The sequence below is a fragment of the Rhodamnia argentea genome, chromosome 4, assembly GCF_020921035.1.
Source record: "Rhodamnia argentea isolate NSW1041297 chromosome 4, ASM2092103v1, whole genome shotgun sequence".
NCBI classification, from domain to species: Eukaryota; Viridiplantae; Streptophyta; class Magnoliopsida; order Myrtales; family Myrtaceae; genus Rhodamnia; species Rhodamnia argentea.
In genome coordinates this window covers 5,951,034-6,022,228 of record NC_063153.1, presented here as the reverse complement: position 1 = coordinate 6,022,228, position 71,195 = coordinate 5,951,034, and the positions used below count along the sequence as shown (strand labels likewise).

At 38.9% G+C, this 71,195-nt stretch overlaps 4 protein-coding genes and 1 long non-coding RNA gene across 8 annotated transcripts; 2 read left to right on the top strand and 3 right to left on the bottom strand.

Annotated features, from left to right (window-relative positions):
- Positions 1-13,386: 13,386 nt before the first annotated feature.
- LOC115736215 (phenylalanine--tRNA ligase, chloroplastic/mitochondrial) lies at positions 13,387-25,124 on the top strand. Its single transcript, XM_030667787.2, has 10 exons — positions 13,387-13,800; positions 17,554-17,744; positions 21,217-21,423; positions 21,535-21,652; positions 22,089-22,165; positions 23,132-23,311; positions 23,433-23,477; positions 23,696-23,800; positions 24,615-24,728; positions 24,846-25,124. The coding sequence occupies exons 1-10, from the start codon at positions 13,566-13,568 to the stop codon at positions 24,894-24,896; spliced, it is 1,323 nt and encodes a 440-aa protein (XP_030523647.1). The 5' UTR covers positions 13,387-13,565; the 3' UTR covers positions 24,897-25,124.
- Positions 25,125-31,656: 6,532 nt separating this feature from the next.
- Positions 31,657-35,692, top strand: LOC115736204 (39S ribosomal protein L46, mitochondrial). 4 transcript variants are annotated; one of them, XM_030667776.2, is made up of 7 exons: positions 31,657-31,784; positions 31,912-32,069; positions 32,660-32,725; positions 34,031-34,105; positions 34,772-34,901; positions 34,977-35,102; positions 35,248-35,692. In XM_030667776.2, the coding sequence occupies exons 2-7, from the start codon at positions 31,924-31,926 to the stop codon at positions 35,389-35,391; spliced, it is 687 nt and encodes a 228-aa protein (XP_030523636.1). In that variant the 5' UTR covers positions 31,657-31,784; positions 31,912-31,923; the 3' UTR covers positions 35,392-35,692. The 4 variants fall into 4 exon arrangements, with proteins under 4 accessions (XP_030523636.1, XP_030523635.1, XP_030523634.1 ...); XM_030667775.2 differs by having other exon boundaries at positions 31,657-31,792; XM_030667774.2 differs by having other exon boundaries at positions 31,657-31,805; positions 31,911-32,069.
- Positions 35,693-40,440: 4,748 nt separating this feature from the next.
- LOC115736206 (disease resistance protein L6-like) lies at positions 40,441-41,998 on the bottom strand. Its single transcript, XM_030667778.2, has 2 exons — positions 41,530-41,998; positions 40,441-40,900 (listed from the first exon to the last, which is right to left on the bottom strand). Exons 1-2 carry the CDS (start codon positions 41,830-41,832, stop codon positions 40,718-40,720), a joined length of 486 nt encoding a protein of 161 aa, XP_030523638.1. The 5' UTR covers positions 41,833-41,998; the 3' UTR covers positions 40,441-40,717.
- A 6,537-nt stretch (positions 41,999-48,535) lies between these two features.
- LOC125314711 lies at positions 48,536-50,056 on the bottom strand. Its single transcript, XR_007198136.1, has 2 exons — positions 50,019-50,056; positions 48,536-48,702 (listed from the first exon to the last, which is right to left on the bottom strand). It is a non-coding gene; the product is annotated as an uncharacterized LOC125314711 (long non-coding RNA).
- Positions 50,057-50,546: 490 nt separating this feature from the next.
- Positions 50,547-60,385, bottom strand: LOC115736042 (disease resistance protein RPV1-like). The gene is made up of 6 exons (XM_048277541.1): positions 59,878-60,385; positions 57,946-59,086; positions 57,055-57,336; positions 53,903-55,806; positions 53,125-53,185; positions 50,547-50,846 (listed from the first exon to the last, which is right to left on the bottom strand). Exons 1-6 carry the CDS (start codon positions 60,381-60,383, stop codon positions 50,547-50,549), a joined length of 4,194 nt encoding a protein of 1,397 aa, XP_048133498.1. The 5' UTR covers positions 60,384-60,385.
- Between the last annotated feature and the right edge of the window lie 10,810 nt (positions 60,386-71,195).

Below are 71,195 nucleotides of genomic sequence, written 5' to 3'. Positions count from 1 at the left end.
CTAGCGACGAGGCTTGAGGTCGCGTGACCTCGGGAGACCGTCCGGCTTGTTGGCAACTGTAGGTTGAGGCCACCATGGGTTGAGCGAACCCTGCGGAGGGCCGCCTAGGTCTTGCGACCACCGGCGGCCATCGCCTAGGCATCGCGCAACCCCGGCGATGAGGCCCGAGGTTGCGTGACTTCAAGAGATCGTCCCTTAGGTCACGCGACCCCCGGCGACCCTCGCCTGGGCTTACGCAGCCCAGGTGACAACCACCGGGGGTCACCCCAACCTAGGCGACCTTGGGCGACGGTTGCGGTTGCAGATCTATCTAGCCAACCTCGGATCTAGTTGGCCAACGGCCGTGACCTTGGGTTTGAATTTTTTTTATTTAAGAAATAATATAACAAAAATGATGGCCAAAATTGAAATTCAAAAAAATAAGTGAGGGTAGGTTTGGAAGAAAAAATCATAGCTCAGCATTTAGCCAAATCTTGGAAGCTTCAATGCTGGTAGGAACTAGCATTGAACTTTCAGCATTCCCAATGCCAACTTTTATTCAAAAGTCTCATGAGAATGGTTGTCAAACACCTTGTATTTTTCCCAAAGGGCTTTGACACTATAATGGGCTTTGGGAAAGTTGAACCAAACCCACTCTAAAGCGCACTAGCATTGAGCTTTCAGCATTTTCGGAATGCCAAAAGCCCAATTAATGAAAATTAATCAATTACTTATATTGCTCTCGAAACCTTACTGAAAATCCATTTTTAGCCCTTTTTTAAAAGTGAGAAGTTCTTGTCATCTTCTTCGTCAAGCTGGTTGGCGAACAACCAGCGAAGGGCCGGCGAGGGCAGATCTGGCCGGCAAAACGCACCCTAAATTATCCCTAAAAAAAATGGAAAAACGTTTGCCGTTTGGTTATATGGTGCGATAATGTAACATAGTCCCGCTTCTTCCGTTACGCACGTCCGGTGCAGTGCTCTGAATCTGAATGTTCCTCACCATTCTCGGAATCAGAAATGAGACATCGCTCCCGACCAAACCGAACCAGTTCCGATGCTGCTTCATCTCCCCCGAAAGCTGCTCTCTGCATTCCCTGAATCCCCCAAATCCCTTCGTGTCCCTCCGTCTCTTTAGCAACTCCTGAAACTCCCGGCAACCTCTTCGTTTCTTGATCTTATACTCTTCACACTCTCATCCTATAAATCCACACCTCAGGCTCGCGTCAAGGCCATTCTCTCTCTCGTTCCCGACAAAACAGCCATGACCTACAACCCAAAGCTCCACTGCTGCGGCGTCGTGGAGTTGGTCCCTCCTCCACAGCCCCCCGCCAAGCCCTCCAACAAGCGACGTCTGATTACCGATTCTGCCCAGGTGGAGAGGACGACTCAGAGCTCATACTGCGACGGGTTCAGCGAGTTCACGACCCGGTTCGACAAGAAGCACAAGGCCGAGGGGTTCGTGGAAAGGACCACGGGGCGCTCGGGCTTCAAGGAGGAGGTGAAGTACAAGTCCACCGTGAAGGTGGACGACAAGTGGAGTGGGTGCACCGACGAGTACACGACCCAAGTGAAGTTCGAGAGGGTTACTACTTACCCAACCACCGCCAAGGCCGTTCCCAAGTCTAAGAACAAGCGCGTCGGTTACCATTGATCGGCCGTCGCTCTTGGGTCTGAAGCTTTCTCTCTCTACTGCTTTTTCTTTTTCTCGCTAGGTTATGCTTCGGTTGGGGATGTAAGTGATGGAATGAATTGTGATGTTAACGCCACTTTTTCGTAGTTCCCGGATTAATGACATTCTCTTTATCTCTCGGCCTCTCCTTTTTCTTGCAATTCTTTTTGGGAGCCATATCACCGCCATGCAAATTGCAAAGAAGAGGAATCTTAATGATAAATGTTAAGATTAGGATTCCAAGTTTATTTTGGCGCTTTGCATTGGGGTATGTGGTTAATGTTGTCAATAGATGTAGGCAAAGGAGCCTTTTTGACTCAAAAAGCGGACCAATAAGAAGATTACACGGAGTGGTTTGATGAATTCCGCAAGGAGTTTTTTTCTTTAAGTTGGTGCTAGTGAACTAGATTACAAAGTTGATAATCAGAGCCTATAAAATACTCTTTAATGGTTGTTTTTTCGAGAGATTCTTGGTGGATGGACTTTGCACGGCTTCCTACTTGGAGGATATACCTCACCAACAACGCTAAGACGTCGGATAACGTTGCTAACAAATCTGTTTTAATAATATTTGATCATCCATGTTATGTTTGTTCGAGTGAGTAATAGTTAACTTGATAGAAGAGAGAAACTTGGTGGATGCACTTAATATGGATCTCTACTTTGTGGATAAACCTCCATCAACAACAATAAGATGTCGTTCCTGACAAATCTATGTTAAATGCTATTTGGTTGTCCATGTTATATAATCTATGTTAAACACTATTTGGTTATTCATGTCATATTTGAGTTGATGGTTAACTTAATTTTTTTTTAACAAATTGAGTATTTTAGGGTTTTGAAATTTGAGAAAAGTGGATAATATCTTTTGAATTTTTCTAAAGGAACTCGATCTTTAGCTCGAAGCGGTCACAAGAACTGATCCAAAAAAAAAAAAAAAGAATCAGCCACGAGTGAATATTTTGATCCGGTTCTTTTACATTGATCAAGTTTGGGCCAACGGATCAGACCTAGAAAAGTTAGGCGCAAATTTTTTCAGAAGTGGCAGTATCGTGGTGCCTACACTATGGTTGTTTGTGTGATGGGAGTCTAACTATTGGAGCCGGGATAAAATGCTATCGCGCTACCAATGCATCAATAAATAGTTCCAAAATTTTAAAAATAGAAGAACCCTAGTGTTTATTATACAATGGTTCAAGCTGTTTCCAAATGAACCACACTTACAATGTCCTGACTTCTCATATAAAAGTAGCAATTTAACCTTAATTATTACTACATTTGTCGCCTTAGGTTGACATTCTCGATATCAAGAGAAAAAGGACAAAATCCTTACCCTTCTAAAGTATTTTATCTCTAAGAAATCCACTTGTCCCCAGTGAAGGAACTTCTCCCTTTGCGCTCCCTCGTAGCTTATTCACCATATAGATCTCTCGAAAAACACCCAAGTAAACCATGTTAAGGTCCGCAAACCAAACGAAAAGCAGGCTTCAACAAAAGGGTGTCGAGACAGATGAAGTTTCCCCTTGTTAGGAGGAGCGTGGGCCGGCCCTAAATTTCACTTTGCGAATAGCTTTCCAAAGCAAAGGCCTTTCAACCGCTCCACTGATTTTCCACATTTGCAGTCAAAGCAAAAGACTATCAAATTCTCTCTTGCCAATATCTTCAAAACTTGTAAAATAGTAAAGAAAAAGATTATTTGTTCGATGCATTTAGCAATGCCTGCTGTCCATCGACAACAATTAGTAGTCGAATACCATTGGAAGAAAATATTTGTAAATGATATTTCGTTACCTAGTATATTTGTGAGGGGGAGATTCGTGGTAGATGCCACCCGATATTTAGTTTTCTTGGATGAAATTAAGTAATTTTTGTTAATTATATTGAGTGTGTTGGGGTTTTGGAATTTGAAAAAGTTGATAATATCTTTTGAATTTTTTTGAAAGGAACTTGGGCTTTATCCCGAATCGGCCTCAAATGAATAATTTCAATTTGGTTCCTTTGCATTTATCAAGTTGGGCCTACAGATTAGGCCTAGCAAAGTTTAGCCTAATTTGTTCAGAACTGACAGTAACGTTGGTGGCAATACTATGGCTATTAGTGTGACGGAACTCTTAACTATTGGAGCCGGGACCAAATGCTACCAAGCTACCAACACATCAATAAAAAGTTCCTAAGTTTAAAACATTGAAGAGCCCTAGGGTTTAGTATCCAATGGTTCAAGCTTTTTCCAAACGAACCGCACTAGCAATGTCCTAACTTCCCCTTGTCAGGAGGAGCGCGGGCCCCACTCATTTGAGAGAGCAAGTGGCCCTAACTTTCACTTTATGAACAGCTTTCCAAAACAAAATGCCTTTCGACCATTCCACTCATTTTCAAAACTTGAAAAATAACAAGCAAGAGATTCTTGGTTGATGCATTTAGTACGACTTGCGACTTGGTGGATAAGCCTCCATTGTCAACGACAACTAGCAGTTGAATTTCATTGTTGACAAATATCTTTAAACGAAATTTTGTTTCCTCCTATATTTAAGTGAGTGATAGCTAACTTGATATGAGGGGGAGATTCTTGGTGGATGCTAGCGCGAAATTTCGTTTCCTTGGATGAAACTAAGTAATTTATGTTTTTGGAATTCCAAAACGTGGATAATATCTTTCATATATTTTAAATAAACTCGGGCTATGGCCTGAAGTAGCCCCAAGTGAATAATTTTGACTTGATTTTTTTTTTTTCATTTATCAAGTTGGCCCTACACCTAGAAAAGTTAGACCCAATTTGTTTAGAAGCGGTAATATCGTGGTGGCCACACGATGGTAGTTAGTGTGATGAGAGTATAACTATTGGAGCCGAGATAAAATGCTATCAAGCTACCAACGCATTAATAAATAGTTCCAAAATTTCAAACGTTGGAGAGTCCTAGTGCTTATTATCTCATGGTTTAAGCTATTTCCAAATGAAACACCACACTTGCAATGTCCTAGCTTCTCATATAAAGGCGGCAATTAACCTTAGTACTTCTTTTGTCACCTTAGGCTGACATTCTCAATATCAAGCAAGAAAAAAAAATACAAAACCCTTACCCTTCTAGGGTATAATATGTCAAATAATCCACCTATACCTAGCGAAGGACCTTTTCCCCATGCCAGTGCATCCGGCCTCCCTCGTAGCTATCGACAAGATATCTCATGAAAAAGACCAAAGTAAACCATGTTGAGTTCCTCGGACCAAACAAAACTCAGGCAAAACATGTGGAAACAGATGAGGTTTTCCCGTGGTAGGAGGAGCATGGGCTCCACCGATTTTTCATAGTCTCAGTCAAAGCAAAGGTCTGTCAAATTATCTCTTTCCAATATCTTCAAAGCTTGTAAAATAATAAAGAAGATTCTTGGTCAATGCAGTTTGTACGGCTTACTAGTTGATAGATGAACCTCCATTGACAGTAATTAATCGTTGAATAACATTGGTAACATATACTTTTAAACAATACTTCGTTTCCTACTACATTTCGCAAGAAATTTGGTTACCTTTGGATGGAATTAAGTACTTTTTGGTAATTATTTGAGTATGTTTGGTTTTCAAATTCTAAAAAGTGGATAATATCTTCTGAATTTTTTTCTAGAGGAACTCGGGCTTTGGCCCAAATTGGCCCCAAGTGAATAATTTCGATCTGATTCTTTTCTGTTCATCGAGTTGGTGCTACGGATTTGGCCTAGAAAAGTTACGCGCAATTTGTTCAGAAGTGCAATATGGTGGTGGCTACACTATAGCTGTTAGTATGACGGGAGTCTAATTTATTGGAGCCGGAATAAAATGCTATCCAGCTACCAACGCATCAATAAATAGTTCTAAAGTTTCAAACATTGAATAGCTCTAGTGTTTACTAGTTGATGGTTCAAGTTAATTTCCAAATCAGCCTCGCTTGTGATATCCTAACTTCTCATATAAAAGTAATAGTTTAACCTTACTACTCCAGTTGACATTCTCAATATCAAGAGAAAAAGGACAAAATCTGTACCCATCAAGATTATCTTATTTCAAATAATCCACCTGCTCCCTTGTGCTTATGCATAATATATCTCATGAAGAAGATCCCCATGTCAAATGAAAAACAGGCTTCAACAAAACAGTGTTGAGACAAGTGAGGTTTTCCCTGTTAGGAAGAGTGTGGGCCCCTCTAATTTGAGAGAGAAAGTGGCCCTAACTTCCACTTTACGAGTAGCTTTCCAAAACAAAGGCATTTCAACCATTCCATTGGTTTTCCATATCATCGGTCAAAGCGAAGGATTGTCGGGATTCACTCTAGTCAATATCTTCAAAACTTGTAGAGTAATAAAAGAAGAAATTATTGATCGATGCTTTTAGTACGGCTTGCTACTTGGTGTCTAAGGGCGTGCATAATAACGCTTTTGAAGCAAAAATTTATTTGGTAACGTAACTTTTAAAATAGAAATTTGTTTGGTTCACAACTTTAAATTTTTACTTCTAAAACAAATTTTTACTTCAGAAGTGATTTATGCAGTACTTTTGAAAAGTAAAAAAAACTACTTGTCACTATTAGAAGCTATTTTTTTCCTTTTTCACTCCTCCCTCTTCATATTTTCTTTTGTTTATGCTCTCTCTCTCTCTCTCTCTCTCTCTCTCTCTCTGTGTACTCTCGAGAGAGAGATGCTAGCCAGGTTGACCCGGTCCAAAAATATATTTAATAATAAAAATAATAAAAAGGAAATTTTGAAAAAAATAATTAAAAAGTATAAAAAAAATTCATAAAAAAATTCCAAAAGTACTAAAAAAATTCAAAAAAAATTCCTGAGTTCTTAAAAAAATCATAATAAATAAAAAAATTCATGAAAAATCATTAAAATCATTAAAAAATCTGAAATTTTTGAAAATTCCAAAAAAAAAAATCTCAAAAAATAGGAAATGGTCACAATCAACTGGCCAGGACCTATGTTGGATTTTTTTTACCCTCGATCTTTCCAAATTGATGATGTTGCCCTTCTTGGCAAATTGTCTCCAATTTCTCCCAAATCACCCATGAACTCTAATCATATATTCTCTAAGCCCTTAGGGCTATATTAGGGAAGCCTTGATTTGTATTGATGTACTTTATCTGTGCACTTGATTGCACATTTATTTTATTGAATGTGATTGGTAGGATTAGTCTTCCGACTTGCATGAAAACCCGTTAGTATTTGCATATAACCTTTCTTGAATAAAATGCATTTTAGGTTAGCATCAATAATTTCTCATAAAAATTTTGTCCTGTTATCAAACATATTTCTTTGATCAGAAAGCAACTTCTAAAGTAAAAGTAGAAAAATCAACTTCTGCTTCGGAAGTTATTTCAGAAGCATAAGTGTTATCATGCGCACCCTAAACCCCCATCAACAACAATTAGTAGTTAAATAACATTGGTAGTGAACATTTTTAAATGATGTTCCGTTACCAGTTATGTTTAAGTGGTGATAGCTAATTTCATGTGAGGAGACTCTTGGTGGATGCCTCGTGAAATGTTGTTCCCTCGGATGAAATTAAGTAATTTTTGTTAACTCTGTTGAGTATGTCAAGGTTTTGGAATTTGAACTAGTGGATGATATCTTTTGAATTTTTATAAAGAGAATCAGCCTCAAGTGAATAATTTCGATCCAGTCTTTTTCATTTATCAAGTTGGGTCTACGCCTAAAAAAGTTAGGCCCAATTTGTTCGAAAGTGACAGTATTATGGTGGCTACACTATGGATGTTAGTGTAACGTGAGTCTTAACTACTGGAGCCGGAATCAAATGCTATCAAACTACCAATGCATCAAATAAATAGTTCCAAAATTTCCAACATTGAAGAGCCCTAATGTTCACTATCCGTTCAAGCCATTTTCAAATGAAACGGCACTTATAGGGCCTTAGCTTCTCATATAAAAGTAGCGATTTAACCTTATTACTCCATTTGCCAGCTTATGTTAACATTCTCAAATATCAACAGAAAAAAAACCAAAAATTCTTTCTCTTCCATAGTATACTATTTCAAATAATCCATCTGTCCCAAATGAAGGAACTTTTCTCTATGCTAGTGCATCCAGGCTCTCAAAACAGAGGCCTTTCAACCATTCCACTTATTTTTCATATTCTCGGTCAAAGCAAAGAACCGTCGGATCTTCTCTTGCAAATATCTTCAGAACTTGGAAAATAATAAAGTAAAAGATTCTTGGTCGATACATTGAGTATGGCCTGCTGCTTGACAACAATTAGTAGTTGAATAATATTGGGAACAAGTATTTTGAAACGATATTTCATTGCCTACATATTAGAGTAAGTGATGGTTAACTTGATATGAGGGGGAGATTCTTCGTGGATGTCACACCAAATTTGTTTCCTTGGATGAAATTAAGTGATTTTTTTGTTAATTATATTGAGCATGTTAAGGGTTTTGAAGCTTGAAAAAGTGGGAAATATCTTCTGAATTTTTTAAAGGAATTTGGGCTTTAGCTTGACTCGGCTCCATGTGAATAACTTCGATTGGGTACTTTTTCATTTGTCAAGTTGGGCCTACAGATCATGCCTAGAAAAGTTAGGCCCAATTTGTTTGGCTTGGGCCGAAAAAATAATTCTATTACCAACAAATTGCCCCTTCTTGCTAGGGGTGAGCATAGTTCCGGGGTAGAATCGAGAACCGCAGAACCGAATCGACGGTTCCGGCCTGGTTCCCAATTCTGTTGTGCTCGGGATCGATTCCCGATTTTGCCTTTTTAGGAACCGTCGGTTCCTGGTTCTACCCTAGAATTGAATCGAAATCGAAACCCGAACTGGAACCTAAATGTATAAACAAGAAACCTAGCTTTTTATTTTCTTGTTTCTAATTTCTACTCTTCCTCGGATTGCACGATGAGGCGATGTAGACCTCTTTTCTCACTTCTTCCTCTCACTCCCCAGCCCTTCCCTCGACGATGACGACCCTTCCCTCTCTGTCCACAACCTCATCATTTGTCGGCACCCACACCTCCGACGACCTCTTGGTGCCTTCCCTCAATGACGACCCTTCCCCCAATGTCCCTCAAGAGGCCATCCCTCGGCGTCCACTGGGCTCGGCTCCCTCCCCAGCCCTTTGACGCGTCGACGACAACCCTTCCCTCAATGTCAATTGCATCTTCTCGATACCACACCTCCGAAATTACAGTCTTCACTATTTCTTTTGGTCTCTTGGTCGATTTGGGGTGTGCCCTCTTCTTGATTTTGAGTTCTTGATTAGCGCAAGTAGAAAGCCTGTTGTGCGAGTTGGTTCATTCGTGAGATTTGAGTTTTAATTGGGTTTCTATGGGGGATAGTGAGCTTGTGTTAATTTGGGTTAATCCGATTGGGTTTATTGCTTGCTACCATTATTTCTTATTAGTCTTTCCATAAATCGAGTTTTTGTATGTAGGGACTTGATTGTTGTTTGGTAGAGTGAGCATCTTCTTAGGTGGAGGTTGAGACTTTGTCTGTTCTCTTGGCTGTTTTCGATCTAATGCAATGCATTTCAGCTGCTTGTTATTTCTTTTTAGCTCGAGTGAATGGAAGAGAGAGTCAATTTGAGATTTGGTAAATGCTTATAGCCTATTCCAGTTGTGTCACCTTTCTAACACAAATTACACATGGAAATATTAAGTAGCATGATATGTAAATGCTTCTTTGAAGATTGCCCATAGCCTATTCAGAAAAGAACATAGTTTCATATTGCCAATGCCATAACTATGTTGAATACTTTTTATGTTCGCAAAAGAGCAATCCCGCTTTAATTTTGCTGAAGTCGAGAGATTCTATGTTGTGTGACCAAAATGATGTATTTAGAAGTTATTTCTTATGAGATTCTTTGTGACGGTTTCTTGTCACTTCGCTATTTCCGGGAAATTGTTATTTACTTGCTTTGGGATGAAAAGAGAGGAGGAAAAGCTAGCCTCTGTATGAAATATGGAATTTGATCTTTGCATTTACGTCATGCTTTTTCCAGTGTTCATATTATATTGGTTGTAATTGGGCATTGCATTTCCAATTCATTACTTTTATTTTGTTACATGTGAAGTTAATGTATCAAGATAACTTGTCAATGGAGGTGGAGGGACTTGAGGAGATGACTCCGGACACCGAATTAGGATTGTCAACCAATGAAGGTGGAGAAGAGCCATCCTTGACCATGGGTGCGAGGGCGACAAACAAGGTACTTGGTGCTGATCTTCCTCCTCATGATAAGAAAAATACGTCTAACGTTTGGGATCACTTTGCAAAAATCATAAATGAGAAGACTGGAAAAGCAAATAACATGAAGTGTATGCATTGTGGGGTTCAGTTAAAGTACAGTGTTTCTAATGGTACTTCTTCGATGAGGAAGCATTTGGTAACATGCAAGAGGTTTCCTTGCAATGTAGATAAGAGACAAGAATATTTTGCACCGCGTAATAACAACGTAGATGGCAAGGTAGGGGGAGATCCCGGTACTGGTAATGTCTTATCGACTTGGACGTTTGATCAAGATCGTTATAGTCAAAAGCTTGCTCAGTTCATCATAGTTGATGAACAATCCTCTTCGTTGGTGGAGCGTGTTGCATTTCGTGAGTATATCGATCAGTTACAACCTCTTTTCAAGCATATATCACGATTTACAGTGGCTAGAGATTGCATGAAATTATATTTTAGTGAAAGAACTTGCTTAAAGACTTACTTTGGTAAGTATAATTCGAGGATTGCACTCACCACTAATACATGGACTTCCATTCAAAGCATAAATTATTTGTGTCTCACTACACATTTTATAGATGCAAATTGGAAGTTGCATAAAAGGATCATCAATTTTGTGGTAAAGCATAGTCACAAGGGTAGGGAGATTGGGAAATGGTGGAGAAATGCATCTACGAGTGGGGAATAGAAAAAAATGTGTCCACAATCACCGCAAATAATGCTAGTTCGAATGATCTTGTAATTGATTATTTGAAAGATAAACTTTCAAAAGAATGGTCATTAATCTTAGATGGCAAAGTCTTGCACATGAAGTGCAATGATCATATATTGAACTTGATTGTGAGAGATGGCTTGTCTAAGGTAGCTACTTCTATTGAACGTGTTCGAAACGTGATTAAATATGTGAGGAGCTCTCTCATGAGAGCCAAAACATTTCAATCTTGCATTGAGAGTGAAAGGATCGCTTACAAAGGTTATGTTTGTCTTAACGTCACCACTAGATGGAACTCTACTTATCTTATGTTAAACACCGCCATAAAGTTCGGAAAAGCCTTTGAAAGGATGGAAGAAGAGGATTTGTCTTTCGTAGGTGAGCTTAACCATGATCTTCCTAAAGACGATGATTGGAAAAATGCCATTATTCTTTCCGATTTTCTAGAACAATTTTATAAAGCCACCAAAGTGATGTTGGGGAGTTCATATGTTACTTCAAATGGTTATTTCGAGGGGATAGATGCTTTGTCCAAATATTTGAAAAACGCAACGGATTCTTTGGATCCTAAGCTTGGACTTATGGGAAAGACAATGAAAGAGAAATTTGACAAATATTATGAGAATTTAGATAAGGTGAATATGCTGGTGTTGATTGCTATTGTGTTGGATCCTATAAAAAAGTTAAATTATGTGAATTTCTGTTATCGACAAATTTATGATGATGAATCGAGAATCAATGAAATGTATGATAAGGTGAAGAAAGCATTGGAGCAGTTGTATGAATTTTATGAGCAATCTTTTGCTTCAAGCAATCAAAACTGTGGTGGCCAAAGTCCGAGTGCTAAGTTGTAGTTCCAATTTCGTTAGTAATGAAACTAGTAGTAAGTATGACATCCAAGTTTGGTAGAGAACGTATATACTCTCAAAGAAAAAAGCGCACGATGGCAACAAATCTGAGCTTGATCAGTATTTTTAAGATAAAGATGAAGAGACTCTTGATCTTGATCTTCTAATATGGTGGAAGACTACCAACTCAACATATAAAATTCTATCTTTGATGGATCGAGACGTTTTGTCTATTCCCGTAACTACCATTGCTTCGGAGTCAACTTTTAGTATATCGGGTCGTGTGCTTGATGGCTTTCAAAGTTCATTGACTCCTAAAGTTGTGGAAGTTTTGCTTTGTACTCAAGATTGGTTAAGAGCCGTTCGTATGCCGATTAACATTGAAGAGTGCATTGAGAATGCTGAAATGTTTGAGTCGGGTAAGTGATGTTTATATGTTTATATATTGTAATTGCTTTATATATATTTCGAATGAACACTCTATTTAATCTATTCTCTTTTTTTTTAGATATGAATTGTCTTAATGAAGATATTATCCTTGGTAATTAAAGCTTACGGGGTTGAAGTGGAATTGCTATATGTGGTGAGGCTTTCTATTAATTATTTCAGTTTAGTTAATAGTAATTTTACTTTAAAATTAATATTAGCTTGTTGTTTTGTTTGGTTTCAGGTGGTTAGATTTCGGGTCTCATGCGATTGGAAGGGAGGCTTGTGATAAGCTGTTTGCATATGGATGTTTTGGATGCTTTGGCAATTTCCTCCGAAGTGGATGTTTTGGATGCTTTGGCAATTTTTCCTTGACTTGTTTGACAACCTTTGGGTCGAAAGAAAACCTTATGTTTCCTCTATAAAAGATCGAACCGCATTCTTTCGTGCGTTTAAAGAATGTTTCCTTTGGGCATTACGTAATGCATCCAAATGGGGTATTTTAGTTTTGTCTTGCAAGTTTGAATGTTGATCATGTTTCTAGTAGGAGATTGGAAATTATGTCTCAGAGCATACTATGTTTAGGCTCTTTTCCTATAATAGTAATAGTTTGTCTTCTCAACATTTTCGGGTATTTTATCGAAGTGAGCCGTGTTCATTGCTCACAAAGGACTCTTGTTGAGAATATACTTGTAAAACTTTTGTGGGAAGACTTTCTGCTTGTTTTCGGTTCAAATGTTCGGACTTTATTTTATTTTGGTGCAAAAGGAATCGTATTGACAGGTTCTAGGGTACCCTAAAATCGGATTCGAAACCCGTGATGAGGTAGGTTCCGGATTCCGGGGTATAGAGGGTAGGTTCTAGGTTCCGAAAAATGAGGAACTTGTACTAGCGGTAGGCTCTAGGTTCCAGGTGAAACTTACTCGAATCTAGAACCTGCGCACCCCAACTTGCTACAACTATCAACATTCATTGTATTGAGAGGAGCAAAAATAATAATAATAATAAGTTCTATGCACTACTTCTCCGTATTAATTTTCTTTTAGAATGTAAATAAGATTGCGTTAGTTTTAAGAGACACTTGTCAAGTATATTTAATCGAGAATAATTCAATTTTCAACGGATGGACTACACATAATATACGGAAAAATCAATGCATGGAAAGATGTAAATTTTTCCAAATTGATTGTTTAACAAGTCTTGTGGCCACACTCGTCAGGAAAATTAATTTGAATACAAAGATATCTCGAATTTCAAGAATTGCGGAAAAAAATTAATACAATAGTACATATTGATATTGTAATATTTTGAATATTGAATATCCGGATATACTTTTACTTTTCCCTTAATTTAATTTTGCAACATACGCATTTTGACTTTTCTTAAATCGAAACATTTGAAACTGTGGCAATATATGAATCTAATTCACATACAATTTTTTCATAGTTTGTTTTTAAATATATCATTATTTTTAATTTTAGGGGTCTTTTTTGGGTCGGAAATATTAAGGGAAATTCAACCGGCCTTGGTTTTTCTTACAATCACCCTTTCTTTTGAGCTGACTTTGTTTCCTTCTCGGCTTTGGCGAGTTCCATTCGACCCTGCGTCTGCATTGCTGTCCAGAAAGATCCCCACAAGAGCATTAGCCACTAAAATCTACTGAGATTTGACCCTCATCTCGTAGAGTCAGAGACCCACCGCAATTCTGCGTTAGAGAGCGAGAGAGAAGATGGCCGTGGCCGTAGCGTTTGGCCAGTCCACTGCCTTCTCTAAAGCCTTGCTCTTTCTTCACAGAAATGGCAGAAGGAGCTTCACCTCGTTCTCGCTGCCTTACTCGTCATCCCCAGCTGCCGCTTCTTCTTCTTCCTCGGCATTCTCCTCTGCTGACAAGCTTCGCCGCCAAAAATGGAGGGTTCCCGTCGCTTCAGTGCTTGAGCGAGGTGGTGTCAAGATCGCTAGAGACGGTAACGGCTGCAATATTCGCTTAGCGGGGCATTCTTGTTTCGTGGATTTGTTTGGTTTACTCTTGTTTCTATCGTGTGATCGTGGTTGGTTTGATAAATACAATCAGAGTTGGCGTTCGCACATGTAAATCCTGGGAATTGATTCTTGATTCCATATATTTGAGTAATTCTGTCATGACCAATGGTGTTTGGCAATAGAATAAGTTAGCCTTTTGGGTATGATATATGTAGTTTGATACCAGGCAAATAAGAGGCACTTACACTCTGATGTGTTATCTTAAATGAGTTATTTAAAGGAAATGTGAAAACAAGGTTCTCTGTATGGAGCTAAACCTGTTTGACAAAATGCTGAGTAGAGTTGGGAGATGACGTCTAACTGGATCTTTGTCGTTAGTGATCTCCTTAAGAGTTAAACGTTTGACGAATTTCAATAGTACAAGACAAATATGTGATTATTGGAAAAGAATTGGCTTGTGTCCAGATGCTACGTGTGCGAAACACAGAATCGTCGTCAATGCTTTTAGCTGTCTCATTATGAGCAGGGTGCTTAAGGATTCAAAATATTATCCCACTGTAACTGAAGCGGTTGGTTCATTATAAGGAAATGATTTTTCTAATGTCGTCAAAGAAATTAATAAGTTAAGACAGGAACTTAGAGCAAAGGATTATTGAAACCATTTTGGTGGAGCTTTGCTTGCACTCTGTCAACCCATTCTATCATTGCTCACTATACTTATGATGATGAATTAGTCAGGGAAATAGACATTCTTTTCTGTGTGAAGTCGTCTAGTGTGGCTTATCCACTTCACAGAAGTCGTAGCTCATTTGGCCTGTGTTGAATTTCCCAAGGAAGGCAAAGTGCTGTGAGCTTATCTGCATCGGTGTGATGATAGGTTTGGATCAGTTATTGTGATTAGCATGATAGACTAGGTTATTGTCGAGATATATGGAAAGCGTGATTGTGCGGTACGTGCTAGGGTGATGTTTTTTGATGGGTGCTCATCTTGCAAAGGCACCAGTCATCACTTATTCGGGCATTCTCTCTTGGATTGCATGATAAGGGACCCAATCATTTGAAGTTGGTTAATAGTGCTTCCTTGATAGATCATGTTGAACAGAAAAGAAATATTTTGGCTCTTTGGACTGTGCATGTACTGGTCCAAAAGAGGTGGAATCACTAGTTGTTGACCTACTTTGCTATTGGAGTGATGTCATGCTTTTTTTGGCCAAACTTCACTCCTGCTGAAGGTATGGATTGTGCTGGACTCTGTACTTTTTGGGGATGATATATGCATTGGAATGGGACCATCGACAACGTCCTTGTGCATCAATGTTTGCTTGAAGACTTTCAGGTGCTATGCAGTTGGGTCTATCCAACTGAACCATGGATGGAGTTTGAATTTTTGCTTCTTTAGAAAGTAAGTCGGCCTAATATTTTAAAATTGAGGAGCCAAGATATGTAAGATACATCAAGCTCAGTTTACCCCGACGTTATGAAGTTGCGGTTTGTTGCATCTTAAGTTCCTTGTGGGTCTATGGTGTTGATGCGGTTAAATCGTAATGCAGGATTTAACATTGGGTCAATGTCATTCCCATTCTTCAGATGTACTCCGGAAGCGTAAGTGAATTAGCTTCTGTGCATATGTCTTGCCTAGTGATAAGATGGGAGACGTATTGCAACCTGCATGCTCTTCTACTAGAAACCAAACGGCAGAATGATGATAAGACATGTTGCCGCGACACCTTGTGGAACTCCTCAATTGCCTTTAGGTGCTCCGAGTGTGGGACAAGAAGTTTTCCATGGACAAGCTCTTTGTTGCATGTTTCCTTCTCAAATTGGAATTAGTTATCAGCTGCAACTATTCGATTGTTTCAGTTGTTCAAATGAAGTTGAAATCAACATTATTAGCTGTCGAGTAGAGTGTCATGAACAACCTTAATTTTCTGCCACTGTGAAACAGCTACTTCAGGTGCATAGATGGCGTCAAGAGGGGAAATTGTGAAGTTTTGTTCACTGCCTTATCTCTTAAGACTATTAAGCCACCTAAAGAGTTAAATGCTCAATGTAGAATAACTCTTTCACTTATAGTGGTACTTGGAGAGCACATGTTGTTTGAGAACATTGAGCTATACACAGGTCGCTCTATTGCCAAGCCAAGGTATGAATCTTAGAAAGAAATTTGAAAGGTCTTGGTTGAAGCATGAAGTATTCTAAAGGAGCCAAGAAGGTGTGCATTTGGAGAAAATAGTACAACTACTGAGATGTATCACAAGGAAGATTTCGTCGTGGGGTAGTGTCACGATCCATGATGTTACAGGTGATGGCATGATTTTAGTGAATACTAGCAATAGGTGTTAATTATGCTGGTTTCTATTTGTTTTGAAGTATCAGCTAGTTAGGATATTTCATATTGATTATGTATTTTCTACTAAGCCATTGTCATGTGAATAGCATGTGAGTAAGGCCGAATTGTAAGGCCATATAAGCTCACTTTCACTTTGATTATAATTCAACACTGATGAATGGAATTATATCTTCTCTCACCTATCGACCCACTCCACTCTCTCTTTGCCTCTCTCCTCATCACTCTGAATTCTTCTTCTCTTACCCAATTCTCTTCTCATGTGAATTCTCTTGGTGCATTACAAATTGCCTTGTCTTTGCTGTTTCGCAGTTACTGAGTGGTTTTATTGGTTAGCAGGTGTGTGATTGGAATTGTATAGTTTGTGCTGGGGTGTTGCTTTTCCTACGTACAGTTGCACAATTAGATTAATCCCCGGAAAGACGAACTTTTGTACTGGCTTCAGTTGAAAACTCGTTTTGTTTTAGCAAGTTTTGGACAAAAGGGTAAAGTTTGCACTTGGTTTGCTTTTATAGATTGCAAAAAGTGAGGTCTTCTTAGTCTTGTTCTCCCGTTAGACCTCTAACCCTAACTGGTAGAATGTTGGGAGTGCTGGGATCTGTGTTTCTCTTCATTTTCTTATTCTGAGCATCTGCAATGCTCATGCATATGTGTGGAACTGGCAAATTGATTTATGCTTTGAGTTTAGTTATGTCTTGGTAGTTATGATGAACTGACAAAGTGCATGGATGCCTGATTCTGTGAGTTCCTTGTTTTGTGCATCCAACGTCACTTTCATCATCATATAAGTGATCTATGATGTGTATTCATGAGCTATTAAGTCTATGACTATTCTTTGTACTCATGACCTTGTAATTAAAGTGCAATGACTGCAGGTGCCTTTTGTTTTCCTACAGCACTATTTATATATATTTATATTTATATTTATATTTATATTTATATTTTTATATATTTATTTCTTTTTCCTCAATTGGTCTTGCTTTTATTTTATTTATTTTTGGGTTCATTGACCGCCGATCCCATCTAGTTTGGGATAAAGGTGATGTTGATGTTGATGTTGATGTTGATGTAATTGGTCGGTAGTTCACACATGCCTAAATTGGTGTTTAAATTATGTTTTGTGAAGTATGTTGAACAGATTGAAATTTTTCAATGAAAGTGCTGTAACCTGTAGCTATTTTTGAATTATGTTTAGAAGATTATGAGGTCACCGTCATAAGTAATCTTGCATGGTGCGTGAGCTAATCCCTGCCCTTATACTGCCTGATGAGGAAGTACATGGTTTCAGGATAGGCAGCTTGTCTGCAATAGTTTTATAGATCATGGATGCAAATTCTGTAATGCTGTTAGATTTCTACTTGTTGACCAGTTGGTGATTTTTGGGTTGTAGATGTCGTGCGAGATGAGCCTTCGAACAATATCCCAGACACCATATTTACAAAACTTGGACAGCAGCTTCACAGAAGGGATCAACATCCAATAGGAATTTTGAAGAATGCGATATTTGATTACTTTGATTCTAGTTATGAGAACAAGTTTGACAAGTTTGATGATCTCTGTCCAATCGTCACCGTAAAACAGGTCAGGCTGTTTAGTCCATCATGAAAGCTATGATATGTATGGTCTTCTTTGGCAAGTCTCTCATTATATCATTGTTATTCTTTGTCTGTCTTTCCGCCTGTCTTGTACTAGTTCTTTTGAATTTGATCCTTTTCTATTTGTCTTTTTTACTTTTATTTTGATAAGAGGAAGTGCAATGGCGGAACCTGTGTGTGGTGCTTTTCTCACTAAAGCTCTAATGAATTTCAATATGATTTTGGCACACTTGCATTCCACTCCTGCTAAGACACAAGAATCAAAAGAGTATTAGCCGGATTTGTGGCGAGAGAAAAGCACCTCAGTTCATATTTGGGATGGCTTGGAAGTGATACTATCATTTCTACCATCAGGAAGATGATGCAGTTTCAATTTAAGCAATCATGCTGTTAGATCACGCCAAACATTGAAGTGTAATTGTCGTAGGCTTTTGTGTCCAGGTCTTGTGCCAAATGGAAAGAAAACTTGAGTGATATTCTTCCTAAAGGTGTGTCATCTGTGAGTGAGCAATTGTTGAAAATGTTTGCTGAGTTGTGACGACATTTTGATTCCTCTCTTTAGTGCAAGAACTCGAGCTGTTTATGCTCAGGATATTCTGATCAGTTCTTTTTCAGCTGGCCATCTTGACGTTCTTTCACTAATCGCTACTTCCCATCTTCCTACAAAAGTTGAATTCAGAAGAATGTTGAATGAATGGAAGCTAAAAATTATTATCTTAACTTCAGATTTTTCGATCTGGTTCTTCAAGTCTAGCTTTTATGTGTACTTCCTGTGGCATATTTTCATGAATTCGAAAAAAAATCCTGATGCTATTGAGTCTCTTTTGGGTATTTAGGTGTTTGCAGTGAAACATTCCAACACCTTAACTTTCAAAGGAACTGTCAATGTACATTCCTATGTGTAGCAAAGCAACTGTGAATTTACGCTCCTGAGGGGATTTGATGGTTTCTCTGCTGCTTCTCTTTCTTTGGTTTTCTTGGTTCTTGAGAATAATTTTGCAACTCCGCAAGACGATTTCTATTATAATTTTATCCCACCAGTAAAATATGGCCACATGAGTTGATCCTACCTCTATCAACAGAAGGGGTTAGGTGTAAGTCTATTCATGTACTTTGTATATTTAATCTACTGCTTAGTTATTGAGAGACGGTTCTGTATAGAAGTAGGCCTCTAAGATTGGCAACTCTTACATATACCAGGCAGTGCGACAACCAGGAAAATGTTGTGATGGGGTTCACTAGTGTTTACATCGAAAGAGAATAAAATATGTAGGTTCCCTTTATGCATTTCTCATACCAATTATAGGTCCTCCCTTCAATTTTTCTATCATATTAGTTTATTTCCATACTACGACAGCCTAACAGATACACAGAAAGTAATGACTGTTATTTCTGGGTAGATTTTAAATGTGCTATTTGTGGTATCCAGCATAAAAAAGTCATGCAGGCTTAAAGCCCACTAAAGAATTATATAGGACTTATTATCCTGACTGAGGAAACAACATTTAGGATGATGTTAGGCTCTTCTTAGACCGTGACCGCTTTTGCCATTCTATGAATGGATAGTCTTATATTGTTGACACTGCCCATGCACAAGGCTAGGTCTCTTGAGTTTCTTCGTCAGAAAGGGCCTGATGTTCTACATATCAGATGTGATCATCATAATTTTCACCAAATTAATGTTTTGATACGTGTTTTAAAAACTGTGCTGGTGGCCATACCGGATGGCTGACCGGTACGTGGTCCGAACAACCGGGAGGAACCAGTAAAACTGACCGGTTCAAATAAAGTGGAAATATACGTAATAAAATAAATTAGTATGACAACTTTTTTGCTCATCCCAGCGACTCAAGCAGCGTAATTATTTTGCTAGGATGCAGGATCGAGACTCGTGGATTATTTGCCTGACAAATCATTTTCTCTGAAGTAATTATAGATTGAGCACTATTTGCCAAAAATAGTCTTGTGATGATTCGTGCATTCTTCACCACTCTTGTTCGGGGCTTTGAATATGGCGCTGCTATGCTTCCTTTTTTCAAAGAATCAGTCAAATGAGCCGGTTTGAATAGAAACACGGCTTGGCCGGTTCTAGACTAGTTTTGACCAGAGCCAGCATAGGACCATAAATTGGACTGGACGCCAGGCCGATACCTGGTCAAACCAGTTGAACTTGCTGGTCCTGACACTGGTTGGACGAGCTTTCATTCATTGTGAGCTTATTTATTAATATAGTTTCAACATGAAGTGAACCTGAATACTCTGTGCATCACATAATGACCTCTCTTATGGGATAAGGAAATAAGCCATATTCATGGTTGATGCTCAATCACTTGATTGATTAGTATTTCTTTATTTTGTCTATTCAAGTTAACTGATTGACCAGAATGGTGATTTCTTTTGGTTGTTGATCTTCAATTTCTTGTTGAGGAGCTGAATTATTTGGAAAGATTTGTTAATCTTTTTTATGAATGACCTGAACGATATGCTTGTTGATTATTTCAGACAAACAAGAGGGTGCAGCTTAAGCACCGTCATTATTTTGTTGGCAGATTCTTTGCTGGGTGATAGCAATTGATAATGTGGCTAGATATGAAACTAAGGGTGTGTTTGTTTGAGTGAAAGTGTATTCCGGGAATTGGTTTTCCGGACTTTCACTCGTTTGGTTCGCCGGAAGTGACTTAGTCAGTGGAAAACACTTTCCGGTCAACGAAAAATTCATGCATAAAATTAGCAAAATGAATTTCTAAATATATTTTTTTCTCACATTGAACGGTTTACTCTTGTTGGTTGTACTGTGGGATCATTGAGCAACATAAAAGCCAGATAATAATGGGCTTTTCCTATATAATCTTAACTGAAAATATATTTAAAAATTTGAAATTTCTTTTTTTGGCCTTAGATAAAGTCATGAGATTGAAATTATTTTCCAAATGCAAACCATTTTCCTGGAAACTTATTAACCAAAAAATGTTTTCAATAACATATTAACAAACAAAGGAAAACAAACCGTTTTCCTGGAAAATTGTTTCCAGGAAATCGTTTTCCTTTTTCATGGAGTTTTCCCTCAAATAACCGCACCCTAAGAAGAAAAATAGAGGATAGAATCAGTGATGAGTTACATTATTGAGTGATCACAATATCATCCTCAATTATGGGTGTGGTTGTACTAGCAACCCTGAAGTATGGAATGTTGCAGTCAACTACATTAAACTATCAAACCTTGAGATGCTTCTGGTAAGTTTTCAAGATTTTGGGTCAAAGTTTAACAAACAAACATGTGAAATGCTTCCTATTATGGTTAAATCTGCCAAGATATGCTGATGACATTTGTTTATATGAGAATTTGGTGGTTGCGATATTTGGTAGTTTATTGAACAATCCTTCACTTTTTTTAGATTTAGGACTGAAAATGAAATTGTTCTGACGGAGCTAGCTTCGATGAAAACCCTATCGTGCAGAATTTTGATGATGTCCTGGTTCCTGCTGATCATGTAAGCCGGAGCTACAATGACACATATTATATCGACCCTCGAACAGTTTTGAGGTGCCATACAAGTGCTCATCAAGCAGAGATTTTAAGCAAGGGTCATAAACAATTCCTTGTTACTGGAGATGTTTACCGGAGAGATTCTATTGATTCAACGCATTACCCGGTTTTTCATCAGGTTTTCTCAGTTTCATGAAGTGCCACCTGCTCTTACATCAGATGAATATCGTAGAATCACATAGCGCTATGCTCTCAAGTGTTAGTTTTAAATTTCCAACAAATTATACAGATGGAAGGTGTTCGTGTTTTTTCTCCGAATGATTGGGAGTCATCTGGCAAGGATGGCGCTGCTTATGCAGCAGAGGATTTAAAGAAATGTTTGGAGGGTTTGGCACGCCACTTATTTGGTAAATTCACATGTGAAACTTGAAAACCTGTTATATCAAGTGTTGTGCTTCCATTAAACCAGAAATGGGTAGTGTAGAGTTGTTATCGTGGGAGAGATGATGTTTCATATGCAATAGAAACTGCCAGAAATGGAAGATTATGCCTGACTAGGAACTTGTTATGCTACAGAGGAAAACGGATATTTTTTTGTAATTTTTATGGAGTTTGGAATGATTTCAATAATATGTTCAGGTTGCAGATTGATGCCATAAATTCGTGTAATTTTGAGAATATAATAGTGTGCTGTAGTAATTGGCTCTATGGTCCTTTCACTAAAGATAAGTTGAAATGATTCTGTCAACGAAGCTATTAAAAGTTGTTGTTTCTGATGACCACACTAGTCTGCAATCTTTAGAATTATGTTCTCACACCATTCAAGTACATTGGAACTCTTAGGTGCTGTGGAAATGCGCTGGACTGATACATATTTCCCATTTACTGATCCATCATTTGAGCTTGAGATATATTTTCAGGTATGGTTCTTGCGTTCTCATGAGCTTGACTATGGGAAAATAACTGTTCATTCTTAAAGGCAAACAACTTCTCTCTAATTCAATGACCATAACACTTGAAAACAATATAGAGAGCAAATATAAGAACAAAGAAGACAACTTCAAAGATCCTTTTTGCCCTTTTTGGTGGAAGTCTGCTGTAGTTTCTGTCAACTACTTTTCTCCCACATCGTGTCGTCTTCCAGCGTTTTCCCTATATATTTATATATTTTTATTTTTATATAATTATTTCTTTTCCCTCAATCGGTCTTGCTTTTATTTTATTTATTTTTGGGTTTATCGGCTGCCGACCCCAACTAGTTTGGGATAAAGGTGATGTTGATGTTGATATCTGTAAGTGGAGAAGCATAAATTATCTGTTTTTCCACAATAGTTTTCGAACATAATTGCCCTTATATACTGTAAATATATAGCAGAACCGAGGTCTGAGATATGTTAGCTGGTGCTGTATAATATGTGCAGCTATGTTAATTTTCCGCCTCATAAGTGGCAAGTAGAGGCATTTATTTCTAAAACATGTTCAAAATATGCAGTTGAAGTTTACATCCAAAACGTGTGCTTGCAGTGTCTACCTTATTCTCCAAGGAAAGTGAGAGCTAAAACAAATGTTGTTTGCTCTTTATGTTGTGGATTTCAGAGATGATTTAAACAACTGACAACCTCCTGGAAGAAGCTTGTTACTTTGACATAATTACTCTTTTTCCTCTAGTTGATTTTGCATTGTCATTTCCAGCAGGATATGCATAGTGACTATCTATGATAGTGTTACTGCTTTTCTGTAGGGTTTGGGTTGACTGAACTAGGATTAAAGACTGTTAAGATTTTTATTATTATGTTGCTAATTTACTGATTGGACTGCTTGGAGACAGTTGACAGATTTTAATAACAGGGATATGCATCTCATCAGCTTATCGTTTGTTGTATCAGGAAAAGTGGCTCGAAGTTTTGGGCTGTGGTGTTACGGAACAAGAAATTTTGAAGAGAAGTGGTAACTCGAATAATGTTGCTTGGGCATTTGGACTTGGATTAGAGCGACTTGCTATGGTTTTATTTGACATACCAGACATTCGGCTTTTCTGGTCAACTGATGAGCGATTTACCTCTCAGGTAATTTCTGGTTTGGGATTTTGCATGTCATATATTACTTCGACTATTATACAGTGCAAGTTTTGTGTGAGATCCTTGTATACCTGATTATACGAGTATTGTATTGTGCTTTCATGTTCAGTTCTCTAAAGGCCAGCTTGGTGTCAAATTCAAGCCATTTTCAAAGGTAGCATTAGCTTTGGTTTGTTTGTATTCCTTTAATTTTGAATTTCCATAAGAGAATTTGATGCATGAGTGGTCATTAAGAAAATTTTCACTGCCAGTATCTAAGAAATACAGGGTTTTGCACAATTAAGTTAGAAGAGATATAGCTTACTTTAGTTTGTAACCTCGTATGGAGATCCTTCTACAATTTCATCTATGGAAATAATTTTCTTGCGGCAGTTTCCTCCTTGTTACAAGGACATGAGCTTCTGGATCAGTGAGTCTTTTACTGAAAACAACCTGTGTGAAGTGATCAGAGGCATTGCCGGCGATCTTGTTGAGGAGGTTTGCATTCTAGCATTGTACTTTTCTACATATCTTCTTTAAGGGTTGCTTCTTTTAGATATCATTGCAAGTCTCTAAAAAAATTCTGATACTCTGCTTAGATGGATCTTCGCGATAAACGGATTTTGGAGCTTGAACTTAGACTGTTGAAGCTTCTTGTCGCATTTTATTTCGCTGCTGCTAGGACGAGTACTTTTAGTAATCTGGAATCTGTAAAAAGCCGCTATTATAGGGCTAGACTGAATAAAGAGTGATGATATTCTGAGAAGTATATGATGAAGGTGCAGTTAGTTTGCCAGGGTCAATTTGTCGCTAGTTTCTGCGAAGAGAAAGACTTACTTTGTGGCTATCATTGTTGTCTTCGTTTAATTTTCAGATTCAACGCATTGATCACCAAATGAAAATGGACTCACCATTCAGAGAGCAGCATTTAACCCACAATGATTTCTTTGTCCAATTGTCTCGTGCTTTCTGGCCAAGCCTTCTTGACTTGTTGCTTGGTAGCTGTAACATACAAGCATACAAATACTGATTCTCATCTGAGTATGAAAATGTGCATAAAGGAATTACGGTCGAGATGAAAATATGTTGTTGGCTTATACATCAACAAAATGGGAAGTATAAACCACTATAGCGGGCAAAAGTCTGCTAACTGAGACGACAAAATCTCTGCTAAGGAGGTTTCGTCTTCTTGGCCTTCTATGTGTCTATAACAATGTCAACTAAGATGGGAAAGGCTTGCCTATTGTTTCTGCTGGTTTTTTCCCTCTGCCATTGAAGCATACTTTGTCCTGATTTAAATGGTTTTTCTCAGGTATGCCTGATCGATAATTTTACGAACAAGAAAGGGATGACCAGCCATTGCTACAGGATTGCTTACCGTTCCATGGAGCGTTCACTGACAGATGATGAAATCAATGAGTTGCAGGTAAGAGAACTATGTGTTTATAGATCCTGATCGGCCCTTTTAATTTTCCCTTTGTTGTTAAACGTCTCAATCATGAAACGAGTTGCTAACATAGCAGATCAATATCATGATTTGCAGTGGAAGGTGAGAGAACAAGTGGAGAGCAAGTTAAATGTGGTCCTAAGATGAGGATTCCTTGTGCTAATTTGCATAAGGCCTTCCATTGGCAACCCTGTAGATCCATGTCATTTTTTTTCCTAATGACTGATTGTGGCGGAAGTCACCACTAGTGAATTTTGTCGAAGGAAAGAAACACAGCATCTTGGTTTACCTTTTTATAATGCAATGTGTACCCCGATAGTTTAAATGATTTCCGTTCTACAAATGAAAATGTGAATGTATGAGAATTATGCAACTGGGGTTTAGCGACTTTAATGTCGGCAGGTTGAATGGACATTGTTATCTAAATAAGATGCATGACATATCCATGGAACAGGCTATCCGTAGGAATAACGAGGGATATTTACTCTCCGGATGTGATATAACGGTGCACCCACAGATTTTGCCTGTCGTTGGGTTGATTTATCATCTAAGGAGAAAATTCCAAATAAGCACAAGGAATGGAGGATTTAGAATATTTTCAAGAGCACGGGCCAGGATAGAAAAATAGTTCCCCTTTGAATATCCAGCAGGAGAATAGTTATCGATAGTTACCTGAGTATTGAAACAACCTTCTAAGGACTCGACTCAAATGTTCCTAAAGAATGGAGAACGTGGGCATGATCCCTTTGAGCAAAAGGAAGAAATCGCCATAGGTAATTCGAAAACTGTCTGCAGTTACATGAGGTGCCATATTGAATAATTGCCTGAAGACCTAGTCAAATGAGCTTGTGGGAGATAATGGACGTGACAGCTATTAACACACTTAAAAGCTACAACCGTCGAAGGGCAGTTATCTACTCGATCATTATAAATACCACCAAGCATCCACCAAGAAAGGCTTTCTAAACAAATCAACAAATTTATCATATCATTATTTTTTGGATTGTATTTTACTTTCCTTAATTGTAGCTTTTAGATTCTTGTTATCTTTATCCTAGATACTTTGCCATCAAGTGAAACTCCGGTATGGTATCGATACGTGCTCAATCTTTGTCGTCAAGTCAAACTCCGACAAAGCTTGTGCACTTCGGTTTGTTCTTTTGATGGGAACTTGCTTTTTAAGCCATTCCATCAAGTCAAACTTCGGGCTGATCTATGTTTGCGTAATTTCTTTCGAGTTTTTGCATATAGATTTCTTAGAATTGTACTTTCCGAGCCTTCACATTGAGTCAAACTCCGGTTGGGTTCACGTTTGTATAAAATTTGTTAAAAACTTTGCATAATCTACGTGTTGATTTTCTAACTATCTAGATCATTCCTATCCAGAATCTCCACAAAGACCCTTTACCACATTTAAAAGCCACGGAACGAATTCTTGCGAAAGATATTTCGTCACGAAGAAATCCTGGTGAGGCATCTGCAAAAATTATTTTCAATCTGCTTACACAGTCCAATCCTCCCCGAAAGACGTAGTAACAACTCGAAAGGATCACACAGCCTGGGGAAGAAAGGGAGATTGGTTGGAAGGTGGTGGTGAACAAAGCTACAAATATAGAATGGCCCGGACAAGTAGGCTACTAAATTGCAGCACCCGGAGCACTACTAAGATCTAGATCAAGACTTAGCCCCCAAGCCAAGGGTCACTTCTCACTTGTATATAGGGGCATCTTTTGACTACGAAAGAGAACGAATTTGAGATTCTTTTATTTTCAGCAATGATCCGAAAATCACAATAAAACTCATTTGTTGTGTGTTTAATCCTCATATTCAATATTCATTGTCAAATTTCTCAAAATCTTGCCCTCAAGATTGAGGGTTAAACCCAGTCCTTCCTCCTCCTCCTTCCCGACTAAGCTTTAGCCTCGGTTTCCAACAAGTCGGCCGAACCAGGCGGTGGTCAACCAACTAGTTGGTAAGCCTCGAGTAATTAGGGCGGTAAAGTGACCTGTTGGAGGCGATAAGGGATCTCCGAGCGTGGATATCAACCGATAGCCAATTCTGGCCGGTTGATGCTGACGTGGCACTATTGATGATGACGTTGACTTTTCAAAGCCCACGATTCCCATTTGAAGAGTTCAATAGTTTAATGGCCCAAATGAAAGGAGTTCATGTCTTACGCAACCAAGTTGTTGGTTCGATCGGGAAAGCCCGGTCTACCTCCTAATTAGCCATCCAAGCCCTCCATTTGTGGGACTTGTTATGTTGTCTTAGCTTTCCTTGTTCTTCCGAATGGAAGTGTAGAATGAATGAATTTTAAATTTCGCCCAAAACAAAAAGCGAAAACAGCACGTGTTGCCCCCAGGGTTTATCCCCCGACCGCCGGCCGTGCGGGGGTTCCCCGGGTCACAAAAAAAAAAAAAAAAGCGAAAACTATTTTTGGCTGGAGCTGGCAGTTGGTTCACCAATAACAAAACTAAACTAACCATCACTAACTTGATTGTACCTGCAAATTACCATTGAGAATTACTCAACAATCAACATTAGCCGATATTAGATGGGACATGAAGCCCCACGACCTAATTTGTTAATTAAGTCGAAGAACATTTAGTGAACATTCCTGCATTTTTTTTTTTTTTTTTGGTTTTCAATTCATTTGAACTTTGGGAGAGAAAATAGAATTACCAGGTATTAAACCATCTTTTCCTTGGAAAACCAGAATTTACTCTTCAAATCAATAATCAATATTAGCCTTTCTCAATTCAAGTCTAAAAACTTTAAATTAATGCAAAAAAATTAATATAAATGATCCTACATTTGTATTTGCCTAATTCGTTTTACCATTAGAACACCAGGCTTATTACTGTCCCCTTAGACACGCGACCCAATCAAATATTCGACCAAAGGAAACTTAAGCACTTTAGGACTTCAAGAGAGTTTCAAAACTCAAGACTTTCAGACAAAGGGGGAATTACCATGGTGCTAAAGCAGTGAATTAAAGAATCACCATCCCTGCATCCATTCCGTAATTCCATACGTCCATTTTATCCATAACGAAGCAACCTCTCCCCTCCCCTTGGACGACTTAAGTTCTTCTACCATACTGATGTTTAGCCTGGATTTCCGACGAGGCCTCGGTTTCCAAAGTATTGGTGTGTGGGACTTACGGTGTGCGCCTATGCTGGCAATCACCCGCCCATTAGTAGTTATCTGCTATTTCAAACGTGAAGAATCACGTTCCTTCACAGACTTAAAAAGAAACGACTCTTCTCTCGTTCCTTCTCGATCCGTTATTGTTCAAGAAAACACCAAAAGGCTACGTGCGCTCTCTCTCCCAAAATTCACTGCAACATCAAGGAACTTCCAAGATCGCAAGGGGGCAGTTAATCCGTGACAATCAAGGTACGTCCTCATGATATATCCTCCTCGATCGGTGATTCAAATGTTATATTGGGCATGTTTCCACAATTAGATCTTAGATCGAAATAAGGTTTTGTACCCTTCACAAAGAGTTAGTGAACCAGGCACAGGTGAACTAGGCGGCAGCCAACCGTATGTTCAGTTAACTATTTTTATTCTCTTAATTCTTTGAATTTTCCATTAAATGGTTTTTTAGGAGCGAATGAGGAAGAAGTTCCCCATGATGAAGAAGAAGGTGACGGGGGAAGATGAAGAAGAAGAAGAAGAATAAGTTGGTGGGGGAAGGTCGAAATTTGACTTGAAGGTGGCCAAGAGTTTGAAGGCAAACGTAAGTTTTTCATATTTACTGATTTGGGGTTGATGATACTATAATATTGCTAGGGTTATTCTTATGTTGAATTTTGGTAAAGTTATTGATTCTTGTCAGATCTTTCTCCAAAAAAAAAAAAAAAATTGGCAGGGAACATATATTAATATAATCAAACAACTATTGCAAAACATATATTAGTATAATATAATCAATGAAGTGTTTCAAATACATATAACAGATTTCTTCCCCATATATTAATAAAAATCCACTAATATAATCCACCAAGTGTTTCAAATACATATCCAATACATTACATGCTGATGATTTCCTTCACCTCCTTCTTCATTGGCTTCTTCATTATACCCAGCAAAATTGAGAGAAACATTTGAGTTCGTCAGCGGGACTCATCCTAAAATCGAAATTAAAAAGTATTTGTAGGATTTGACAAATTTTAAAACTAGTAGGATAACCAGCAGAATTAGTAACGCAAGCAAAATGAGAACAATAGTAAATTGAGGAACATCTATTTCGAGCGCAAATGTTAAGTGTTGTCAGCCATTCGCACCCAAGAGGAAGACTGCCGGCACTAGAGGTGGCCGGTTCGTTGGAACCACCGGTTCCTAGGCCCAATGGTTATTTTTCCTCGGGCCTCCTCCCTTTTTTTTTTTTTTAAACTGGGTTGGAACCGGCCCTTGAGAGCCTGTTCCGGTTCCGAGTTGGAACCGTGGGCCTGATCAACGGGCCGGTTCCGAGCCGGTCAACGGGCCGGTTCCGGGCCCACGGTTCATTTTGGCCATCTCTAGCCGGCACCTGCGTGGAATTCCAAAAATGAACAAATGGAAATGAGAATGAATATTGTTGCTTGGTTGGACTTGGACATAGCTGTCGGAACATAAAACCCCCACTCAAAAATTCCTTTTTCTTCCTTAATGAAAAAAACGTCTCCCTACCCGACCCGACCCGAAACTCGACCCGGCCCAATATCCGAATTACATATGTTCAGGGTTACCTTTAAAAAAAAAATTCCCAATTTTGAAAAAAACCAATTGGATAAAGGGGCAAATGAGTCTTTTTAACATAAGATTTCTTTTGTTTTTATGGATTTTTTTTTTTTTCAATTCTCCTATATGAAGTCACAGTTTGAGAAGTATAGAGCCATTGTGCATTAATTTGTTCATTAATTACTCCATTTCCATGAAAGGCCCCCTCCATTAATTACTTGAGATTCTTTGATTTCCAAAACTTCATCAATTAGTATTGTTTTCACGTGCCAGCTTTTTATGCGCTTTTCAATCTGAAAAAAAATAATAATCTTTGTTTCTCTTGCAATATATTATAAAATTGCTTGTCCAGCAATTATTCGCATCTTTTGCCATAACATCTTTGTAGGTTTTCAATCTACTCTAATCCAGAATTGGTTGTCAACCAAATCATCATCGAATTTTATCACACCTCAAACAATGGCCAATTTTTCTCTTCTACTTGTGGCAAATTTTGTGAGAAGAACACCAGGAGTGTCAAAAGTTGTGCACGACGCTCACTTTAGTGCCAAAAGTTTCCTTCTGATAACTTAAATGCCAATTTTTTTTAAAACAATTACTTAAGTGCCAACTTCAATCCGCTTGGCTGGAAATCTGATGTGGCATTTTTTTTATTAATTTTTGAAACCGACGTGGCTCATCGGAAGCGTTGTCAATAATAAAAAAAAAGATAAAAGTTGAAAAAACATAATGAGCTGTTAAGAAAGATATAATTATAGAACTTTTGTATTCTAAAAAAACATTAGTTTTTAGCAATTTTTTAAATCTAATTGAAATTCATTTTAGTTTTTTTAAGTTGAGAAGTCGACGTGGACTTGATTTTTTTTTTTTAAATAATCTCACTTTATATATAAAAAAATTATTTTTTCTCTAATTTGATACTTAAGTGATCCGACAAAAACTTTTGACACTAAAGTGGGCGTTGTACATCACTTTTGGCACTTTTGATGTCCTTCTCTTGGCAATTTTTTTTTTTTTGGGAAAAGTGTTAATAAAGATATAATTTTTTTTTTATGAATTATGACGGTAGGGTACAGATAGGATGACGGTGTGGGCTTGGGGATGTTTGTGTACTTATTCCTACACCCACGACACGTTCCTACAGCACACTATTATATTGAACAGATATGAATCTATATGGTTTGAAAAAAAAATTCACAAAATTTAAACAAAAAAAAAAGTATCGCTAGGGTCACTTTTCCATTTTATTTTTCAAGAGCGCATAAAAGCGAAAGATGCGCATAAAAATAAACTTTGGTCAACACATTTCACGTAGATATGAAATTATTTACATGACGTTAGATTTGATCATTGATAAAATAAAACAGCTGATAAGTTTAAGAATAGCCCAAAACGGAAATCTTTCGAAATTTTAATACTTTTCAGTGGCTCAACTCTCAATGTTAAGCAGCATCATACCCCAACCATATGATCTGTGAACTAGTTGGCCTATTGCAATTTATCGGAACGTTGCAAAGAGAGTATATAGCATTAGCTTCAAATAAGACTATGGATTTCACCCTTTCCTGTTCAATAGCTCTTTTTCATCAAACAAGAAGGCGTGTGTTGAGACGAATAAATTTTGACGTCCCATTTAGTAATTATTAGCATAGAAAATTGGGGACCAATCTCGGTCCTAACAAAAATAAATTAAATTAACTCGCAAATAGTTCTAGGAGCATACATCATTCAGATTAATGGCATTTTAATCGGACCGGCGGTGGTGAATGGACCTGAAGCAGCTCTGCGGTCTAGGCCAGTGAAGGGAGCAAATTTGGTCTAGCCCATTGCATATCACTCTGGCCGAATATTGAAAAGCAAATGGGGGAGTTCTGAACTTAATGAGTTGGGTTTGAGTCCATGTAATTACAGGTAGAACTAATAAATGGCTTTGAGCTTAATAGAACCCATCATTTCGATAAGCCTACGAGGATTAGAGAGTTAAGATCATTAAAGTCAAGATTAGGAAGCAAGAAAAACTAATTACCATTATGGGAGGATGGGCCGGGGCCCAGTTGGCCCGATAGTCAGGCCCGGTAGCCCGCATCCACAGAAGTCAAAGTTTTTTAGTAAGCCCCAAGATGGGCCCGGCCCAATTTGGCCCCCAAAAAGCGCGACTCGTAAATTTACAGCATTTGCTTTACCCGGAGAGGGCACGAGTTTCACCTGCATTTGCCGGTAACCGGTAGAACGTTTAGCAGCCCAGCCTCCTCTGAACTGGAGCTGGCCGTCGTCGTCCCAAGGGTTTTAGCTTCCGCCGCCGCGACGGTCGCGAGGTTCTCTCTCTCTCTCTCTCTGGTATCTCTGTATCTGTGTTCGTACGATTGTGTTCTTCGTCTTCGTCGTCGTTCCTCTTCGTGCTGTGTCTGATGCTGTTTTGGGTTGCTGGATCCAGAGGGAAGGCAGAATGCAGCGGTCGTTGTCGTCGCTGGTCCGGCCAGCGCGAGGGTTTTCCACCAAGGCTGAGAAGATCGTCGCGTCTGTACTGTTCGAGAGATTGCCCGTCGTCATCCCTAAAATCGATCCTGTGGTCTACGCATTTCAGGAGTTCTCGTGAGTTTGTACACTTACTTTGTTCTTCTTCTTTTTTTCGGCGGGGGGAAGTGGTGCTATTCTATACTTTCTTTGCATTTCGGAGCTGAGGATGATATGCGGAATATGAGTGTCGTTTGTCAATTGGGTAGTTTTCTGAATCCATGTTCTTCTGAAAATGAAGCATTTTGACGGAGGCTATGGTTCAGCTCAATGCTCCTTGCTTCTTTAATCGAAAATGAACTGATGGTCATCTCAATCAGCTCAAAGATTGGCGGGGATTAATTTCAAGACTAACATATTGAATTTTGCCTTTGCACTTTGAGGCTGCGTTCCAATTTCTCGTGATATGTAGCTTTTAGAGAGTGAAGATTCGTCATTTCCTTATTCGTTCTTACTTTAAGATGAGGGAAAGAAAACAAAAAAAAAAAAAAAAAGAAGGATTCACACAGCTCCTGGTGGATGCTAATTATGGGTTTTCACTTTTGGGACAAATTCGTTGGGAGACTGAGTTTGTTGACAGGTCTGAATCAGTAAGATGGGCTGGTGACTGGAACGAAAATTGTTTGCTAATAATATGTTGGTTTTGCTTGTTTTCCATATGTGCTTAGATTTCGTTGGCGTCAGCAGTATCGGAGGAGATATCCAGATGAGTTTCTAGACAAGTCTAATGCAAGGTACATTTATTTATGCATCAATCGAACTTTTTCAACCTAAGTGTTGTCTTGTTTGTAATTAGTTCTGGCTTGCTAGTTCCTGGTTTAATGGCAATTGGCAATTGTTTCTCATTACTTCCATTTACTTTTTTCTGACATGCACATGCCTAATTGAACTGTTTTGATGGGTGTTTTGCTTGTTATTCGTAAGCCCCTGTTTTTTGGTATCTAAAGTCTTGACTGTGTTCGTGAAGTGAATATCTTTGCCTATGTTGGCTGTACAATGTCTTTGAGACCTAGCTTGGATAGTTTTAGTTATCTTGTGAACTGACTTCTTGATCAGCGTCAGTGGGTTCAAACTTCAAATTAATATGCTGATATTGTTAATCTTGCAAAAAAATTGCCTCCTCATCATGCATAAACTTTGAATTAATTAGTTCGAGGTATTTAGTCTTGGTGACAGTTGACACGCTTTCATTTGATATTTCTACTATTCATTTTTTTTTTAAGTTTATAATTTTCTTTGGTAGTCCTTTAACTTTGTTTAATTATTTTTTCCAAGCAATTTACTGCTGAGGCTTGCAAAATAAATTAAGAAGTATGTAATTCTTTGAGCACGCTCAATTTATTGTTATGTGATAGTCCACATCCCTTAATGAGGAGATGTAAAACAAAACTGTGGTGAATACAAGGAGCTGAAGATGTGGTCCAGTAAGAGGTTGCATCAAATGCTACTGTTAAGAGAAATCCTGCATCCCCCTTTTAATTTATGCGCCCCTTAGAAGACTTAATAGACTAGTCATGGACACAAATTGAGATTATCTTGAATTCTGTGAGTGCCAATCTCTCTTAACATTAGACCAAAAAGCAAAAACAAAAACAAAAAATCTCTCTTGACCTGTCTTTTGTTATTTTGATCCCTCTATGAGGCTTGAAGCTAATTGCATAGATTTATCTTGAACGTTGCGAGTAGCAAGCACTCTTGATCTATTATTTGTCTTTTTCAGTCTCTAGTGCAAGGTCTGAAGCTAAAATGTCATACTCTATTTATTCCCTGGATCTGTGGGTTCACTAATTGTTCAATGCTTTACTACATGTTTTGTTCGACAGACGGTGGCCCGTTTTCTCTCTATCTCTAGGTCATATGATTTGATCATTACTGTGGTATCCGTATCAAATGCTTTAGTTGCATGGAAGATTGCATTTTTATTTTCTATTGTTAATCATGGTTCTCTCTCTCTCTCTCTCTCTCTCTCTCTCTCTCTCATATTATTGTAAGATCAATCACATGTTCAATTCACGAATTTTTCTTCTTCTTTCAACTAGGGGAAAAGGTGATTACCAGATTGACTATGTACCAGCTCCTCGGATCACTGAAGCTGACAAAACAAATGACAGAAAGTACGTGGATTCCTCTGTGGTGCATGTTTGATGCTATTACTGGTATTTTGGAGCATAATAATCTATTTATTTATTTATTTTTGTTTCTTTGAGTGGTGTTCCTCGACATTTGTCTTCATTTCTTTTGGGCCTTCTTTACTTTTGTGGATCATGGTAGACCTCTAAATTTGGATCCTGTTTGGCCTAGCCTACACATGGCTCTAGGATTCTTATGTGAACTCCTTTCTTCAATACACCTGTGTAAAATGGAGAGGAAATACCATTGTACAGGGGATTATTCTGTCATAAGTAATGAATTTGGTGTCTTGTGAACAACTCGGAAATTGTCTGCTCGAATTCTCGGTTTGCTGGTTTTCTTCAGACATTGCAAACTCATTGGTGATGAAAATCAAGCATATTTGTTTGTTGTAGTTGAATGGGGTGCAGTTTGGTCATACTTAATGCTCTGGGATGAGAGGTTGGCATCGATAATAAGTTGAATACGACAAACAATGTGGTGGGTGTTCCTTTTATTTCCAATTATAGGGTCATTGATGTTAGGACCTTATATTCTCATATTGAAGAATGTTTACCGTTGAAGTCAGTTGTATGATGATTCAATAGGTATTCCGGGATCCACTTATTTTAAATACCCTCATGTCATGTGTCTGTTTGAATGTATAACAGGTCTTTACAAAGAGGGTTGGACAGAAGATTGTATCTTCTTCTTTATGGTAATGCGTACGGTTCTCCAGCTGCTAATCCTGCCTGGCATTTTCCTGAAAAGGTTTATGAATCTGAGGAGACATTGCGAAAGGTGGTCAAATTTGCATCATCTACATTTCTTCCTCATACTCATCTTCGGTTCTCTCATAGTGGTTCATTTCTCCAGTGTGCAGAGTCAGCACTGGAATCTGTCTTAGGAGATCTCTCACATACATATTTTGTTGGAAATGCTCCTATGGGTCATACAGTCATGCAACAAACAGAAGATTCTGTGGAAGTGCCATCTTTTAAGGTATGCATGTGTGGGTGTGTGTTTGCATGTGTGTATGTTTGTGGTCCCTTTCTGCTATAAAAATGATATACTGTCCTCGTTCTGGAAGAACTTAAGAGAGATTATTTAGCCTTAAGTTTTGCTGATTTCTTCCTTCTTTTTTCAGCGATTCTTCTTTAAGTCTCAAGTTATTGCGACAAACAAGTTTAACATTCGAAAGTGCAAGGATTTTGTTTGGGTCACCAAGGATGAATTGCTGGAGTATTTCCCTGATCAAGCCAAATTCCTCAATAAGATGATCATTAGCTGATTCTGTTCTGTACTCTCATGGTTGAGCAAAATCCCTTTCAGGAGTATCTTTATCTTAGCCTGCCATAGTTTTTGTTTTAGCTGGTGGACTCATGGTGTGAGAAAATAGAATATTTGGCTGCGGCGGTGGATTTTTGCTAGACATTTAGGATTTTGTTAGGTTTCCTGTTCACATTTTGTAACCTTTCGATCTATTTATAGGGAGTAAGTACTCGTAAAAAAGATGAGACATAGCTAATGCTGTTTAATCTGAGTTGAGCCTTGATCTGCAAATAAAAGCTTCAAAGATTTGTTGTTCTCTATTTTTGGCTGGGTAAGCAGTGAGTTTTATTGGCTTCATAAACCAAACGAGAGGATCTCTGCTACAACAAACTGCTGAAAACGCAACACATCCCCTATGGCATCGACCTCCACCTCAGAAAACTGGCTATAGGCTGAGGGGAAGAGCCTATACTTGTTTCCTTATCATTCAATCTTATACCGAACTTTTAAATGAATGTGGAAAATTATTTAGGGGTGAGCAAGACGGGTCAACCGAATCGGGAACTACCTGGACCTGACCTCACCGATTCTTAAACTATTTGTTTTATTTGCTTTTTAAATGTAAACCTAATTAGTAGTATTGTATTGTCTCCTTGGATACATTATTTAACTATTTTTAAAAATTCCTTAGTTACTTCCGTTTTGTCTTTCCACTTTATTTTTATTTCTTAGGATCACATGCTTTTTTGTGCAACATCTTTTGCTTTTTTTTCGTGGTGATAACTTCTTCATATAGCGTCTTGTTTATAATGCAAGCAAAGAACGTTTAAGTCCTATATATTTCGAGTGTTGTAGATTGTAATAAAAGAATGTTTAAATCCTTTATTTTTAGTGTTGTAGATTGTACTAGTGGTGGAAGTTTACCGTAATGCGATATTTTGTATTTTCGAGAATTAATTAGAATATAAATACATTATTAAGTTAAGATGATTTAATTACCTTTTGTGGAGGAGCTTTAAAAAAACAAGAGAAAAAAGGAAAAATATGCATGGGTCAAAAGAAAAATGTGACGTGCATTAGGGGGGCATTTTTGCTTAATTATCAATTACTTCATCAATCATTTGACATGTGCCCATTTCATTCCTCAAATCACCGGTTTCATTGGACCGTCGGGAAACCGGACCAATCCAATGGAACTTGAAGATGAGACACGGAATAAATTTGCCATTTTCCTAGTATTACATGCCCTCTGCAATTCAGAATCCCAGTCGAGCAAGCCTTTATATATCCGACATCTGAAATTCCTTGCTCTGGACCTCCTTAGCAATTTCCATTTCATAAGCAAGTGATTCTTTGATTCAGCACCAGCTCAATTCGGCACACAACATTGACCGTAACAGCAGAGTTGAGAGCTCATTCAAATAGCAAGCCCACAAAATCAATCTGCTGCCAAAATACCCTGCTTGCTCTAGCTCAAAAACAACTCCATGCATTGTTGACTGCAAAATTGCTTTGAAGAAGTTGCCTTACATATCACCTTATCATCTGCTTGCCTTGCATTAGGAGCAACAACTCCACATGATGATGATTAATCAATACCATATCATCTAATCTATCAGCTGGTGAATTACACCTTGCCTCCTCAATGGCTACTGCAACTTGCAGAGATAAGCGCTAAGTATGGACAACTCTAGCATCACCTACATGGTATCAAAGGCTTAATATCAGCTCTCAATTCTAAGATTTCTCGTTCCGGATATAAGAGGAGGAAGCAGAGATAGTCATCAGCCAAAGAGATTTCTTGTTCATGCACCCTCTTTTGCGCTTTCAAGCTTCAGCTGCATTGTCGAACACTTGGTTCGAATACTGAGCTTCAATGATTCCAGTCTGTATCCTCAGGTATATCGATCCTCAAATCGGGGAGATGATTTTGTCCGGAACTGTCGAATACTACATTAGTAACTTAATGTGGAAGAGATAGAGAGTTGCACTAGCTATTTGGTTTGTATAGGCTGAGTCCTTTTCTTTGCATAACCTTTTCTTCGGAGGGCAATCTCCAAACTGAACTTGCTGCACCGAGACAGTATGGTCCTGATGGGCATTTGAGCACCGGCTGCCGAATCTGACTTGCCTTGGCAAGATGAATGAAGAAACGTCAGTCGTGCAGAAGAGCGATGGCTAAATGATTTTTTTTCTTGATTGCTTTCTTGTTTCCTCTTCACCTGTGCTGATCTTTAAGGTCGAATAAGTCACGGAAGATAGCACTCTCGCTGTACTAGCAAGATTGCCAACCTGCTTCGTTCTTTGGCAAGATCCACAGAACTCCCATGCCCGCTAAAGGTAGTAGCATCTTCTAGAGGACAATATGTTGATATGTAAAAGAGCTAAACAATTTTTTTCACTTCTTTTCCCATTCACTCAATTTAGTAAGGATTCGTTTTCATCATATAGAAAATTCAGGAAAATTATCCGAAAAGTGATAAACCTATGGTTCTACTATATTTTTGCCAATTTAGTTCTAGACCTTTTAATACATGAACATTGTTAGTGTCACATAGGACGGAGGACAATTTAATAATATTTTTATATTTTTCGAACTATTTTACTTATTTTTTTCCTTTTTTCCTTTTCTTTTGTTTTCCTTCATAATTTTTTTTTCTTTTTTTTCCCCTTTTCTTCCGCCAATCGTAGCGCTCGGTGCGTCACCTGTCCCACGTGGCACTAATGGCATCCACATCAACAATTTCCGACCAAAATTAATCAGATGAACTTAATTAACAAAATGTGAAAAGATGAAAGACTCAATTGACAAAATGATTTATAACTGCATTGGCAAAAACGCAATAAATTTATGACTTTTTGGATAATTTTCCCTACAAAATTCTCATTTTAACTTTATTTTCACTCGTTTATGTTTGCATCATCGTTTATAATCTATTTATATTAATTACAAGGCAAAATTGAAATACGAGCTCAACCTCAAATTTTACACATAAAATTCAATGAAAACCTAGTCAAGTTATTAAGGTGAAATTTTATGTATCATTTTTAAATAATACATAAAATCGTAGTTCAAAAGTCAACATAACAATTAAAGGAAATTCTTAAAATCTTTCACCATCTTTAAAAAAAAAAAAATTAAACAGGGCCACATCAGATTTTTATTAATTTGATTTTATTATATCAAATAGCTTCATAAGCTATTTTACTTGGGTTTTCATTTTTTTCTCTTCTCATCCAACCTTCGGTATCTTACAAACAAGGCCATATTCATTAATCCAAACATATACTCAATTACAACAATAATCGTGCTCATATACTTTTCACGATGGTAAAATGGACGTTCATAACTGGACTGTGTGATGCTCTGTGTGTGTGGATTGATATGATATCTTGCCAGTGAGTTGATTGATGTGATTGACATGTCAAGCGTTATTGCATTTTGCGTGGCATCCTGGCAGGTAAGTTTTATGTGGTTGAGATATCTACACTATGATATGTGATTGATCAATATGACGTTCTAGACGAATCAACACCCTAGTCAGGCTTAGGTGTTAACTTACTAAGATTTATCTCACCCTGTTGTGGTTAATATTTTTCAAGTCCATAGTAATGTCGGGTTTACAGTGTCACGTTAGGTTCCGAGTCTCGACCGACCCGTCCCTCGATATCGAGTACCATGAGGATCCGGGTTCGAATAGAGTCTGGAAACACCACATCACCACGGTTTGAGTAGATGAGGGCTTGCCACATTTAGTGGCACATGTCTTCAAAGCCTAGTTCTTGATTGATAGGGAGTACACATGTGGCCCACTTTGTGGTTTTGAGAGGCCGCCTAACCCGATTCCTTATATTCTTTCCTAGGATCCAATGGACCTCAATACACCGGACGGCGAGGTCGTAGACCCCGAGCATGACTTTGACCCTATCCCCGACCCAATTGATGATGACTTGTTTGAGCCTTCCTTGGCGTCCGATCGCAACCCTTCGCCTTGACTTTTGAAGCTAGTAGTCTTTTTGAAAGTTACTGACGAGAGTTATACTGATGTAGCTTCTTTTTGGAGTAGATAAGAGGTTAACCCTACCCGACCCCTTACCCCTTTTTGATGGTCTTAGAGAGTTGCCCCAAAAAATGGGGTTGTACATGATAGTAGATCTGTAGGGTTAATTATCATCTGCTTTGGTAGTGTAACGAATTCTCTTTCATTGATGTACTGTTACAAATGTTTCCTACCTTGCTATCTCTGCTGATCTTGTTGTTGGGAGTGTTACACATTGCGCATGCATATTAAAGTTCATAGGTCGATAACGTACCTAAGACATTATCTTTTATGACCCGAGGAGACTTGGTAGGGATAACGCGTGCTCGAGAGTCGGGCGTGACAATCGAGGACCTTGTTGGCCAAAGCAAGAAGAGAAAAAAGAAAGAAAGGAAAAATTAGAAAATTCAGAAAAATTTTAAAAAATGCAAAAAAATTATCCACATCAGTATGCAGTCGTGCCACATAGGGCGGTCAACGCCTTTCGGGACAAAATTAGTCGAAATGGCTAAACCGACAAATCGTCAAATTGTTTAGGATACTAAATTGACAAATTATCAAAATATTGAGGACTAAACTAGAACAATTTAAATATTTGTGATTAAATTGGCAAATCATCAAAAGGTGTAGCACTAAATTTGCACAATTGAAATGTCTAGAACTAAGTTAGACGTTGTATAGTAGTTTTATGACTTTTTGGACAATTTTCTCAAAAGTGAAATAATGTCTTCCCTTCCCGTCTTTTAAAAGAAGAAGAAGAAGAAGCCGACGGCCGTCCATTTTCAGCCAAAGAAGGCCTTTAGACTACACCAATCCATAAAGCATCCAAAGTCCAATCTCCAAAGTAGGTAAATTTTTAATTCCTCATACCAAGGTGGTAATGCATGCCTGGAAAGTACTATGGACGGGTAGTGCAGATTTTACACATATCATATTTATATGTCGCTCATACTAAAGCAGTATGTATTGAATATATGAATATAGAGCAACAATGATATTCTGCTCGTAATATCATTTTCTGATGCCATGTGATTCTATAGCTTCCTCTCCTTTCTTTTCAAATGTGTTTAGCTAGTTGTAGTCGATTCTATATGTTAGACTAGCCCAAAATATTTTATATCTGGGGAGCACACCAAGGATGTGTACCACACATTGGATGATCCCTAAAGATGGAATAAAGGTGAATGGAGTAAGGCATATCGTACCTGGATTTGGCTCCACCCACCCCAGTCATCTTCGATATCACTTCTTGAAAGGTCTAGCACGACCAAATTTGCAAAATGCAAACTCTCTGTATAAAATACCTTATGCATAATTTCCCAAGAAAACCATCTTAGATTCGAAAAGAAGATTCTCGACGTTGCCAAAAAGGTCAATGCCTTTCACTCGAAGGAACCTTAGGTTTGGTAGAGCAGCTAATTCTTCAGATGCAATGCTGTGGTTGCAGCCATCGGAAGTCAAGCTTAGTGCTTCCGCATCTTCATTTCTCTGCATATCATAGACTCAATATTGAGCATGCAACATACGGTTTACAGAGCTACAACAAGAGAGGACCCGAAAGCACGGTCAAACAATTTCTCCAATAGTTGAGCTCGCCACATACGATTTCCAAAACTATTGCAAACTCTTTTTCCCAACATCCTCCTCTTCCACATTAACTAATTTTCGAGTCTAAAGGTATCATATTTTCGGTTTCTACTTTTTCAGAAATACAAATTACATAGTCGAAGTTTTTCTTAGTTTACTCTAAAAAATGGGGTTGAAAATAATCTTAAAATTCTTGATAAAGCAAGTTTTTTTTTTTTTTTCATTTTACCTAGATCATACGTAAACTGTTCTTTGTTTTTTCAATTTTTCAGAAAAGCTACTTTCTGTGGACTAGAACCAAGAAAATGAAGCCAACGGTCGGGCAATCTCTTTCGGCTCTCTCTTCAAACTTTGATACCTTTGACCAGAGGGTTTGACAGAGAGATGTAACCCCCGCAAGACAAAAGCGACGTTAAACGAAGCTACCTATTGGATGCATATTTTAACCAAATTGCTGCTTTAAGTGGGAAAGAAAAATTCATAGAATTTCTTGAATCAAATATTTTCATACATATGCAGTTCCTGTTTACCTTTTTTCCCTCCAGTAGCTTTAGGGCATCCTCAGAAATCCACAGCCCACAAAACTTGCGAGAATACACTTGAAGAACAATATATCTTCCAAAGTCACGAACTTGGTTGTGCATCCAAAACCTATTACCATCTCTAATTTTGATCAAGGACCTTTGAGAAAGAACCCTTATTGCAATGGTGGGAAAGTATCCACAATCTTTCCACATGATAACCGGATATGTTCCTTCGGCACTGATGAAAAAGCAAGCTATATCCAAAAATACTTCTTGGTGCTTATCCTCTAATTGTTCATAACTTATCATTAATGTATCTCAAACATCCTTAAAAGGACCTTGCTTTAACTTCTTCAGTGTCTCGTCCCATACTTCTCTTCTTTCCGAATGCCCCAAATATTTGCCCCAGGAAGAAAGATTGGACCCTATCACAGCTACAGCCAAAGGAAGCATGCCCACTGTAGAAACAATTTCTCTTGAAGAGCTTCATATTCTTCCACAGCAGAATCACTTCTGAATGCAAGCTTATAAAACAACTGAAGAGCTAAATCAAATCTCATTTCATGAACTTCATAGCACAGAATTCCTTCAAGTTCGTTAAGGATCTTTTTACTGGATGAGTCCACTTGAGTCATCGGGATGCTTTCGTCCCTAGTTGTGATAATGATTCTGCTACCAAAACAAAACCAATCAGATTTTCCAGCAAGTTTCTCGGGCTGCTCTTTGTTGTCTAGATCATCAACAACAATAAGTACTTCTTTATTGCTCGGTGCTTTTTTTTACCATCTTGATCCCACCGTCAATATCTTTAATTTGGTTAGCAATCCCATGACTGGCCAAATCTGATAAGAGCTTTTTCTGCAATTCTAGAAGACCACCATGAGGTTGCGATGACGCCGGAACATCTTCAAGGAAACTACAACGTTCAAAGTGAAAAGATAGTTTGTTGAGCATGACTTTGGCAAGAGTTGTTTTCAACACCACCAATGCCGTGGATACCAACACAATGTACACCATCAGAGCTAACATCCAACAATTTCATTATGGCTTCCATACGAGCATTATCTTCAACCAAATGGTCAGTCACAATTACGTGTCTTGTATTAAGCTTACAGCAAACCTCTTCAACAATCGATTCAATTTGTTCTCCTTGGCTGCAGCAAAGCATGAATATTTCGTTCAAGTCAAAGGCATGATAGACTACAGGACTTTAGGGAACATATGGATACATAACTATTTCAACTACTTAAACAAAAGCAAATCATAAATGAAATGCCCCGATGCTTTTATGTTTGGAAATTTCGAAGGACAAATTTTCATCCAATGGAATGTAAAAAGTCGTGGAAATTTACCGTTTGCCATTAAGTTCACGTCCAATTATACCTCCAACCGTTTTAAGGGCACTTTCTCATCGCTTCAATTCATCGGAACCAAACTTCTTCATCTTCTCGAGCTTGCGTATGGCTTTTCTGTATAAATCGGTTCCGAGCTTCATATCATCAACCTTCACTTCATAGAAAATGGGGATGATCTTTTTCTTCCCATCTGAATTCGAGGTGCGTTCTACCATGCGTTCTACCTCACGAAGACACCATGGACTGGAAGCGAAGTTTGGAGAGAAGATGGGCATATAGATTTGAGACTCGTCAACTGCCTTTAAAACTTTACTGATTCTTTCACCATCTTCAAGTTCTTCACTATCGAGGAAAACGCGGATTCCAGCACCTCTCAAGCCATAATAGAGGCAATCGATGAATCCATTGTGAGTATCCGGTCCCCGAAAAATCAAGAACACCTCGTACTCTTCCCCAGATTCATTTTTCGCTCTTGAGGTTGAATCCGACTCCTCCTTAATGCCTTGTTCTCTTCTCCGGACCCACCGTCCACTCTCGAGGTTGATTCCAAGTTCCTCCCCTTTGATTTCTTGAGGTGTCTCGGGGCCCCGCCAAAAATTATAAATAATGGTTTCGCTTGAATGTAAATCCAGCAAGCAGGCTGAATAGCGTCAAACGTGTAAAGGAGCAATTTTTCTTCTTTTTTCTTATGGTGTGTGTGTTCTGTCTGTCAACAAGAGCTCCAACTGAAGTTGTGACGTCCCGACCGGACCCTCGTGCCTGTAATAGAAAACTTAAGCTCCTTTAGGGTTTTCGGTCTCTTGAATCCCTCCAAGAGCACTATGGCTTTATGCCGTTTATAAACCGAGACAGTATGAGGATCGTAAAGTCGCGACGTTGCGGGGGAGGACATGTGGTGTCCCGGGTACACCATCGTCAAAATCAACCCTTAATTGTTTTCACTCTTATCAATGATTCGCATGCGAAAGCGATTTCATTTTAAGCTTTCGATTAGTTAAAAATCTAGGAGCAACATTTATGAGTAATAATATGCTTCATCCATCCATTTCAATTACATCAACCTATATCGATCTACAACATATATATATGCATCATAACATGGCTCCATTGGGGTTCTCTACTTCGGAATAGTAAAATGTCCCAAAAAGTTGCCTTCGGCATCCAAAAACTCCTCAATGTAGATTGGTCGCCTAGGGTACACGCCATCCATCTTCATGCTATACTTTTTCTCAATCAAAAGAACTTCATCTTCATTTTGCTTTTTAATCTACATGTGGTAGCCCTCGTCCACCCATAAGGAAGTCACATAGCGTCTAAGAGTTACTTCATATTTCATAGCCACGACATCAATACAATAAACTTCTATGGACATTATAATACCGAAACGAGGAGGGGGACTTACCATTAACTATAAATCTGAAAAGATAAGGAGTAAAATACAACTATCTCAATAAGCAAATATATAAACCAAATATAGGAAGCAAGCTAGAGGTACAATTCATAATGCAATCAATCATATCATATACGAATTGTTTCCGATTCCTTTTTTTATATGTATAACATCTCCATATCATATTGTGCACTTTTTAAGGCACTCTCACCCTTGCGGATGAGGCGTGTACACATATCTTATCATGTCATGTCATGTGGATCCACTCTTTTCATATATGCACGAGGCCCTCTCATCCTTGCGATTGAGGCATATAACATAGCATATCATACCATATAATCTTACCACCAAAGGTAGTAAGACCAAGGAGAGCATGCATCACAATGGTCCAAGGTTCAAGAGGTGGCCCCCACGTGACACGCGTCATCATGTGGCATTTAGTCCTTGACCAACATATCACATACTTTTCAAGCAAGCATTAGAATAGCTAAATCTTTACGGCCTAGATAAGGGTTAGATATCACTTACCTCTAGTAGATAACCATAAAATAAAAAGATTGGCCGACTATATCGTGTGTGGCGTGGCGTCTTCGGAGGCGGTTCGGTAATGGTGGCTTGTGGTGGTGCTTGGTGGTCGAAAAATGAGGGAGTGAGAAAGAGAGTGTTCGGCTAGAGAGAGAGAGAGAGAGGGAGAGAGGTGATGGCCTAAACTCTTATGGCATTGATGCTATTTATAGCCTTTCTTGACTTGCTCCACAAGTCGGATTTGTCCTTATATACTTTCCATATGGCATCACTTCATTGGAGTCTTCCCTTAGCTTATTCTCCGAGCTAAAATTCGACATTTTCTTTTTATTTGCTCGACTTGATCACTAAGTCATATTTGTCTTTTTACGCCAACTTGTTCTTCAATTTTTACTATGTGTCATCTTTTTATTATGCCACTCAAGACAATTTAGACTCTAGAAACTTCTTCCTATCTCACGTCCATTATAGGGTTTTTTTCATTATTTTTATATTTATTTTTTATTTTTATATATTAATTATAGTAATATTAATTTATTTTATCTTTTCTAAAAAAATTATTGGTATAGAATATTCTAGATATATCATTTGATTTTGCCACACGGCTAGTCTAAGGTATCTAAAGATCTTATGTTACTTTTTCTAATTCAATTTTGTCTTATATGCTTGGCTTGTTCCTCAAGCCAAAAATTATTTTATATTTCTATTTTATTTGTCTTATATTTTTGACTTGTTTCCCAAGTCAGATTCGTTTTATCTTCTTTCCACGTGTCGTCCTCTTATTCCAACTTGTTTTCTAAGCCTATTTTGTCTCTATATGCTAACTTGCTCTCCAAACTAATCGTATTTTTATTTTATTTAATTCCCTTGAGAATATTCTAAATGCCATTTATTGTTCTCCAAGCCAATATTTTACGTTTAATTAAATTAATAATAATTTAGACGCCACGTGTCTTATTTTTAAGTTGTCCATTTAGCTATCCTATAATCCTATAACATTTAGCTCCTAATGATGACATTTTTTTATAATTGAATTTCTCATCTCTTTTTCTCTATAGGTTACATGCCTATTAAACATCAAATGACCATTTCTTTTATTTCATTTTATATTTAAAATTGAGATTTAATACATAAATCTCGGTACTCCTTGATGTCGCCCAATCAAGCGTGTCCTAGGTTCCCATTTCTATTCTATAGATACCAAGCATAACTAACGCTAATGGCAATTTGGAAATTCTATTTAAATGGGTAAGGTCATCTAACATTTGACCTGTTATTCATTACTCTAAGATTTCAGAGGTGCATCTTACTAAGCTTTCAAGATATCTATGGAATTCTCTCCTTTAGGCACCTAACAAGCTAAAGGTTGGACTATCTATTTTGTCGAATGAAATCGGCTCACGTGTAATCACGTCTAGAGGCGCCGCCCAGCCCACGGTTTGACGCACTCCAAGATGTGTCTAGTTGCCTATCGAGTCGAGAGCCACCTAAATTTTATCTCGGTTTAGGGTTTGAATCACCCGTTCCTAAACCGATAACATAATCGAACACTATCGAGCTTTTCTCTCATGACCAATTCAAATTGATGTATAATTGGTTCTTCTCTATCCGTAGTTCTCCAGTAGCACATCACATAGTCCAGGATGGCCAATCCTTAACTAGTGTGTGGCTGGAACAGGTTCTCGATATAAATAGACCTTCGTCGAACCCATGGCTAGTTTAGTTGTCGACCGTTGTCGCCTTGCAAATCATCCCACGGATCAATCCCCGGTCGACTTCAGGGTGATCCTATGGTTGTTTCATAGCTAGGTGAGGTCGATCATAATCGATCCATGTTTGATTTAAGGTCGCCACACACTCAACCCTCTATCAATAGCATATTCGATTGGTTTACCGAGCCATGATCCATATCGAGGACAATTCTTTATTCCGTGGTGGCTATCTCAACCCCCGGTGGCTATCTGTAATTGGTCCAAACCCAAGCTTGAACTGGCCCTAAGTTTTGGGGTGTCACAAAAGTCGAATCCGAGCACTTACAGTGCTCTTACAGCCAAGGTAATGTGGTTGGATACTAAAAATTTTAGGACTAAATTGACTAGATTTAGGACTTTTTGGGCAATTTTCCCCAACCGCGGAGATGAGTTGCGTGAAGTAGCGGTGGACGGGGTCCTCGGGGAGGCAGCCCTTGGAGACCTTGGCGGAGAGCTCACCGTCGCTAGCGAACTCCATGACGACCCATATCTTGAAACGGTTGGCGAGGACCTTGAAGAGGGAGTCGATGAAGACATGGTGGAGACGGCGGACATGAGGGCGGCAGACTTGGAGGAGGAGAGCTTCTTCTCATGGATGACCTTGAGTGCCATGCTCTGCCCCGTGTGGAGGTTGTGAGGGTGGTGCACCTTGGCAAAAGCGCCGCCGCAGCCCAGCAGCCTCCCCACCCCTCACTTGCCGAGTAGGGCGTACCTCATGATGATCCTGTCGGCGTTCTGTCTTTGGCATTAGTGCCTTTTAGTGGTACTTACTTCTCACTAGTTAAACCACAATTTCATTAAACCTGCGACTCAAATTTGAGATTCGTTAAAGCCCAAAAAGAGAGAGACTCAAATAATCACCTAACGATTATGTCTACGACATGTCCTAAGATCGGTCCTTTTAGATAAGATCACCCACAATAACTGGCCTCAAGTAAAATCGCGTCCAAATCGACAATGAGTTTTCCCCTCTCACAACATACGAAATTGATGGATCATTAAGCTTGGGCTTGGGCCGAGCCCATTTGTTTGCTCTATTCAGTACTGCCAGCAGAAAAATAGCGTACTAGCTAAGGTCCGTTTGTTTCGGGTAGAACGAATGATTTGAAAAAAAAAAAATTCTTAAAAAGACCGGTTATATCACCTACAAAAATAATAAATGAACAATATTTTTATCGTCAATGAAAAATTTAGTTATATATTATTGTCAATAATAAAAATATTATTAATCGACTAATTATTTCAATCGATACAAATAATCATTTTAAGAAAATAGTTTTCAAATTATTTATTTTTCGTAAAAACAAATGAAGTTCGCTCTAAAATCTGTCCCGAATCAGAGGGATAAACATGTACAAGAGAAATATGCAATTTCCTTTTCTTGACCGAAGACTTTATTATGGATATTTGTTCAGAGCACTCTCTATTATTATTTTTACCTATTCAATAGTTTGATTTGACCTTTTCTCCACAATCATAGTACCTCTCAAGTGGATTTTTGCAGAATTGTGATGTTAGAAACTCAGTGATTTCAATTAAACCTGTCAAAAAAGGCATATCCGACTCGAAAATTTAAGATATTTTAGGGTTGAACCCTGGTCTTTTGCAACTGTATTTTGCATGTGTACGAAATAAGTTTCCTGTGCAGGGCACTAATAATCACCTAAATCTTTCCAAATTTACTATATCTTTTTTTTTTTATAAATGTTACATATGATTAAACGATTTTACTTCGTTACTCGAGCCCTTAATGATAAATAATAAACTTAAACTAATATCGGCACTTTCCTTCAGACATAAAATTTAATAATATGAAGATTTGTTTTCTACCATATTTACCCTGCCATGATGTTTGAGACATATAAGCACTAGAAAGCTGCTAATTCTCCATAAATAGAAGCTCAATGGCTTTCCAGTTCATGCACACGAACAATTTTGTTCACACTTCAAGCTAATCTTTCAACCAAAAAAAAAAAAAAATGCGCACCAAGCATTACAATCACAATTGTTTTCATTTCTCAATGAAACTTCTAGATCCAACAAACATAAAGAACATCGTCCTACAGGAGTTTATTACTTGGAAAGAAAGCTCCTTTCTTTCGTTGCACAGCACCTAGGTAAATACTGACGTTTCAAACTCCTTTGTCTCCCAGCACCGCTGCAAAGGCAAATGACTGCTTCAATAGAGCCGTATACCAATTTCATGGCAAAATGAAATATCTAGATCCTCCAAACAAGCAGAAAAAGAAAAGAAAAGAAATGCAGTTGTACGGAATGTTATTTGCTGTAAATCAAATCAATTCTTTTTCTTCCTTTCACAAAGAACCAAAACAAGTTTTCAAAGAGTTGACATCTAATAATACCGTTGCTCCCAAAACCTCTTCAACAACCTTCTTAACTAGTTCTCTGGACCTACGACAATGCATAGGTGAAGGGCAGTCATTTAGCTGGACAGACAGAAAGTAACTGGATGTCAAAATGACAATGTAATTGTTGTTTTCATGTCTCAAACAATGGTGACCTGAAGATCTTTAGCTCACTGCACAGAAGAAACGACTATGAAAAAGAAAACCGTGAAGATACCGCCATGCAATTTTGTTTGACCCCAAAATTTCTCGAAACATGATTACCTATTGGGATCTACTTCGGAGTACATAAGCTATGACTGATAACTTTGCAGTTTAATGACTAGCGGTTAAGTATTAGCACCCATTAATCTACAGCTACACCAAATTATCGTCGAATATTGCTCGTAGGAAGAAATTAAGATGCTCTAGAATTCAGGAACCAATGCGAAGTAGCTATTCTTGATGGAATAAATGAAATTGGATCAACTTACCAAGCTTGAGGAGATAATCTCGTAAACAACATTTGAAATCCAGGGATCCATATGAAAATAACATGTTGATCGCAACAACAAATAATTTGGAGTATTAGATGTGGGTTCCAAGCAATATCTGGAGAATTCAGGGCATATTCTTTGAAGCTATTTTTGGGGCTATTCTGAAGAAAAAAATTGGTAGTACTAAATTTAAATGTGATGAGAAGAGGTGCGTCTCTTTCTTTGAGCATTTTCTTCATCTTTACATTTAGACTGGGGCAAATTTTTTTCATTTTATAAAAAAAATGACCAAAGATTGTGTGAACCATTACCTAATTGACAAAAATGTCCACCATCGAACGAGCTAATGTGGCATTTAACGTGGCTAATGGTGTGGATGAGTACAATAGAGATGCCAGTGAGACCCAACAAAGTTATTTCTCATTAATTAATAACGACGTCGTTTATCAGACTTTTGAATCAATGACTCGTCTCTTTCAACGAGCACAGAGGGGCGGAGAGAGACAGAGAGACAGCAACCCAGATTGAAAAAGTCAGGGTTGTTAATAAATTTCATTTTGCCCCAAACCAGGAATTAGTGTTCCAAAGAGATTATTTCGAGCAAATACATCGACTGGAATGCAAGCAATTACCCGTTAGTTTTCAGGTCGAATCCCTTGATGAGTGCAACGTTGTACTAGTGTGACGCCCGGGAAATTCCGACTTTGTAATTTGCCCGAATTCAATAAAAAGGGAGAGAATTGAATTTTAGTCGGTGCAAATTTTTGGATCGCAAGGACGTAAACGACAAATTTGGACGAGTCCCGAAATGTCGTTCGGTTTCGATTGGGTCTCGAAACCGTGGTCGCCGCGACTTAGAATTTTTTAATCATCGCGCCTAAAATTTTCCGGACCGAACCTAGCCCGTGAAATTCCTAATTTTATCCCCAATCGGTTGAGCCAAAAATCCAACCAGTCCCGATTTGTCAAATTACGGAACCGCCCTTGGATATTATACGTATAAGCCAAAAACCATTAATTTGAGTGACCCGTGGGCCCCACCCAGTCAAATCTGGTCAGCCCCCTAGTCAAGCCCACGTGACCCACTCTCTCTCATCCCTCTTCTCTCTCCCGCTGGTCTGCTCTTCCTCTCCCTCACTGTTGCTCGCGCGATCACCCCCTCACCGAACAGCTTCCATCCTCCTTCCAGCCTTTTGAGCGACACCACCACCCCCGACCACCACCTCACTCCCCCGCTGTCGCTCAGCCACCTCGTCGCCACCTCCCCGACCACCGCGCGCCGCCCCGGAAGCCGTGAACAGCCGCCCGACGCCCCTGCCCTGTTTCGGGTCCAGTGAGCTTGTGAGCTGCTCCGGCCGCCCCGAGCCGCTTCCGACCGCCACCCACCACCACTCCACTTCCCCCTTGACCCCCAGGCTCTGTCCCACCGCCGAGCACCGCCGGAAACCGCCGCAAACAGCCTAGGTCAGACCCGAAGTCCCGATTGCTCTGTTTTTCGCCGGGTCACTGTTTCGCCGCCCTCCACCGTGTTTCAGCCGCACCCACAGCCCGCCAACCACCCTAGGACATCGTCCTCGACCCCTTGACGTCCCCCAAAGCCACCCGCAACCGATCGGCACCTGTGGAGCTCGATTTGAACCTCGGAAACCCTCCCCTGTTCTGCCCGAAGTTGCCCTGTTTCTGCGCCGATTCTGTGCTGCTGCTGTTCGGCCGCCTCCGGCCGTCCACCGGCGCCGTCGCCGCCACCCACAGCTTCCCCAGACACCCCCCGACCTTGGCCAACTTTCCCCCAAGCTTTCCACAGCCCGAAACCCCCAAAAACAGCCCCGAACGCCTCTGTTTTGCTGCTGCCCCTGCTCTGGCCGAGCACTGTTCACGCCGGCCGGCCACTGTTCCGGCCACCGGCCGCCACCCTCGAGCCCCGTGCCACCTTCCCGAAGTATCGTCAAGTCGTTCGGGCCGTCCCGGACCGGGTTGAAGTCGAAGTTCAAGTTAAGTCGCGGACCGCCTTTAATCGTCGTCGGGCCGGGCCGAGTTCGCGTCGCCGCCGCTCGAGTTGAGACCGCCCGAGCAATTAAAATTGTGAGTTAGCCCCTAACTCTTGGTTAGGACGCTAATTGCGTTCGGATTAGATTAATTAGATTATTGGTATTTAGGTAGCTCGATTAGGGCCGGTATAGGTTAGAAACTTGGTTTAGGTTCAATGGCCCTAATTGGTTAAGTTAGTCTAATTAGTTAGGATTTTATGCCTGATTAGATTAGAATTGATGGATTTGACTGATTTGATTGATTGATTGCGAGCGAGCGATAGGTCAGAGACGAGTGCGCAATTGGAATTGAATTATGGAATTATTGGCCGTGAGTGCTAGTTTGGCCGTGGATTGCCGTGGGGGTCCGATTAGAGGTTAATCGTCCCAAATTGCTTGGTGTGTCGGGCGATTTAAATTGCGCATTCATGTGACCACGTATGAGATAAATTGCATGTTTTTGCACGAAAACGGCCTTGGGCCAAGTATTTGAACATGCGAGTATGAGCATCCGACTAAAAGTAAAAGATAAAAAGTGATTGGTTGTCGGATGTGCTTGAGTGGTCATATGATGAGAAAAAGAACCGTGCCGGGCGTACGGGAACCCGACAAGTTCGTACCGTGCCGGTCGTGCGGAACTACACGACTTGTCGGAAGCACGTCAATTCGCGCCCGTGCCGGTCGTACGGATCACGCGAATTGTCGGATGCCGGTCGCAGCTTGTGACGGACCGAAGCTCCTTTGTGGAATGCCTGTTTGCTATGCCGTGCCGGTTGCACTGGATACATAGCTTTCGATCGCCGTCGCCGGGAAGTAAGGGACGATGCACGGTCCCGCGCAGACACCGCCGGTCGTAGTGTTGGGGCCACACCGGTCGTGTGCGCCAACCACGCCGGTCGCGTGGGTCACCGATTAATAAATGGACTACGTGTGGTGTCCTGTGCATGCAAGTGCTGTAATGCTTTGCAGTGTGTTGAATCGGTTTGGTTGGTTGACTGTTAAGTCAAGTCCGCATTGCATTATGTGTGGCCTGGAGGGTAAGCTTGCATGTGGTTGAAATATCCGTTACGTGTTGATGTGGCTGCTTATTAGGGTGTCCGAGCGAATCAACGTCCTAACCGAGCTTAGGCGTTGGCTCACCGAGATTAATTTCTCACCCCGTCGTGGTTAACAATTTTCAAGCAGTGATGGAGGCCGTGGACGCCGATCTTGGAGGAGTGTGGTAGGATTTTTGGGAGTAGACGAAGGATTAACCTTACCCGACCCCGTGTCTTTTGAGGTCCTAGTGAGCCGCCCCGAAGTATGGGGTTGTATATATTTTCTGTAGCTCAGTAGGGTTAAAATTTGTCTGCTTTGATTGTTTAATGAAATTGTCTTTTGTGAATTGACTGTGGTGTTTTCCTACTGAACTATCCCTGCTGATTTTGTTTGTTTGGGAGTTGCACGTTTCGCATGCGCCGAAATTTTTCGTAGGTCAATAGCCTACCCGGGACGCTATCATTCATGACCCGAGGCGAGTAAGGTAGGGATGTCGCGAGCTCGAGAGTCGGGGCGTGACAACTAGAGCCTCTTCCAATGCCTTCACTTCAATGTGTGATCACACGGAATGGAATTCCATCTGTTTCTTTTTCTTTTCTTTTCTTTGATACTCTATTTCTGTACAGCTTCCTCTCAACAACCACTACTCTTCAAATGTTGGAGACGTATTTACGTTGGCATCTAACAGATCCCTCGAAACCTCTTCAGTGATCAAGTCAATTACTTCTTCGAGGCTGCAGCAATGCAAAACGAAAGAAAAGGTATGTTTTGGCCAGGCACGCAACACAAGTGTGTCAAAATGACAACGTAATTGGTCTACGGTTACACCAGAATTTGGTCTGACATTGCTCAATATGAAGAAATTTAAGATGCTCTAAAAGTTCGCAAACCAATGTGTTGTTGTTCTTGACGGAATCGGTGAAATTAGATCGAACTATCTAACATGATACGTCAGTCTCAACAGAATTTGAATTCTGAGATAAGCAAATTAAGTGTAGGGTCTAAGCAACATAAAAACCTCTTTCTTTTGGTAGAAAAGCCAAAAAAAAAAAAAAAAAAAAAATTGAAAAGACTATATCTTATAGAAGAACCTATTATTGATTGCCCTTTTGGCCTCTTTAGATTAAAGTACTAATGAGTAATGACAATGCAAAGAAGACTACATTTCATAGAAGAACATATTTTTCGCTTTTTTTTTTCTTCATACTAAAAAATTCAAAAATACTTTGAATAAACAAAAAATGGCTGATATGAAGCAAAAATAAGTATTCTCCCTTGAGTTATACATACGTTATATTACTTTTCCTCAAATGTTCCCTCTTGAATAATAAATCCAGATAATCTTCCTTCCTTTAGTGGCAAACTCAGAATTCGGGAAAGAATCTAATGGAACATTCCCTCCTACAAATGGTGTCGAAGGTAAAATGCAATTAATAAAAAAGCAGGATTACCTGTTGGCTTTCAGGTCGTATCCCTTCATGTCCCCGACATATCTAAAAGCCTCTTCCCATTCCTTCAGTTCGCGGTCCCATCGCTCCGCGTCATGGGGATATAAGCTCCTGTGGCCATTCAGGGCATCTCTGTATAAATTGCTTTCAAGCTTAACATCAGCCCTCTCCACGTCGTAAAAAATGGGCAGGATTCTTCTCTCTCCATCTGACTTCTGGTGTTTTACCATGCTAACTAGTTCATGGACACACCACGTGCTAGAAGCAAAGTTCTTCGATAAGAAGGGTATGTAGATATGAGAGTGGTGAAGTGCTACCAGAAGCTCTCTGGGAATTCCTTCACCATGGCTCCTTATCCCATCGTCCCTAAAAGCCAGAACTTTGTTATGAAGAAGGTTCTTGTAAAGGATCTCGACAATGCTATAACGAGTGTCCAATCCCCTAAAACTCAGGAATACATCATACGTTGGAATTCTGCGAGAAAGCCAGGTCGATTCTGGGCCGTCCAGCAATCTTTCTAGGATAGTGCCACCTCGTTTATCTAACTCCATGCTTTCTATGCCCTTGAGACCCTCGATTTTTCTTATATTGGGACATGCTTCTAGCTCAAGATGCCGTAGCTTACTTAAGCTTGATAAGTTGGGTAAGCTTTCTATCCTCTCACAAAGGGCAATACATAAGTGCTCCAATGATTCAAGTTTCGACAGATCATCAATCTTAACCAAACTTTCCAATCTTTTCAGTTCCAACCGCCGTAGGTTCTTCAAGAGTGCCAGACCAGGTATTTTCTCCAGCAATCTACATTTTCTTAGTGTCAATGTTCTCAAATGTGTTAGGTCTTGAGAGACGGACAAGCATGCCATTGGATATTCAACTAAAGACATCTCCAACAAATTTTGTAAGCTGGAAAAAGGTGGTAGCTGATTAATTTCCCGAAATTTCATGGTTGACAAATTAGATGGAAGTGGATGGATCACTTGCTCTTCTGGTGAATTGTTCGTCCTAGATTCGTCAGGTACCTCCATTGGAATGGTTGATATAGATAGTTCTAGATAGTCTAATTTGACGAGGCTTGAGAGGTTGGGGATAATTCGAAAGTGAGGTGCTTGCATGTGAAGGTGCTTCAAACTTGAGGGAAGATCAGGGACCTTTTGTGGGTGACTTGAACACATTTCAAGTGCTTCGAGACGAGAAAGACCACCTAGCACTGCGGGGAAGCTAGATACACTAGTATATGACATGTCCAATATCCTCAAATGGGATAGCGTCTTAATTTTCTCTAGGTTTTCATCTGTCAGTTTCCAACACTTCTTGGCATGTAATTCTTCAAGCATCTCCACCTGTCCGATAGTATGAGGAAGCTTTGTTATCTTTGTATAACTTACTCTGATCAATTTTAGTTTCTTTAGAGATCCAATGGAATCAGGTAGTCCATCTATTCCTGACTTTGATAAATTCAACTCAGCCAACATTTTCATTTCTCCAATAGAACTTGGAAGCTCCTTTATCCCCACACACTCGCATAAAGATAAACGTGTAAGATTCACTAACCCTCCAATAGAGTTTGGAAGTTCACTGATTCCAGGGCGGTCATCCAATATTAAACTTGACAAAGAATGCAAACCTCCAAATGTCGCCGGAAGCTTGAAGGGTTGATAATGTTGAGGCATGATAATCTCCGTCAAAGATTGCAGATAACCGAATTCTGTAGGCAATTCTCGAAGAGCCATGCATCCGCTGATATCGAAAGTTCTTAGGCGTTGTAGCTTACGAATGGAGCCGTGAATTATGGTTAAATTGACACACTGAGCAAGAATCAACGTCTCCAAAGATGTGAAGTTGGAGAGGTCAGGTGTCCTTGTTAAGCCCGCGCAACCCGTCAAATCTAGAACTTGCAATTTATCCATCTGTAGAAAAGAGTAGAAATGGGAAAAAAAATGAAAAACATCAGCATATATGGTGGTATAATTAATAAGCTAATTATCCACAAGTCAATAATTTAAGATAATCCGGGGTAGTTTGAACATCGAAAGTTTTTTGGGGATGTTGCAAATAATCCCCAACCTGAGTCTTTTTTTTTTTTTTTAATGTAGTTAGGCCCTGCTGGAAGTCAAATTTATAACTTCCCACCTTTTATTTCACTTCACATCCTTAATTTCCAGAGCCCGCGGTTTGCATCTTAGGACAATACTCCATAACCTCACTATGAAAACACAGAAAACTCTAATTCCCTTCCAAATCACCAACTCAACACTCTCTCACTCTCCACGTATAACCTAATAATAGTCAGGATGTAAAGTGACGGATTTAACGATTAATGTTGCCAATCCATTTTTAAGTTGAAAATGTTCAGAAATAATCTCAGGCAGAGACAAGGTTCGCAGGTCCTTTGACGGGGGAAAGAAAATAGAAGGATTCAAATTATAATCCAGCTGAGTTGATTTCGCACAGTTATTGTAGCCCAAAAATTGACTTAATATTAAATGTTAGAAATGGACAAGGAACTACATTTGTTTTCTATCCTGAACCGAGCTATAGATTTCCATGAGATTTGACATGGTATTTTAGTTAATCGATGTAAGCTAGAGCCTCACTCGTTAACTCGAGTTACATAAAAAAGTACAAGAAATGTCATTTTCATTTATTTTACAGTTCATCAATGCAAATATAAAGAAATACTTGCCTATTTAATTAGCGTAATGAGCCCCTTGAATGCATGAAGTATTATGACGCTCAAGCTTGCCTTGATTCAACTTATCGACTTAGCTATGTCAAATGAACTCGTGATCCTTTACGACGTTCCAGCTGAGTGTTACCAATCTCACACTTGATTTCCATTTGACTTTTGTATAATTGAACGTGACTCAGACTTTACATATCATTCAAATCATATCTAATGCATATCGAAGCAAAACGGCACTTTTACTAAAACACATTAATTCCAAAGCCTAAGCAACTTTTATGTCGGACATAATTGTGTTTCACTTTGATATACAGAAAGATATTGAATGTTGCTCGCGCAAAATATATTTTACAATTGGATGAGTAGGCAAGCGCATGCGACCATAATGTCAATCATGTGTGTGCATATATACACATTCTTGCTTCCATCATTGCGAATGAGGTAGAAGTATGTAGACTAAGGCATTTCATACCTTCATTTGGCTCCAAGCGTCCCAGTCATCTTTAATATTGCTATTCGAAAGGTTGAGTACAAGCAATCTACTAAAGTGAAAGTTTTCTGCCTGGAAAGTCGTTTGCCATGTCTGCCAAGAAAGCCATCTTAGCTCCGAAAGAAGATCCTTGAAGTTGCCGGAAAAATCCGACCCTTTTGCTCGAAGGAACCTCAGTTTTGGTAGAGCAGCTAATTCTTCATCTGCCAAGTCATGGCTACTGTCATTGGAAGTCAGGCTTAGGGCTTTTACATCTTCATTTCTCTGCCAACAGAGACTTGAGATTAATTGAGTTCCCATCAAGTAGCACTCTTATAGAGCCATGAAGAAAGGAAGCATATGAACACTGGTAGACAAATTTTCCAACATGGAACCTGCAATGGCACACGCCTTTTCCCAGCAAGTAGAATTCTCTGTTTTCGCTCACACCATTAACGAAACTTTTTGGCTTTCATTTGCAGATATCTTCTAAATCATTTCTCCATTTCTTGTTTTCTATCTTTCAAGAAATATAATTATCTATATTCCAAATCTTCCAAGTTTTTTATTTTCACAGTAATTGTGTTTCAAAGTAATTTAAAAATTCCGACCGGATAGCACCTGAAAGGGTGCTTTGTTGTTTTAGAATTATCAGAAAACTATTTTGCATTCTGTAGAACCTAGAAAACAAAGCTAATTATCATGCAATCTATTTGGTCTCGCTTCACGAATATAGAATACCTTTTGACCCAAATGTTTTGAGGGAGAGTTGTCACACTCACAGGACCAATGGTAAATTAAACAAAGGTAACTATTAAATGAAAAAAAATAAAAATCAACAAGTTTCTCCAATCCAAAAATAAATAAATTATGTGACGTAATATTCCATTTTACCTGTTTTCTCTGCAGTAGTTCTACAACTTTATCATGTTCCCACAACCTACCAAATTTGGGAGTATGTTCCTCAAGGACGATAAATCTCCCCAAATCTCGAATTTGGTCATGCATCCAAAGCTTTTTACCCATAATTTTAATCAAGGACCGTTGCTGGAGGACACGAATTGCAGTGTGAGGGCAGTACTCACAGTCTGCCCACATGATAAGTGGATATGTTTGGTCCTCATTGGTGAAAAAGCAAGCAATGTCCAAAAATATTGCTTTGTCTTCCTTCCGCTTCAATCCATTATAACTGATCATTAATACTTCTCGGACATTGTCAAAACCACCTTGTTCTAACATCTGCAACGTGTCTTCCAATAGCTTTTTTTGAATATCAGGTGATTCCAGGGCAAAGCCTAGCCCAGAAATATGAGAACCTATCACTCGTACGGACAAAGGAAGCATACCCACTCTGCGGACAATATTTTTTGCCGAAAGAGCATATACTTCTATCGGAGAGACTCTTCCGAATGCATGCCTACAAAACAGCTCCAATGCTAGATGAAATTCCATTCTTTGAACTTCATAATCAAAAATCCTTTTGGGTTCTTCATTGGATAGTTCCACTTGAGTCATCAAGACTTCTCTGTTTCTAGTGGTGAAGATGATCCTACTACGTGAACCAAACCAATCACATTTTCCGGCTAGCTTTTCGAGTTGCTCTTTCTGGTCTAGATCATCAAGAACAATGAGTACATTTTTTTTACTCAACACTTTTTTGATCATCTCAATCCCATGGCTAACGTCATTAATTTGATCAATAATCCCCGAACCGACAAAACCTGATAAAAGCCTTTTCTGCAAATCTAAAGGACCACCAAGATGTTGCCATTGTACTCGAACGTCATGAAGGAAACTAAGGCGATCAAAGTGAGAACGCAATCTGTTGTACACATTTGTGGCAAGAGTTGTTTTTCCAATGCCACCCAGGCCATGAATGCCAACGTAACGTACACCATCAGAGCCAACATCCAACAATTTCATTATTTCATGCACCTGAGTAGTATCTTCAACCAAATTTTCAGTCTCAATCACGTGTCCTGTATTAAGTTTACGGGAAACCACTTCAACAATTGAGTCAATTTCTTCTCCTTGGCTGCAGCAAAGCATGAAAATGCCGATTCAGTCAAAGACATGATAAACTACAGGACTCTAGGAAACATGTAGATATATCATTCAGCAACTTGAATCAAAGGAAATTAAGCATTATAATCAGTTGAACTGGAAAATTTTGCAAATGTGGTTTGCAACAATTGACCAAGAGAAAAGGTATCAAGAAAATTCCCCTTTGTCGATAAGATCCCATCCCTTCTCATACATCCAACCTTTACAAGTGCCTTCTTCCACCGCTTCAACTCATCAGGGCCAACATTCTTCTTGTCTGTAGATAATCGCTTTTCCGCACAAATTGGTCTCGAGTTTAACATTACCTTTCCGTACAAAACATAAATGTTGTTGGCTTTCCACATATGGGTTCAATATTTTCGTATTATAATTTCATTTCACTAATATTGTAGTTCCAATACATCATAATAGGGAAATTCTGCAAAATCTTTTAGGCATCCATGCTTCGGATACATGCATCGCAGTTGCACTATTGTGATGTTAATTATGCACTATTTTTAGAAAAAAGATTCTGATCATGTCTTTGTCTAATATTAACATTGCTATACTCCTATTGATTCGACAACCTAAGACAAGATTGTTAGTGTACAAAATACTGTGATTACCGTGAGAGGGGAAACATACATAAAGCTCATGATTTCCACCATACTTATTGTGATAATATGAGCAATTAGAAAGATTGATTACGTGAAATATATGATCAAGCAAAAAGTTGGGATACCTTTCTTCCAATTATCCATAAAAAGTTGAGGAGAAATTTACCCTTTGCCTTGAAGTTCCCGTCCACGTATGCTGCCAACCGTTTGAAGTGCATTTTCCCATTGCTGCACTTGAGAGGTGCCATACTTCCCCCTCCGCTTCAGACCAGACAAAGAAAGAAAAAGATTCTGCTTGTGCTTGCGTAAGGCTTTCTTGTACCGATTGGTTTTGAGCTTCACATCGTCGGGCTTCACGTCAAAAAAAATGGGGATGATTTCCTTGTTTCCATTTGATTTTGAGTGGCTTTTTACCATGCATTCTACCTCACGGAGACACCATACACTGTCAGCAAAGTGTTGAGAGAAGATGGGTACACAAATCCGAGAATTCTTTACTGCATTCAAAAGTGCATTGATTTTTTCACCATCTTGGAGTTCCTTGTTGGCAAGGAAAACACGGATTCCTGCACGGACCATATCGCGGTGGAGGATACTAGTAAAGTTTAGATATGTGTCGCTTCCCTTGAAACTCAAAAACACATCGTACTGTTCTCCAGACTCGTCGTCCATTCTCGAGGTCGTCTCCGAGTCCTTCTTCCTCTTCGATCTCATGAGCTGAGTCAGAGCCCTGCCAAAAATTACAGACTCTTAAGCTGACCAAGACGTAAGAATAGGAAGTAAATCGAACAAGCAGGCTGAACTGCATCAAACATGTATAGGAGCAAAGTTTCTTTGTTTGTGCGTTATCTGTCAACAAGAGCTCGAGCAGAAGTCGGATCAGAGTACTTACAGTCCTCCTACAATCAAAGCGAGGATGTTGATTGCAGCCTGAGTTCCGTTGAATTTCATCTGTGGGCCGATCCTCTCAGCTGTATTCATTGGGAGGGTTCAGCGAAGGAAGATCGACTCTAACTTCTCGAGGAGGCGCACAGAAACAGAGAAGAGTCAATGATAGAGCAAAAGGGCAAACGTCCTCCTGGGGGAAAAATTATAGGCCAAAATCACCAGGTCATGTCCGAATCACGTGGTCCACCACCTGTAGCATTAAAAAACAGATAGTTGAAGATTAAACAAGGGAAAATTCCACAATCAATACAAGATGAAAACGGGAAGGCGCAAAATTGAACTTTCAACAGAATGTCGCATGTCATCGCATGTTTTAACGGTGTTAAATAGTAAATGGTCCAGTTTTTACCTCTTCCTACCCATTCATGCTTTTCATTTTGACTTGGCCAAAATTAAATTACAAGGGCTAGAGCCGTGCCCAACTTGTTCTGGTTTCTATGCAAATGTCTTTTTCCTAATTTTGGAATGAGTTTGCAAGTTTTGCTTTGAATTCATACAAAACATAACATTTACTAGAAAATATAACATCATGAAATCGATAAATGCGTTGTCGATTATGAAGTGAAGGCGTCGGAACTGCATGGAACACGGCTGACATGAAGGCTGGGTCAAGCGTCGCTACCTTCGGCTTCGGCGCCGTGGGTCTTGCGGTATGTATATGTTGGAGCTCAATTTCATACGGTTTTTTTGTTGTTGTTGACTTATCTATTTTAAAGGAACTCGCCTTTGTTACAAGCTGCAAAGCGTCACCGTTTCTTAGCCAAACGCCCTTCGAAAACTTGTCCAAGCAAGCAAAAAACATGGATCAGTGTGGTAAAAGGACACGTGCACGCGAAAGTAATGTTTCGACTTTAACCAAGTTTAAATCAAGTCGGCATTAAGTACTTTAATTGAAGATAATGTTTACACGCTTCTCTTAACGTCGAGAAATCCAGGAGGTCAGTATCTATAACGAAGAGAAGTCAACATCTTTGCCGTGAGAAATTGCCCAAGAAAATGTCACTTGACCCTCCCTTTGATCATGCACAGGTTGCAGCCGGAGCAGGTGTGAGAGGAGCATCGAAGGTAATCGGCGTTGACATAAACCCCGGCTAGATTCGTCAAAGGTAATTAATCAATTGTTAACCAGCGATTAATTAAGGACGTAAAGCATGACCTAATTGGCGTCTACGATCAGTATTCATTCCCTTTGGCCACCTTCACTTTTGCACGAAAAGTGGAAAGTTGACCGCGTAGAGGTTTTCTATTGGAAGGGTGATATGGCGGGCCGACATATACAATACTTTCTCCATGTGCGACGCCTGTGGTCCAGCACTAGCATTATTAAACAGCAGGTAGATGAAGATTAAAAAAAAGGCAAAATCCCATAAACAATGAATAAAAAAAGAGAGAAACAGAAAGTGGCACAAAAAAAAAAAAAGAAGTAATGTGGTTGGATACTGAATTATGTTCTTTTCCTTTTTCTTTTTATGATACTGAATGTTGTTTATTCAGTCAACTATCCGAGATCGATTTTTTTTTTTTTTACTTTTTTTTGAAATTTTGCTATCCGCACTTTGATTTTCTTTTCAATTTTGCGATTTGAAATTTCTATGTTATTAAAAAAATTAATACGGAAATTTAAGTTTTATTTTTCATATTTTTTAATATTTGAAAAATACTTTATTTTTCTACAAGAAAGTGAAAAAGTTAATTTTTGCTCTTTTACGTCAATATAAATTGAACCACGTTGTGTAAAAAGAGTTGATTTGCAACAAGATTTAGTGAAAGAAGATCAACTATGGTTTCCCAAGGACAGATGATCTTTGGCTCGTCGAATGCTCTCAATATGCAAAATACCAAAGAAGTTTAGTAACTTATTCATTTTTTCTATTATTGATGACTGGTCTTGGCCAAACTTGGAGCATCTTTTTGCAGAAGAATAGCATCTTTCACTATTGTTTTTGCCTTCGACAATAATCACTCCCGTCCAAGGTATTTTATAATGTCTGTTTTTGGACCTTTGTTGTGGGAACCTATATGTACAGTTTCAAGTCGGTCTATTTGAGAAGAAAAAAGAAACATAAATGCAACTTATATTTGAGGAGATGATGAAGAAAAAGTCAGTGACATGCCCCACATCACCTCATTTGCATTCTTGAACATTCCTTGAAAGAGTCAAAATGAAGACACGCCATTGAGCGGGATTCGTTTCTAGAGAAATCCCTCATGCTTAACACTAATCGCATATCATCTTCTCTACCAAAAACACGGAGCTCATCTTAAGCTTCTCAAAATGTCATACCACAAGCTCCGGTGTTCGCATACTCCTCCACCCTAACTCTGCTCTATATAACCTGTTAGTGATGTCAAATTTGTATTTCTTCTAGAAGTTGGTCTCTAACCTCTCAGAGAAGTTGAATGGTTGTTTTAGTACTAATTCAGCATTTGTTTCAAATTCCATAAGAACGAAGTTGCTCTTGAACCTCCCCAATGAAGTTACCTCGATGTTTTTCGATTCAACGAGTGCTATCAAAACCAGATGGTCGAAATCATCCGTGTGTTTCTAGATGTACATCTAAAGCTACCTACAACATTCAATATACATTTAGGAAATCTAGAGGAATAGTTACATTTTCAAATGATATAGGCATAGTGCATACAGGGCAAAATGAGGCAAGTGAAAGATAGTGAACTCAGTACATATGCTTTGAGTTGCTGGACTGATCAAGAAAATACGCATAACCGTGAGTTAGAGAAATAAAGATATTAGGTGTCAGTGCTTCCTTGGTTGTGACCATCCTGATTTTGGTTTCTAGACACAAGAAAAAAGTCGGGCTGCTGCCATTTGGACTCTCTTGAACATTCGCTTGGACCGAATTTTTCATTTTTACCTTAAATAATTTCCACAACTGATCTTTTGACTAAGCTTTGGTATTTAGATCGAATTTCAATTTGGGTAGTATCGAACAATCCACATTTATTTTTCACTGCTGGACGAGTGTCGCAACCACGCCACGGAGGCGAGCCCTTGCCCGGCTCAGATCTGGACACCCAACTTATGGCCTGGCAGATACTTCCAGCTTTAGCTCAGACATCATTCTCTTGCACAAGCAGCTTTGCTAGCTCTTACGGCCGTCTACACACATTTGAAAACCACATCTACACTATTATCTCAGACTATGACGCACCTGCGTATCATAAAGTTCCAAACTCGTATTCTCACTTATCCATTCCAAATATGTTGCCAAAGAACTACAGTAAAAATGCATATATGAAATTGGAAATTGCACTCAAGAAAAAGAAAAGATGCATAGCAAAACTGGTCTGTGGTTAGACATTTCGTCCACATTAATTTGCATATCCAGGGCAAGTTCATTACAAATGACCGGTTTTGGCATTGGCCGAAGTTCTTGTACCAGAAACAAGAAGTGGATGAACTAAGAAGGTAAAAATGCAGCATCCAGTAGGGGGAAATGGTTCGAGATTGCCTTCCCTTTCGCCTCCGTTTTCGCAAGTTGTCCATGTTACCAGACACACAAGTTTCAATTGGATGACCAAAATGTTGTGATACACGTAACATGCATAGGCAAATAAAACATATAAAATACGCAGCGGAAATAAATAAAAAGCCTATACATGTATCTCCGGAGGCGTAGTTCGTGTGTTTCAATCGAAAAACATGTGCAACGAAGGGGTTTAACGGATTACCTCTTGAAGCGTGCTTGAAACGAAACAGGTTTAGATGTTCTTCGATCCGAGCACCACAAATGTCAGGCCTCTAGTTCAGACACACCACCAATCGCAACGTCAAACGGAAGAACGAACTCGCGAGAATCACCACTTGAATTGTGCTAGCAATATTGTGGAATCAATTCTCACAACTCTCAAAAAATTTTGGTCTTTCGTATATTGCAAGAATAAATGTGCAGAGAGAAATTTCTGATTTTTCTCATGCCTTTTTCGCACACCTCCGCACACTTTCTCTTCGTTCTCATTAATGGGCGCCGCACGATGAGTGTTTTGCCGATCGTGTCACACGAGCACACGATCAGCAAAACCTGTTGTCCACGATCGTGTCATGCACACGTTGCAGATCGTGCGAATGAGGCACATGATCTGTTCGTGGGCAAAACAGCACACGGTTAGCAACTTTTGTTGACCGTGTGCTTGCACTATTATTACCCTTTTTTTTTAAATTAAGAAATAAAACGCATGGTCAGCACTTGTTGTGCTGACCATGTACGCTGCACGCACATCAACATGTGCGTGCAACATAAATTATATATAAATATATATAACAATTATATATATACATATAATTTAATAAAAACATAATAGTGCGATTAAATGTGTGCATTTCGGATACATCAATATGTGTCCACTATAAGAGTGCGTGTGCATCATATGCACGTACGCATCATATGCACGTACATCCATGACAAAAAATAAGAATCAAATTAAATCTCATTTAATTTAATTGTTCGACTAATTCGGTATACGTAATTACAAACATATTTGTAATATTGTCTTTCCGTTCAACGTCGTCATGTATTGGTTAAGGTGTATGACATCCATAGGTTCATCACTGAGCCGGCGATAAGACATGCACTAACACGTTAGTACTTCCAAGAGAATTGATTGTCCCGATCAATCTCTAGGTCCTACAAGTCATGAATGACATCTAGCAATATATCATGACTACCCGGGCGGTGTGAATGCTTTAAGAACATAATAAACCTGTCGCCTTTGACTACGGTGTAATTCAATCCCTCTGTCTTACTATATCCCGATCGAACAAAGACCATGGAATTTTTGTCAAGTCACTAATTCGATCATATGCACAAATATAATCGACATGCATTCAAACGAGACATGAACATTTCATTCTCGGTTATAACCCCGGCCGAGAATTTCAATGCATTGTCATAATTAAATTGCATAGGATATCATACCTTGCATGTGACAAGGAGACAGATTCCATTTTCCGCACACGTGTAACTTCGTATGTGCATGAACCGTGACCATCAAGTACGTAGACGGATCGATGAACCGTCGGTATGCGTCCTCATGAACCATAGCCATCCAACACACAAGTCAACACCGTGCCTCAGGTCTAAGGATTATTTACACAAGATCAAAGCGTGAACAATTATATATTGACCATGCTAAAAGCTTCCATGTCGCTAATCGTTCAACGCGTGTCACGTTCGGTGAACTTGTCCGGTACAAGCACCTGTGTTCTAACTCGGGCATCGCAATACCCAATGACTTGTGACTCGTCATTCCTTTAAGTATCCAATATTTAATTATGAAATCAAGAACACACCGATCTCAACAGGATCATTGATATCCTTTTAATGATCCATTGATCGAGAACATTTTAAAGATTCGGTTTAAGCGTGAACCCGTCACACATATTCTTAATGTCCGAGGAATAGGTCCAGTCACAACTAATCTCATGGAATTTATTCATATAAGTAAATAATTGGACAAATGAATAAATACGTCTTTGCCATTAATTAAATAAGAAATTGAAAATACAACTGAAATCCCTAACATGTAACTATTACATAGTAACTTTAGGGCATATCTCTAACACAAAAGTAATTGAGGGTTGCATTAGACATGAAAGCATGAACATATATACACACAATCGTGGGACTTTTTTCCAAATTACACAAAAAAAATTACCAAAATAGGTTAAAAAAAACATATTTACCGATTTAGGATCTGCTCAGCATTTAAAGTGCCGAACGAGAAAAGGCATGCTCACCTAGCGGAGAAGGCACAGCTCTGCTTGGGGGAGTGGGGGCCCCCACTCGCTTGGCACTCTGAGTGCTGAGCGGGCGTTCTCGCACAACGAGGCCCCCACCCGCTTGGCGGTTTAACCGCCGAGCGAGTGGGGGTCCCTTCCACTTTCAAGGTACTAGCGCCTGCAAAGGTGCTGCAGCGCCCGCAAGACCTTCACGCGCATTACAAAGCCCTCGGCTCTGCTTAAAGCAAAGCCGAAGGCTCTTCTCGCTCGTAACACTCCGCACTCAAAACACTCCCCTCTCCTCTCGGCGCTCAGAACACTCTCCTCTCCTCTCCGCACTCAGAAGACTCTCCTTTCCGCTCAGAAACTCTCCCTGTTCTCGCACTCTCGGAGCTCTCCCTCTTCTCGCACTCTTAGAGCCCTCTTGCAGCACCTCTGCAAACACTCTCCTCTTCACCTTCACACGTATTACAGAGCCATCGGCCTCCTTTGTTCGTTGCAGGAGATCCCCCTCCCCCGAGGTGCCTTTATTGATGTTATTAATAGTAGTTAGTGTTTTTATTTTATTGCTAATATTTTTGTTATGTTTAAATTAAATTGGGACTTTTTTATTTTGTAGAAGTTGAGACAAAAGCAAAGCCGACCTCCTTACTCGGTGCTTTCTTTTAATAGTTTGAGCTCTTAATTCGGCGCGTGTTTACCCTCAATAGTTTGAGGTAAATCTCGTTATAGTTATTTTTTGCGGTTTCGTAAGTATTATTTTATTTATTTATTTGATTATTATTTGTACCCTCAATAGTTATAACGTTTACGAGTTTAGGTAAATAAAAAAAATCACCCTAATCTCGTAAAAACAAATTTTTTTTTAGAGTCATTTTTGCAATTATGTCCATATTCAAGTTGACGATTTTCAAAATATGAAAAAGAAATTTAGGAGTGTAAAATGAATTTTTGGGGAAAAAATAAAAATTAAAAAAAAAGGTGATTAGATGGCCCGAGAAGCAATGGCGGGGTTTGACCTGTCCGAAAAAATATGTTTTTAATAATTTCAGAATTAGAATATTAAAAAAATAGAAAATAGAAAATTAATTAAAAATATAGAAAAATCATAGAAACTTTCAAAAAAATGAAGAAAAAATATTACAAAATTCGAAAAAATCGGAAATGGCCACAATCAACTGGCCATGGAAGATTTTGGGTATTTTGGCCGACGACTTTTTAAAAATGACGATTTTGCCCTTCTGGCAAATTGTCTCCCAAAAAAATTGTAAAAAATAAAAATTAGGAAATGGCTATAATCAACTAGCCATGGATGATTGAGGGTATTTTGGCCGACGACATTAAAAAAATGATGATTTTGCCCTTTTGGCAAATTGTCTTTGAAGAAAATCGTAAAAAATTCCAAAAATTAGGAAATAGCTACAATCAACTGGCCATAGATGATTTTGGGTATTTTGGCCGACAACTTTTAAAAAATGACGATTTTGCCCTTCTGACAAATTGTCTCCCAAGAAAATTGTAAAAAATTTTAAAAAATAGAAAATGACCACAATCAACTGGTCATGGACGATTTTAGGTATTTTGCACGATGACTTTTAAAAAATGGCGATTTTGCCCTTCTGGCAAATTGTATTTGAAGAAAATTGTAAAAAATCCCAAAAAAAAGGAAATGACCACAATTAATCGGCCATGAATGATTTTGGGTATTTTTGCCTACGACTTTTAAAAAATGACGATTTTGCCCTACTGGCAAATTGTCTCCCAAAAAAATTGTAAAAATACCAAAAATTAGGTAATGGCCACAATCAACCGGCCATGGACGATTGAGGTATTTTGGCCAACGACTTTAAAAAAAATGACGATTTTACCTTTACGGCAAATTGTCTATGAAGAAAATTGTAAAAAATCCCAAAAAATAGGAAATGGTCACAATCAACTGGCCATGGACGATTTTGGGTATTTTTACCAACGACTTTTAAAAAATGATGAGTTTGCCCTTCTGGCAAATTGTCTCCCAAAAAAATTGTAAAAAATATCAAAAATTAGGAAATGGCCACAATCAATCGGCCATGGATGATTCAGGATGTTTTGATCGACGACTTTACAAAAATGATGATTTTACCCTTATGGCAAATTGTCTCCGAAGAAAATTGTAAAAAATCCCAAAAATCGGGAAATGGCCGCAATCAATCGGTCATGGATGATTTTGGGTATTTTTACCGACGACTTTTAAAAAATGATGATTTTGCCCTACTAGCAAATTGTCTCCTAAAAAAATTATAAAAATATCAAAAATTAGGAAATGGCCACAATCAACCGGCCATGGACGATTGAGGGTATTTTGGCCGACGACTTTAAAAAAATGACGATTTTGCCCTTCCGGCAAATTGTCTCTCAAGAAAATTGTAAAAAAATTCCAAAAAATAGGAAATGGCCGCAATCAACTAGCCATGGACGATTTTGGGTATTTTTGCCAACGACTTTTAAAAAATGACGATTTTTCCCTTCCGGCAAATTGTCTCCCAAAAAAATTGTAAAAAATTCCAAAAATTAGGAAATGGCCATGATCAATCGGCCATGGACGATTCAGTGTATTTTCATCACACATTCTCTAATCCCTTAGGGCTATACTAGGACATTTATTTCATTTGATATATTGATAGTGGTAATGTTAATTTGTTAACGTATATGGGACAATATTTACCAAATTGTAGGTGCGAAATAATTTTTAATTTATTTATTTAGCATAATGCCGTCTACATCTTTTGCGATTGTGCATTGGGGAGGTACAATAGTACGAACCGAGTATGGAATTGATTACGAAGACGGACAATCTACCATGTTCGAGATTGCAAACATATTGACATTTGATGAGTTACGTGCTTGGATTGAGAGTGCGTTGAATATAACAGGAAACTAGTATATTGAAACAATGGTATATAGATATCCAAATGTAACACACAATTTGAGGACAAAGTACTAATTAATGTTGTAATGTATAGCTTACGTGTGACATTATGAATTTCCGACCATTTTGAGGTCTATGAATGAGAAATGCTCTATCAATGTATTTTAGTTATATTCCATTCAGATCCGATCAATCTTGAGTTATCTGACTAAAAAAGGGAAGGCTAACGTGCGATAAGGTACGTGAACCTAGGAAACTCGAACAGAAATTGGCCTTTTCACCATAAGGATTGCAGAGGGGATGTTTAGAGCTAATACAGGTCGATCTAAGAATGATTATGGAATCCATTGCTAGTATTGTACGATTTACAAAATTTTTCTAAATCGATTTCTAAAGATTGAGACCTATAGAGCTAGTAATAAACCCTTGCAATTACATGACAATTAAAATGGCCATGACTAGAGTATGCCTAAAAGTTAGCAAAATCATTGAGTCGATACACGTAACGTCACCGCAAAAGCCGTCCGTCGGTTTGGGATAAACTGGAGTTACATTGGATAGAAAATGAATCGGAAAATGGAATCTTAAAGTTGGGAAAATGGAAATGAAGAATTCTAACATTAGATATACATTGGATGTCGCCTCATCGAGAGTAATTCATGTTGGAAAAGAATCGAATTTTCGATCGACGAAAGTGAAATGACCGTTTTGCCCCTCAAGCATTATTCTTGTTCTAAGTCCATCAAAGGGCATTTTGGTCATTTTCACCTTGCTTTAGCCAAAAATGTGAAGATAAGAAGGGTCAATGTTGGTCAATACACATGTGGATAATTATTGACATGAGACAAGTGTCATTAGAGAGCATGGTCGGCATTAATGTGACCTTGACCTTACTATTCACATAATTGAATTTTTTTTTATATAAAATCAAGTCTTCTTCAGCCTTCCTCCTTCTTCAAATTCACGAGCACTTCATCTCCATGCTCCATTTCCATCATCTCCTTCATCTTCAAGGTTTTTCAGCAAAATCACAAAACTGTTTCAGCCGACCACTTTCTGCCCGTTCCGTTCGGTCCGTACGATGGCACCCTTCGATGGTCTTTTGGCCGCCCCTGACTACCCACTTGAAGTTCAACGTGTCCCCGACAACCTCCAATTGGAATCACGTCATTTGAAGCTCCCAGTTGGAAGAACCAAGCTGAGGAAGAAAACCGGACAGATTTGGAGCTAGCTGAGGGTAAGTGGCTGTTCTCCCTCTTAGAAACTTCTTTTGATGCCAAATTTTCGGTGGTAAATTCTAGACTTATAGGGCTGAGTATGGATGATTTAAGGACACTAAATGATTAAGGAAAAATTCGAGTTGTAATGGTTGGGTTAAAGTGTTTCTGCTGGACATATACTGGACAGTTTGTGCACTTTGTTTGGTTAAGTTGATTGGGGGCTCAAAATGAGTGGTTATGCTGCCAAATTTTCAGTGGACCCCTAAGACATATAGAATAAGGTTCCCACAAGTTCAATTAGTGTTAAATTAGAGATTTGAATTGGATTTTGGGTGAGACAACACAGGATCGGTTTTGCCCTATTTTTGCCCTGTTGTACTAAAGCTATTCATGGGTTGTACAAGGAATATTTTGGCTTGGAATTAGAATATGAGACATCCTAAGACATTGTGGAAGGTGTTATGAGGGAGTATACGAATTAAATTAAAGTTTGAAAGTGAATTCATGGCTAATTTGTGCTTGAAACTCAAGGAAACAAGCTGTCTTGTTTTTGGACAGAATATACCATGGACTTGAGGGACTACAAATGGTGTCGCCTTGCTGTGATTTTGTCGTTTGGATGTTTTAGGATGTTACTTTGAGTGCTATTAATGTTTTGGCTCAATTGGACC

What these genes read in the sequence shown, in the direction of transcription:
- LOC115736204 (XM_030667776.2), top strand. Translation starts at nt 31,924, where the DNA reads ATGCAGCGGTCGTTGTCGTCGCTGGTCCGGCCAGCGCGAGGGTTTTCC. An exon ending in CTAGACAAGTCTAATGCAAG is followed by an intron (nt 32,726 to 34,030) that starts GTACATTTATTT and finishes TCTTTCAACTAG; the next exon opens with GGGAAAAGGTGATTACCAGA. An exon ending in TGGAAGTGCCATCTTTTAAG is followed by an intron (nt 35,103 to 35,247) that starts GTATGCATGTGT and finishes TTCTTTTTTCAG; the next exon opens with CGATTCTTCTTTAAGTCTCA.
- LOC115736215 (XM_030667787.2), top strand. Translation starts at nt 13,566, where the DNA reads ATGGCCGTGGCCGTAGCGTTTGGCCAGTCCACTGCCTTCTCTAAAGCC. An exon ending in AGCTTGAGATATATTTTCAG is followed by an intron (nt 22,166 to 23,131) that starts GTATGGTTCTTG and finishes TTGTTGTATCAG; the next exon opens with GAAAAGTGGCTCGAAGTTTT. An exon ending in ATGAGCGATTTACCTCTCAG is followed by an intron (nt 23,312 to 23,432) that starts GTAATTTCTGGT and finishes TTTCATGTTCAG; the next exon opens with TTCTCTAAAGGCCAGCTTGG.
- LOC115736042 (XM_048277541.1), bottom strand. Translation starts at nt 60,383, where the DNA reads ATGGACGACGAGTCTGGAGAACAGTACGATGTGTTTTTGAGTTTCAAG. An exon ending in ACGCTTGGAGCCAAATGAAG is followed by an intron (nt 55,807 to 57,054) that starts GTATGAAATGCC and finishes TCTTTTCTACAG; the next exon opens with ATGGATAAATTGCAAGTTCT. An exon ending in GGGATCTGTTAGATGCCAAC is followed by an intron (nt 50,847 to 53,124) that starts GTAAATACGTCT and finishes GGTCTGACCTAG; the next exon opens with GCTGTTTGCGGCGGTTTCCG.
- LOC115736206 (XM_030667778.2), bottom strand. Translation starts at nt 41,832, where the DNA reads ATGATAAGTTATGAACAATTAGAGGATAAGCACCAAGAAGTATTTTTG. An exon ending in AGCTACTGGAGGGAAAAAAG is followed by an intron (nt 40,901 to 41,529) that starts GTAAACAGGAAC and finishes TATGATATGCAG; the next exon opens with AGAAATGAAGATGCGGAAGC.